This window comes from Adiantum capillus-veneris, chromosome 16, assembly GCF_014529385.1.
Source record: "Adiantum capillus-veneris isolate H3 chromosome 16, ASM1452938v2, whole genome shotgun sequence".
Classification (NCBI taxonomy): Eukaryota; Viridiplantae; Streptophyta; class Polypodiopsida; order Polypodiales; family Pteridaceae; genus Adiantum; species Adiantum capillus-veneris.
Window position 1 is genome coordinate 91,851,875 of NC_140946.1, and position 72,089 is coordinate 91,923,963.

The 72,089-nt window shown below is 39.3% G+C and overlaps 3 pseudogenes; 2 read left to right on the top strand and 1 right to left on the bottom strand.

The window, feature by feature from the left end:
• Positions 1–19,364: 19,364 nt before the first annotated feature.
• LOC147439452 (uncharacterized) lies at positions 19,365–20,504 on the top strand (annotated as a pseudogene).
• Positions 20,505–21,889: 1,385 nt separating this feature from the next.
• On the bottom strand, positions 21,890–22,847 carry LOC147439453 (uncharacterized; annotated as a pseudogene).
• Positions 22,848–29,514: 6,667 nt separating this feature from the next.
• On the top strand, positions 29,515–31,519 carry LOC147439454 (uncharacterized; annotated as a pseudogene).
• The last annotated feature ends 40,570 nt before the right edge of the window (positions 31,520–72,089 follow it).

A 72,089-nucleotide genomic window follows, 5' to 3' on the forward strand; every position in this document is an offset into this window, starting at 1 on the left:
TTGGTTGATATGGTGTAGTAAGTTACCATGCCTCCTATAGGAAATGTGGCTACTGCTAATGCAAACGTACCTATAGTTCTTCAACACACTATCATTGATAGGGACATTGATGCTATGCTTTGCAAGTCTCAACCTGGAAATTTTAGTGGGGAAGGCAAAGATGTAGGCAAAGTTCTTGAAGATTGGATTGAGCGCATAGATGACTACTTTGATTTAGCTCATTTGTTAGCAAAGATAGCATCGCTAAGTTCAAACTAGATAAAACAGCTAAGCGTTGGTGGAGAGACCATTACACGGAAAACAATGTTGATCCTAATGCTGCAACTTGGGATTACCATAAAACCCAACTCAAGAAGAACTATCAGAACAAAGTCTATCATTCTGATTGTATGAATGAGTTTCTTGATTGTACTCAAGGAACTAGAGATCTGGAATTATACTATCAACATTTATTAACCCTTGTGAAGTATGCTCCAGGAGGGATGACTCAAGAGGTCAAGGTAGCTCAATTCGTGTCAGGGTTACATAATCCTATGAAGACTAGGCTCCAAAGTCTTTGTCTTACCAATTTTATAGATGTCCTTGATGCAGGAAAACCTATCAAAATAGAGTTATCTACTACCACGAAGAGGAAACCAGAACATGTCCCTGTTCGTGAAATCAAAAGGCCTCGTCTCAAGGAGGAACAAAGGTCTCAAAATCCATAGCAAAGAAGAGAGAACTTATTACGTATTAAAGCTAGACAGGATCATTTTTGCTACACTAGTCTTGATCCTGGTCATCAATCCAAGTAATGTCCATTTAGCAATTCAAGCTTCACAGGATTGGTGGACAATTATTAACATAGAAACTTCAATCCGAATCGGAACTTTGGAAATTTCAGGCCTAGACCACTAGCAATTCAGAGGAATGTCAATCAGAAAAACTCTAACCAAAACCAGAGACAACCTCAAACCAAGGGAATTTTAGACCAAGAAATCCACCTTTTGTTCGGAATGGACTACCTGTCAACAATAAAAACAATGGAAATGTCAACCATCAACCTCGTCCAAGAGGAGTAGGGAATCAAAAACCTCAAGGAAGACCTCGAGTTAACAGAGCTCAAGGGGCTAGAGGTGAAGGAAATCAAGAAAACACATATGTTCATGCTGCGATTGAACATCGAGGGAGTGAATGAACAACTTTCAGTAATTCAAACCCCATTAGAGTATCAAGGTAACCATTTCACCTTATTGATTGATTCAAGGAGTACACATTCTTTCATATCTCCTAAGTGCATCAGAAGCCTCATTTTTCTTGAACACCCTGATATAGACCTTACAGTAGAATTAGCTACGGGTAGGAAGGTTAGATCTTCTACTAAGTTTTATCCATAGGAATCTACAATGGAATTCTAGGAATGGATTGGCTTAAAGCTAATGATTTTTATATACATTGTAAAGACGCTTCATTGACTTTCAAAAATAACGATAACTCAAGGGTTACAGTTACTGGGAAACGGGAAAAGCCTAAGCTCAGACTAGTGAACTTTATCAAACTTATGAAGAGTCATAGGAAGAATGAAATGATTTATGCAGTAAAGCTTAACCTTGAGGAGAAGAAGATAGATTCACCTCAACCTGAAGATAGATTCACCTAAGAATTTGATGATGTATTTCCCGAAGAACTTTCACAGTTACCACCCAAACATGATGTTGATCATGCAATAAAGCTTACTCTAGGAGCTCAACTTGTTGCCCATAGACCTTAAAAAATATCAGTACGTGAATCTGTAGAACTCAAGGAGAAATTAACTTGACTCCTTGAACAAGGCTTCATTCGACCCAACGTTTCTCCATGGAGTACTCCTGTTCTCTTTAATCAGAAGAAGGATGGTACTCTATGTCTTTGTATTGATTATCATGGATTGAACCAAGTAACAATCAAGAATAAGTATGCAATATCAAGGATTGATGAAGTGCTTGACCGGTTAAGTGGAGCTTCTATCTTCACAAAGATTGATCTTAAGTCAGGGTACTCTCAAATCCAAATCAAGGAGGAGGACATACCAAAGACAGGATTTAATACTCGTTTTGGACATTATGAATTTACAGTTATGCCATTTGGACTTACCAACGCTCATGCAACTTTTAATTGTCTTATGATCGATGTGGTTCGAGAGCATCTTGATGATTTTTTTCTTGTCTTCTTTGATGATATCCTGGTTTACTCAAGAAATAGAGAACAACACGAACAACATGTGCAACAAGTACTTGAACTTTTTCGTCAAAATCAACTTTATGCCAAACGTAGAAAATGCACCTTCTTCCCTGACAAGGTAGAATATTTGGGAGTTATTGTATCCAAGGATGGTGTTTCTACTGACCCAAGTAAGATCGAAGCTGTTATAGCCTAGCTCACACCAAAATCAGTACGAAAAGTACGCGTCTTTCTTGGTTTAACAGGATGGTATCATACATTTATTCAAAGCTACGCTAAGATTGCATCTCCATTGAGTAATACGCTTAAGAAGGCTAAAGTGTTTACTTGGAATGAATGTGCTCAAGATAGTTTTGAGAAACTCAAAAAGCTTTGGTGAATGCTCTAATACTGCAACTTCTAGACTTCTCAAAGACATTCACTGTGCTCACTTATGCAAGTGGACAAGCAATCAGTGGCGTTATGTCTCAAGAAGGAAAACCAGTAGCTTATGAATCTTGTAAGTTATGTATACATGAGTTAAACTATCCTACCCATGACTTGGAATTATTGGTCATTGTGCATGCTCTTAAAGTATGGAGACATTATCTTCTTGCAAAGAGCTTTGAACTACATACCGACCATAAAAGCCTGAAGTGGATCTACACCCAACCTAACCTTGATATGCGGCAACGAAGATGGATGGATTTGTTATTTGAATATGATTTTGGAATTGAATATAAACTTGGGAAGAAGAATCTTGTGGCCGATGCCTTAAGCAGGAAAAGTATTGTAGCGGTTGTCACAACCTCTACTACTTCTTTAATCGACCTTATTCGAGAAGGTACGATGCAAGACCCGTATTACATAAAAGTCCAGTACTTGTTGAACTTAAATGATCACACAAAGAAGTAAGAGAGGCAGATCAAAGGGTTCCACATTGAAGGAGATGACCTTTACTTTAGTAACCGTCTTTGTATTCCAAATCAAGGTGGAATCAAACTTCAAATATTACAGGAAGCTCATGATATACCTATAGCAGGACACCCAAGATACATTAAGACTTACTCTACTATAAGAAAGAGTTTTTTTGCCTGGACTAAAGCGTGATGTGTTGAACTATGTTACAATATGCTTAACATGTCAACCTATTAAAGCTGAACAAATTTTATATCCCGGTAAGCTTCAACCTATTGATGCTCCACAAATAAAATGGGAATGCATATCCATGGATTTGATTACAGGACTTCCTACATCTCTAGGATATGACTCTATTTTTGTGGTTGTTGATATACTTACAAGAATGACCCATTTATTTCCAGTGAAAGACAACGTTTACGGCTATAGCTCAAGTCTTCATGAAAGTTGTTTTCATGTATCATGGTTTACCTCGACGGATATTTTTTTATCGTGATGTAAAGTTCACCTCTAATTTTTTGAAAACCTTATTCTTAGCTATAGGAACCCAGTTAGCCTTTAGTACTGCTTATCATCCTCAAACTGATGGGCAAATAGAAAGAACAAATCAAACCATTGAAGACGTGTTAAGAGCTTATTGTATGCAACGAGCAGAGTAAATGGACTCGATATTTGTATTTGGTTGAATTTGCGTATAATTCCTCATTCCAACGCTCAATTGGAATGTTTCCTTTTTAGGCATTGTACAAACAAGAGTGTCTTACTCCACTCAAATGGACAGACCCTCTCATACGAGTTCAAGCATCCAAAGAAATGTTGGATGACATGCAACTACAAACCGATCTTATACGGCAGGATATTAAGACTACTCAAGATAGACAGAAGAGTTATGCTGATCCAAAACGATCTGCCATACTTTTTGAAGAGGGTGATATGGTATTTCTGAGAGTAAACCCCAAATGTAGCTCTTTATCAATGGGTAAGTGTAAGAAGCTAAGTGCAAGATATTGTGGATCTTTTGTAATCACAGAGCAGATTAATGATCAAGCTTACAGACTCTTGTTACCACCACACATAAAGGTACATGATGTTTTCACGTCAGCTTACTCAAGAAGTATGTACCTGATCCACAACATATTCTTGATGATTCTCTATTATCTACCTCTACCGATGGAACTTTTGAAGTATGTCCTGAAGTAATACTTCAAATTAGAACTAAGCCTCTACGTAATCGGACCATTATTGAACACCTTGTTAAATGGTCAATGTATACTCAGGAAGATGCCACTTGGGAACGTGATGATGTAATGAGACTAAATTATCCAGATTTCATGTCGAGATGAGGACACCTCGAATTTTTCAAGTGTGGGAGAATGTAAGATCTCCAATTTTTGGGTCTCTTTTGAAAATAAGAAAAATAGCTTTCAATTTATGTTTTGCCAAATTTTGACTTAAGATGCTTGATTGACAGTATTGGAAGGTTCTAAAGTAAAAAGCAAGGCAGTTTCCATGTTCCAGTAGGCTAGACGTACATTTGGTTCAGTTTTGAAAAAAATCAACTATTTTTAGCTTTTTCATGCTTTTTATGCTTTTTTACAAAAAGCAGATCGGATCCTTGATTTACGCGTTCCAGGGAAGCTATGAATCAATTTTGTAAAAATCAGTTTTTTGAGTGCTTTTCACGCTATTGTTAGCTTTTTATGATTTTTAGTACTTTTTACTGAAAAGCAAATCCGCTTTCTTATTCTAGCAGACGAGGATGGTTGAATTTTAGAAAATTTTGCTTTTTTTTGCTTTTTACACTATTTTTACCTTTTCGTGTTTTTTGGCATTTTTGAAAAGCAATGTGCTTTTTAGGATGACCTAAACATAAAAATATTAATTTTAGTCTCCGTCGGATTTAAAAATGATCACCCGGAGCAAAAACGGGATTTTACGGGAATTTTTTTTATAAAAAGAGGTACCGTAAATACATCGAGACAATACGAGAAAGTCATAATTATGTCGGGACATTACAGTATGGCTTAGTCTAGCTAAGGTTCCATTAGTTGGCCGGATACTGTTCAATTGGCCAATTTTGTTGTAAAAATTGAATGGTAAGTGGGAAAGTTGACCACCAAAAGCAAAGGCATGTTTTTAGCAAAGGTGCCAAAAAGTTGGAGCTATTCCTGGCCCAAACACTAGCGCTATTTTTTGCCTTGGGACTCACTCCAGCCAGTTGCAGAGCCCATAAATTCACCTGGAAGCCTCAATTTTCAGTGCCGTTTGTTGCATCTACTATCGCAAGGCTATACATATCTATTATACGGAGTGGTGCAAGCTCTTCATCACCATCTCCATAAGGAAGAAGAAGACGAAGAAGAAGAAGGATACTCTCTCTCTACTTGCTTACTATCTCCTCCTTTGTTTCACGGTGTACGTGCTCTGCAGAAGCTTTCGTGGTGAATACCTCTACATAGATCTTATCACCACTCTCTTGCGGCAAAGCAAGAAGCCTTTTGACAGTCTGTAATCGATTCTCAAGCCCAGTGAGAATCTCTAAACTCCATAGCTATGATCATCTCTCTCTATGTCACTTTTTTGAGTAGTCACCCTCTCGGTGGTTGTTTTTTCGTATACGAGTGCATGTATGGATTAACTGAGTACATATGAAGTTGCCCCATGATTATTTCATCATTTTTAACATGTTGATCTATGCACATGATCGTTTATGATCATATGCGTGCATAAAACGTGCTTTTCGTTTCACGTCATAGAGGCGGTAGAAACATTGTTTTGGTCATAACTCACAAACCATTATGAATTAGCCTGAATCCTTTATACCAGAGATAAACACATCATTTAAAAAAAAATTGTCTCTTGGGTGTCATGTGAAAATCACGCATGCGCTAAGAAATATGGTCAAAAAACAGCTTGTTGTCCACTGCACAACCAAATTTTTTGACTCCGGGCTCCTTGGACAACCACTATATAGATTCACCGAAAACCCACTTAACCAATATAAAATATTGATGAAACTTGATGATAAATGAATTTAGGTCTCCGTTATCACCTTGGGAATGCGAGTTCTTAATCGTTCTATAATCAGTTTTACCTACACGTGTAGGGGTGCTACCAAGGGGGAGTACCATATGACATCGTGAGTTAATCAAGCCGTTTAGGTATATTTTATGGTTATTTTTGGTGAGTTGATTTCAGCTATTAGATGGCCAAAAACTTATGTGAAGGTATATGGTTAGACATCCCAAATCGTATAGGAAGATATGATTAAAGTGGCTTTCTTTTTGGGTTACCGTTTGTTGTGTAAGTACCATATGGGTAAAGTGGTGTGATGTAGTGCTAGCCTATATTATGGAGCTGAGCTTTATGCATTGGTTTGAGGTCAAATGCTTTCATTTTCATATTTTGCATGCTCCCAAAAATGCCAAAAAGTTGCTTTTTGCATATGTGTGAAGTTATGGTTTATGGTTGACCTAAAGGTCAGAGCTATTTTGCATCATGTTTATGATGATGAAATGTTATCATATGATGTATGGGAACTTATGGATTGATGTGGATGTCTCATATGCATGCACCTTCACGGATCAATTTACCGACATTCAAAAAGTCACAGCAAGTTTTACAAGGCTTTAATGTTCATTGCAAGCTAGGGAGACATATACAAGGATCATAGAGTCATTGCAATCCACTCCAGGTTAAGATGTTTACAATTTACAAAGATAAATCCAAATTATCCAAAATAGAGTCTCTCTCCCTTGCAATTGCCGCCAATATTCATTGATAGTCTTTCTCCATTTTGAACATGGAATACATAAGCTCGTCAATCGGAGCCTTGCAAATGTGGCACTCTTTTCTATTTACCATGTTTTGCATGAGACATGTAAAATGATACATGTGGCCATAAGCTATTTTGCAGTGTCCACTCCACCTATGGAAAAAGTGTCCACAAACCGGGGAAGGGCTTACTGCATCCAAAGTGTAAGCTGGAGGTGGCCACAATGTGTTAGGATGCTTGATCATTGTCATGATCAATTGTTGTTGAACCCGTTCCTCCATTTCATAGAGTTCATGCTTGAGCAGCTTGATATCTCTCTATAACTCTTTGTTGTTGCTTGAGTCCCCTTCCCCTGTCGTCTATGTGGAGGTACAAAGTTGTGTTTACAATTCCTCCATAGTGTCATGTTTGCATAGCGGACACATCCAATGCATATCTTAGCTCCTGTCGTGATATTGTGACTGTCTCACTTTGCATATCCACTATGCTCTTACTTGGGGCTCTGCTGCTGAATTCCACTAGCTCATTTTGAACAAATTGGACGTATAGCATCTTTGCAAACCACAAGGAAAAATTTGTGTGGTTTAGTGTACTCCCTGTGCATGCAAGGTATATAGCTTTGGTATGCGTGCGTATAGCCTTGGTATAAGTTATCACACAACACGCCACATTCTGTATTAATCACTTTGCACCATGAGTCCATCATTATAAAAAGACTTTACTTGCAAATATAGTGTCCACATTTTAACAAAAACTATAACAACACACCACATTCTGCATTGATCGCTTTGCACCATCACGCCATTATTATAAGAAGAATTTACTTGCAAATAGATTTCTAGATTAAAATAGAAAATATCACAATACACCACAGTCTGTATAAATCTCTTTGCTCCATCATTATAAAAAGACTTTACTTTTGAATACAGCTTCCAAAAATCAACAAAAATATCACGACACACCACATTGTGTATTAATTGCTTTGTACCATGACTCCATCATTATGAAAAGGTACAATTTAACTCAATGGTCCATGAATATACAAAAATCTCCATTTACATTTTTCACATACTCTTCAAAAGACCAATGTTTACAAAAGTGACCAATGTAAACTAAAATCTAGGCATCATCTCACTAAGCGGATGCAAACATACCTCGGAGTTGAGCTCTAACATATCTAAATGCTCACTCATTGTCTACAATGTCTTGCTCTGCTTAGGTGGTTGTTGTAAGTAGTTTTTCCACATTATGGGGACAATCATGTCGTAATCAGTTTGCTTTCGCTTTTTCCATGGCACATTTTAATGCCATGAAAATTCTTTGCACCAATCACATAGTTGCTCAATGCAGAAAGCAATTGCATAGGTGTTAGTGGCTTTCAAATTCGGACAAGCTGATTTTGGGTTGCAAAGCTCGGGGGCCCTCCAAGGAGATAGGGCATGCTCTGTGGGGTCTTTGATGTTGGTTGCTCGCTTCTCAATGGCCACTCGCAATGCCAACCCCCAATCAATGACACCCATACATGGCACACCCTCCTTAGTGAAGTTAGTCATGATGTTCCATGGGTACAAGTCACAGTGATAATTCCTTTGATGTGTGCATGTTCCATGGTCATCACCAGAGAATCCATAAAAGAAGGCACCCGATTGAGCATATTCTTGCACATCTCTAGCTCTTGTTATGTGGGAGGGCATCTAGGATCTTATTTTTGAGCCACCAGTATGTTAGAAAATCTATCTTTGGGTGGTGGAACACACTCTAACATGTCACCCAAATCCATTGTTACCATATACATGTGGTAGTGATGTGTGTGAACACACTAGGACCGCCGGGGCATTTTTTCCCTCTTTAGGAGGTTTTTTCCCCCGTGCATTGTATATACGCCCATCACTCTAGGGCTATCTATCTTTCCATTGCACACTAAGGAATACACTCTCTATTGTGTACCTTGAGCTTCCTTCGTCTTCTCCAAGCTGTGTGTGTTTCTCTGCAACCCTAATTCCAACAATTGGTATCAGAGCAGGTCACGTCCTCCCGGGCTTAGTCGCCAGCTGCTCCAGCACACGCCTGCTCACTTTCTCCGATTTCAGTGAGCTTTGGCAAGCGTTCGCAGGTCGACAAATTTTTTGGGAAAGCTCGAAGAGCTTGGTCTGCTCAGAATTTTGATTTGGGCTCATTTCGGCCTCCGTTTCCACTACGGGCAGTACTGCACAGGTTATTTCGTCATTTTGTGCAGATTTTCTGTCAGTGCCGTTTTCTGCATAACAGGTTCCTTATAGTCTTCTACGGTTTGTGCTATATAGCACAAGTTGTTCCCGCTCCATTTCTCCTATTTTCGGGCAGTTTTCACATCAGGTGCAGCATTTACCATGGCTGACAACAACAACACAGATGTGTTCAAGATGTTTGCTGCTGAGGACAGGTTGGATGGGGACAACTACCCTATGTGGGCTTATATGATGCAACACGTTCTTGTGTCAAAAGGTGTCTGGAACATTGTGCAGGGCATTGATGTACGTCCTGGTTCTGAAGATGTAGGCGATATTGAGGATGTTGCAGGTCTTGCTGCAAGGATTGCAGCTGTTAGAGTTGTTTTGCCTACAGCAGAACAAGCTCGTTGGGATGTTAAGGATGCGCAGGCTCATGCATTGATTGCGTTGTCTGTGAAGCGCACCATTATTCCTCACATCCGTTCAGCAAAATCTGCAAAACAGGCTTGGGATATTCTAGCAGGTCTTTATGCAAGCCGCAATGAGGCTAAAATTGCTTTGCTGCGTAAAGAGCTAGAGTCGAAGATTATGCATGAGGAAGATGATATGGACACTTTCCTTGCTAGTGTCAAGGATATCAATGAGCAACTCATTTCTGCAGGTGAAGTCATTTCTGACAGTTCCCTTGTGCAGACTGTTCTTGATGCCTTACCAGATTCCTACCAGACTTTTGCTAGTACTTGGAGACTGATGACCCAAGGAAATCCTGAAGTTGTCAAGTTTGATGCATTATGCACATTGCTATTGCAAGAGTCACTTTCTAGAAAAAACAGGACTAGGCAGCGTGCAGTTGAACAGGCTTTTATTGCTTCTCAAAGAAAGGGTGGTAACAGTAATGCAGCCACTTCTTATGGTTCTGCTGCGAGTGGCAAAATTTCTGTTCCTAATGCTTCTGCTGGCAGCACTTCGTCTGGCAATTCTGGTGATAAGGGCAAAAAGAAGATGCGTTGCCATTATTGTAAAGCCAATGATCACTTGATCAAGTCGTGTCCTAAGTTGAAGGCCAAAGAGGCTAAGAAGAAAGAGGGTGGTTCCACTGCAAATGCTGGTTCCACTACAAATGCAGCCATTGTTGAGTCTTCTGTGAAAGGAGATTGTGATGCTGATGTTGATGCAGAATGGGCTTTTAGCGCAGAGTGCACTTACAATCCTGCTGTCCATGATGCATGCTTGTCAGTTGCTGCAGATTCACATGTGTGGTATTTCGACAGTGGTGCTACAAAGCACATTACCTCACATCGTGAATTGTTTACCTCTCTCGAGTCTGTCCCTCGTGGGAATTCAGTCACTTGTGCCAACAACGCCTCTTATCCAGTTCAGGGAGTTGGAAAGATTGTGCTCACTGCTGCTAATGGCAGTTCCTTCACACTTGTTGATGCACTTTATGTACCTGGGATCAAGAAGAATCTCTTGTCTGTATCCGCACTTGCTAGACTTGGACTTGTAGTCAAATTTGTGGATGACAGATGTACAGTTCATGATCTCAGTTTTGGTGATGAAATTGTTGCATCTGGGCTTTTGTGCCGTGGGTTGTATAAGCTCACTTTGTATGACAAGTGTGGACAAAATTTTGCAAATGCTGTTGCAGATTCAAGGGCTATTTCAGATGCAAAACTTTGGCATGCACGTTTTGGTCATCTGAATTTTGCCAGTTTGCTGCGTTTGCAGAAATCTGATATGGTTGCTTCTTTGCCGCCTCTTGAAGCACCTATCAAACATGTTTGTGAAGGCTGTATTCTGGGTAAAATGCAGCGTTCTAAGTTTCCAAAGGATGGTTCAGTTAGGGCCACATGCAGGTTGCAGCTTGTGCATAGTGACGTTTGTGGGCCCATGCAAACTCCGTCCTTGGGCAATTACCTGTACTTCGTGACTTTCATTGATGATTACTCCAGGCATGCATGGGTATTTCCGCTTAAAGCAAAGTCCGAAGTTTTTATGTGCTTCAAACAATTTTTGGCTATGGCTGAAAATGTCTCAAAATGTACTATGGGCACCCTCCGTTCCGATCGAGGGGGGGAGTATATGTCTCATGAATTTAATGCATTTCTGGCTAGTCGTGGGATAAAACACCAATGTACAGTGCCTTATACACCTCAGCAAAATGGTGTTGCTGAGAGGAAAAACAGGTCACTAACGGAAATGGCACGATGTATGGTCAAAAGTCAAGCTTTGCCACATTCTTTTTGGCTTGAGGCCATCATGTGTGCCACTTATGTACTTAACAGGTGTCCTACGAAAGCTTTGCAGTCTATTACTCCATATGAAGCATGGCATGATAGAAAACCTTCTATTGAGCACATGCGTGTTTTTGGCTGTTTGGCATATGCTTTGGTGCCACAAGTGCAGCGCAGAAAATTGGATGATAAGGCTGTCAAATGTATTTTTGTTGGTTATAGTGCTGAAAGCAAAGGTTACAGGTTGTATCATCCGCAAACAAAACGTATTTTGGTTTCACGGGATGTAGTGTTTGTGGAAGATTCTGTTCAACCCTTGCTGTCATGTACTAGAGACAGTAATGTAAGCTCACAGGACATTTATGACACTTTGTTGCCTCTTTTCAGTGGTGGAAATACGAATGTAAGTTCCAATGAGGCAAATGTACAGCCTATGGGGGTTTCTGAAAATGTTTTAGAACAGCCTATTACTGATGCAGATGTACATGATGTACTTGATGAGGAAAGGGCTGAAAATGAGCAGGCTAGAGGTATGCCAAAATGGCTGGTGCACACTTTGCGTGATAGTAAATTGGATGCACCTTTATCTAGTCGTACTCGTTCAGGCTCTCGCCATGCATCTTATGCATCAGATTGTTATGCTTTGGCTGTGTCTAGTTTACATGATGTTGAGGAGCCTCTGTCTTTTGATGAAGCACAGAATTCAGAAAATTGGATTGCTGCCATGAAATCAGAATATGATGCACTTATAGAGAATGACACATGGACTTTATGTGATTTGCCTCCTGGCAAAAAGGCCATTGGTACCAAGTGGGTTTACAAGTTGAAACGCAAGCCGGATAGTGAGATCGATCGCCATAAGGCTCGACTTGTTGCAAAGGGTTATGCACAACAAAAAGGCATAGATTATGAAGAGACTTTTGCTCCCACTTGTCGTATGACTACTGTGCGTTTTCTATGTGCATTGGCAGCTCATTTTGGTTGGGATGTACATCAATCAGACATTGTTACTGCTTTCTTGAATGGTGACATATTTGAGGAAGTTTATGTAACGCAGCCTCGCGGTTTTGTCATAAAAGGACAAGAGGACAAAGTGTGCAAATGTAAGAAGGCTTTGTATGGGTTGAAGCAATCTCCTCGTGTTTGGTATGAGAAAGCTGACACTCATTTGGTCAAACGAGGCTTTCGTAACAGTCCAACAGAAAGCACATTGTATGTAAAGCGTGAGGATGATGTATTTCTCATTGTGGTTCTTTATGTTGATGATTTGCTGATCACTGGACCAAATGAGAGACATATTGCTGAATTTAAGGCTGATTTGAATGCTACTTTCAAGATGAAAGATTTGGGGCTGTTGCATCATTACTTGGGTATACAGTTTAAGCAGTGTGATGGTGGTATTGCCTTGTGTCAGAAAAGTTACATAGAGACATTGCTATGTAAGTTTGGACTTGAGGATTGCAAACCTATTGCCACTCCCATGGAAACAGGTTTGAAGTTGAGTCTACATGATGCTGGCGATCCTGCTGATGTCACTCTTTACCAAACTGCTGTTGGCTGCCTCATTTATGTATGCAACACGAGGCCAGATATTCAGTTTGCAGTCTCGCAGGTCAGCAGATTTATGCATAGCCCAGGGTCTAAGCATTGGCAGGCTGTCAAGAGGATTTTCCGCTACCTTAGTGGCACTTTACATCTTGGCTTGTTTTATCCCAAGGGGGGATCATTGCCGCCAGACTTACATGCTTTTTCGGACTCAGATTGGGCTGGTTGTTTTGACACGCGAGTGTCCACAAGTGGTTTTTGTTTCATGCTTGGCAGTTCATGTATATCATGGTTGAGCAAGAAGCAACCTACTGTGGCCACTTCGAGTTGTGAGGCTGAGTACAGGGCAGTCTTCACAGCTACGGTTGAGTGTGTATGGCTCAGACGCCTTATGGCTGACTTGGGTGTTGGACAGGACACTGCCAACACTATCTACACTGACAGTCAGAGCGCATTGGCAGTTGCGAGGAACCCAGTTTTTCATGCTCGCACAAAGCACATTGAGGTGCATTACCACTATGTCAGGGAGAGGCTCTCAGCAGGAGAGATCAGCTTGGCTTATGTGCCAACACAGGACAACCTTGCAGATCTTTTCACAAAGGCATTGTCTCGTGAGAAGCTTGAAGCTTTCCGCAAAGCTTTGGGCTTACTCCCCTTTGTGGACTGATCCTGTCCTCAGGGCATGGCACTTCCCTTTACTCATGTGCCAGCTCTCGTTCACCGCATCACTCCAGGGGGGATTTGTTACCATATACATGTGGTAGTGATGTGTGTGAACACACTAAGACCGCCGGGGCATTTTTTCCCTCTTTAGGAGGTTTTTTCCCCCGTGCATTGTATATACGCCCATCACTCTAGGGCTATCTATCTTTCCATTGCACACTAAGGAATACACTCTCTATTGTGTACCTTGAGCTTCCTTCGTCTTCTCCAAGCTGTGTGTGTTTCTCTGCAACCCTAATTCCAACATCCATTCCATTGAAGCGAGGAAAACCCCTGGGGGATTCACTCTATATACAGAACGGGATGCCACTTGCGAGCGGACAACTTTAATAAAACCCCTATATACGACTCATATTAGGGAATAGGACCCCACTTTCTACGCTTATACAAAAATCAATGAAGAAAATTATTATAGCCCTATCTTACATATAGAATTTAGGTCTCACATGATATAATTGAGTAAAAGAGTGTGTAGCATAGTGACTGGTGGCATATTAAGGAACCACTTTTGTTTGATAACTAGATGTACCTTCAATGTGTCTTAGTTTGAATTTCAAACTATGTGCTTGAGCAACCAAAGCACTCTGGCTACTCGTCCAATTCTAAATCAACCAAAGTTGGCGTAAATCAACTCTTGACCTGCTCCAAATCAGTCCTTATCTATGGCGACTTGATGCAAAATTTGATGTGTGACCTGATAAAAACCTTCCCGTAATTCATCCAAGTTCTAGTGCACACCGGTGACCAATCGTTACAAGTAATCAACCTGGCTCAGGTTCCCCCCTCCCTTATTTTTAAGCTTGGGAGATAAATTATGGGGCCTGCCCCTAACTTATATGCTTATATATAACTTGCGACAAGTTTTCCATGGTGAATCCCCAGGGACAAAAACCAAGGACCATGGCTCTTGGTGGGTTTGTGCTATGTATCTCACGATGGTTGCACGCTCGCCTCTAGAATGAAAGATTGATGGCTCTCTGTTGCATCTCCTTTGAAGTCTTTGACCACATACCTACACTTTTGGTGGCAACCAAGTGACTCCTTTGATTGTGCACTCTAAGAAACTCCGTATCATCCTTTCCCAAGCTTTTGACCACGTTTGATAGCTTCGTTTGTGAGGTAAACACCAATGGCGCACTGAGACATAAAATAGGTGCGTAATAAATTCTCGCGGTCCGTCCGAGATTCTGTATCTGATCTTCCTACTAGTGCATCTTGAGAGGACGTTGTTGGATAAAAGACTCGATTTAGCTTTGTGGATATGGACATCTTGAGCATCAATATTGCGCGCTCTTTTTGAGTTAGACCTCTCTACACGCCATATATTAGTCCAATGATGTAGCCTTGCTAGATCCGCATCCGCCTGGTGCATCAACACCTATCCCTTAAGCATTGTGTCATATTGCCCACAATACTATCTATTAGCCTATGGATAGCCTTTGCATCTACAGCTCAAAAGTGTGCCTAAATTGCTGCAATTATGGTATCAAAGAAACGATCTCTACGCATCTCACTCATTAATATAGAGATTATCTCCTCCGTGGTCAAGGCACATATACACGTGACCAACAGAGTTCTGCTCTTGGTTTTTAACTCCTTCATTTCCACAGGATCCAAGTATGCTACAGCCTACAATCATCACATATTTCATGATTTTTAAACACAACATAACTTTAAATTTTATAACAATTATATACTTCATGCATTGAAACTAACAACAACACTAGCTTAAAGAGTAGGCAATCATTCAATGAGAGTGACGACACCTCCAACCCCGTAGTAGGGTTGATGCCGAGACCACCACTAAACTAATCCAACAAAACTGGGCATCATTCAATGCAAGTAAGGACACCTCCAATCCAATAGTAGGGTTGATGCCGATAGCAACACCGAACTAAGCCTAAAAAGAAAGGAATCGTTCGATGAAACTAACAACACCTCCAACCCAATGGTAGAGCTGATGCCGAAAGAAACGCCAAACTAGCCTAAAAGCAAGGGCATCATTTGATGAATCTAACGACACCTCCAGCCCAACAGTCAGACTGATGCCGAAAGAAACACCAAACTAAGCCTAAAAAGCAGGGCATCATTTGATGAAACTGACGACGCCTCCAGCCCAATGGTAGAGTTGATGCCGCAAGAAACACCAAACTAGCCTAAAAGCAAGGGTATCATTTGATGAATCTAATGACACCTCCAGTCCAGTAGTAGGACTGATGCCAAAAGAAACACTGAACTAGCCTATCAGCACATATATCACTCATAAAAAATAGCAAGCAGTCTATTAGCTTGTACCATGACACTCCAATCCAATAATAGAATTGATAAAGATAACAAGGCTAATAGAACAACCTATAAATTGAAAGTAACCAACCATGTTTAGTAACGACACTTCTGGTCCAAAAAACAAAGTAGTTAAAGAGCTTATGAAATTAAGCTAAAATTCATACCGTAATTTTTTGTCTTCCTTGTGAGGCTCTGAAAATTCTGACAATTCTTTGGTTCGATACCTGAGCAAGTTAGAGGTGCACAGCCTAAGAATTGTGAAGAGAATGGGCCCCTAGGGGGCCTATTTATAGATACCCTAGGGACCCACCAAGCTACAAAGCGGGCTCGTAGCCCTCCGAGCTTCCTTCGTAGCCTGCCGAGGCCCGGCGGGCAAATCTCACTGGACCTTCTGCCATTTTCTGTGAATGTGAAGACTTGTGAATTGAGAATTTTGTTGATTAACAGTGTGATCACAAAAAAAAACACGTGATCACGTGAATTTGAAATCCCTGCAAGTTCCAAATTACAATTCATCTTAGCTCTTCTTGAAATGCATAAAATTCAGCACGTTCCAAGTTACATAGAAATCTCTCTCTCTCTCTCTCTCTCTCTCTCTCTCTCTCTCTCTCTCTCTCTCTCTCTCGTGCTGTTTCTCTAAATTTCATTTCATATCTATCTACTATCATTAATGCCCTTCTCTTGAGCCCACATCCATGATTCAAGCAGACAAGGTTACAAGTAGGATTACCAATAACCTTAATGAGGGATCTATAAATAGGCCCCTTTCCTTCTTGTAAATCATCTCTAATCTCTCGCACAACAACTCAACACTATATACATAAGGAGAGACTTAAATGTAGTGAACACTTTGTTGTGAGATTCACACTTGGTGTAAGGGAAGCTTGATGCTACACATTGCAAGTGAGAGAGTGTGAATGACATATCTCAAAAAACTATTGTACATGATTTTTCAATATCAACAAGTTGAGGTTTTGGTGCTTTGAAGGTGTGTTTTGCTTTAAAATCTTCATCCTTTCACTTGTGCAATGTGCTTTGGCAAATTCAAGGTGATTTGTATCTTAGAGTTGTGTCAATTAAGCTTGTTGAGAAAGCAGTTTTATTGTGATTTCATTCCGTAATTCTTGTCCATTATAAGAGGGTATTGTGGTGAGAGCTGTCTCACAACCCTAAGACAATGTGTGTGTGATGGAAATATTTAGCGTTCACTAAGCATTGGTTTAGTTTTATGAAAGCTCCGTGATAGCGTCATAAAAATAAACATCACTTTGTAAGTTACAAATCAAGTATTGCAAAAACTCCATTGCTCTCTCTCTCTCTCTCTCTCTCTCTCTCTCTCTCTCTCTTTTCTATGAATTATGATTTCTCCACTTGATGTACATGCTTGTGTAAGATTGTTTGTGTGTATTCTTTTGTGCCTCTTTTGGTCTTGAAGAAACTCTCTTGTGTCCTACTTAGCATTGCTCCTTCTCTTGTCTATGGGTTTGTTGTTGTCTTATGTGCTTGTGATTTTCTTAGTCCCCATTGAGTAGCACGGGAGCCTTAAGGAGTTTTTAGAGGTCAATTTTCTTGTTGTCCGTCCTGGACTGCCTCACTTTTTACACCTCACCTCAAGACATGTACATAGGAAAAACTCTCCCTCCCTCCCTCCCCCCCCCCCCCCCCCTCTCTCTCTCTCTCTCTCTCTCTCTCTCTCTTTTAACTCTCTAAAATTCATAATGTATATATTCATCAAATAATAATCTTCCATGCATGTTTTCAAACCCTTAGGAGTTTATTAGGTCATGCTCGCATGCATAGTGGGGGATCACTCTTGGAGCCTTATGCAAATTCAATAAAAGGGAGGCCAATGAAAGAATTTTGTAGTGAGAAAAATAGGTATTTTGGTGAAATTTTTGGCATCCATTTCCACTTTGATTTTGAAGAAGTAGTCAACATTAAAAATGTGGCTTTGAAGCTCAAAAATATCCTCATGTTTTTTGGTGATTTTGGATCTATCAATGATGAGATTAAAACAATTTGATGGACCCCAGTCTGCCCACTTTTTCTCACAAGTCATCCCTAGTCTTCTCTCAACTCCCTTCACACTTCTACACACACACTCTCTCTTACTCAACCCTCTCCATCTATCACTCAAATCTACACATTCTATGGTCTCTCTCACCCTCTTCACCATTACCCCCTCCTCTCACCCCCATATCTCTCATATGAACTATTATCTGTATGCACCGTCTCTATGTCTCCCTCTATCACTTCCAAATCACAATTCACCTTACCTCTTCTTGAAATGCATAAAAATTCAGCATGTAAACCATGCTTAAAATCTTCAAATTTGGGGTTCTCATCATCAAAAAATTTCATTTTTATCATGGTGTTCATGGTGACATAAAGAAGGGAAGAAGAAGAAGATGACCGGTGGCCATTTTGAGGATCTACACAAGGTGAGTCCAAGTTTCTTCAAGGCATCACTATCACAAGGATTCCCTCACCTCATTCATCCCTCTTCCTTCATCAATTCAACTCATTCTACCCATTGTAAATATATCATTAACCCTTTTTATTGATTACTCTTATTAACTACTAACCTACTAATACAAACATCCATTAACATAACCCTAAAAGGAACCTCACCTAAAGACATGTGCATAGTTAACTCTCTCTCTCTCTAAATTCCATCTTTATCTACTATCAATAATGCCCTTCTCTTGAGCCCAAATCCATGATTCAAGTAGATAGGGAAGGCCCTATTTTGATATTCTAAAAAAAGCTAATATTGATTTGTTAGCTTGTAAAATAGCTTGATTTGTTATCTTGTAAAGTAGGATTTTCAATAACCTTAATGAGGGGTCTCAAACCTATAAATAGGCCCCTCTCCTTCTTTTAAATCATCTATAATCTCTCACATAGCACCCAACACTATATGCGTGAGGAGAGACTTAGATGTAGCCACTTTGTGAGTTTCACACTCATTAGGAAAATTTTGGGGTCTTGTTTGGGCCCTGTAAGAGTTTCCACCTCAGCAAATTTTTCGTGCAGTTCTTTTAGCACAAAAGTATTTTGAAGTTATAGAGAAAATCTATCAATAAGGTAAAACAAATATTTCATGTTACAATGATTAAGATTTTGCTAAAAGTTTGTGCCTTGAAGGATCCTACAAGATCTAAATAGACGTTCTACTTTGAAATAAGAGAGGGAAAGTTCAAATTCATTTGAGCTAAAAAGAAATTTGGCGGCACACCAATCTATTTCTATGAGAAACTTTTACAAAGATCATCCATTTTGCTAAACAATCCTTGATTATGGAGAATGCACAATCTAACAGCCAATCTTCTTTGCTCCTTAAGCGTAAATATCATCTTCATATAGACATAGACAAAATTATGAGCCCATTCAAAAAAGGAATAGATCTTTCACACTTACTAAGCTGCAGTGGATCACTTGAGACATACTAATCATAAACATCTTGATCTTTGGTGTGATGGAACACTTTATCCTATGGATCCCCTTGCTATGTCTACTCCTCCGTTTGATAATCTTACATCTCTATTACATTTTGTTGGGGATGGTCTCATGGTCTCTTGGGTTATTGCAATAACTTGGTGATGAAGAATACACAACAAGCAATGATAAATCTAGAGATATTGAAGCAGCAACAAGCATCTTTGTTCAATTTATCGATGCAAAACAGTAAGATTTTGCAAGAACAAACACTTTTGAAGAACAAAATATCATCCTCCAAAGAAACCATTGATGATCTTGAAAAGAAGGTGAGAAGGATGAGGATAAAAACCACTCCACTTGATCTTCGTCAAAGATGCAAAAGTGTTTCCAACATTGAAACCATCAAAGTTGAAAGTGGAGGTCTTAAGTGCAGGATTCGAGCAATAAGGTATACCGTTTTAATACATATTCTTGCTGTAACAAAGTACTGATTATTAGCTAATCAAAAATATGTTTTTGCAAAGGCATGCTTCATCCTGAAAAGGAAAATATTGATCCTCAAATGGCCAAATCTTCATATTCCTCTTTGATTGCACCTCATCTTGCAAAAGAGATTTTGGATGCCTCAAAGTTCAAGAAGATAAAGCAGTATCTAATCAGTGATTTTCTACAAAGCACAACCATTGATACTTTAGATGTTCAAAGTGTCATAGATAATTGTGGAATTAGTCAAAAAGGATATTCAAGCATCTTTAAATCAGTAAAGAGCCAGCTCAAAGATAAAAAGGTCTCATCTTCTCTCTTACCTATACCAGCTCATGTATGTCAAGCACGACAAGGTCTCAACACTGAAGTTTCACAATACTTGGGTGATTCATATTTCATCAACCAAGAATTTAGAAATGCGGGACGAGTGGTACATTTTAATGAATTGTCTAATATTTTTTCAATTTGCAAAAAATTCAGAAGAAAATGGTCAAATTTTATAATGTGACAAGCGAGGAGGTACAAGGCAAACTAATCTTTGTGCTTAAGCTAGATGAATGTGAGATATTGAAGCAAACAAAGACAGAACAAGTCACCATAACTCTGATGAATAGAGCACTTCAAGGAGTAGCACAAAATCTTGTGAACAATGATGATAGCTTCAGTGTACAATTAGAGAATGATATATGGTGGCTAGGATCTCTTTAGGTATACGAACTTTTAAGCTTTCTCTAGTTAATTTATCAATTAATGTTAGTAACAAAAAGTCATTTACGCAGGTTGACAAAGAAGATCATGACATTTTGTACTAGACATTTCACCAAACAGATATTCTTGATGTCATTTGTAGACAAAAAACGGGAGAACTTCTTCATGTTGAAGATATTGGAAGCTTCCAAGTAGAGTGGCATCTTGCTGGTGATCTCAAGACACTCAAGTGCATGTATAACATTGCAAAAGGTGCTAGCTCTAAATCACCTTGTCTATATTGTATGAACGAAGCTCACTCTTTGAGCTTGAAGCAGCACAACCAAAAACCCTCTAGAGCTAATGAGGATCCTAACTTCCGCTCCATTCTTGATATTCCACTTTTGCATGTCCATATATGTATATTGCATGCATTGTGCAGGATTGTTGAGAAGCTTGTATATTTATACATTGAATATGCATGGAAGTTGAAGCCAAAGACTGAGTCAAGAAAATCAATTGAAAAGATAGAGCAAATACTATCAGAGATGGGGCTCCACCGAGGTAAAGTAAAGGTAATTGCTTGTCAAAAGCGTTCAAAATCATCACATGAAGTTCCAGTAAAACCTTCACTTGGAGGTGTGAAAGCTCGTAGGTTTCTATCATTTCATGGTGAACTGGGCAAAATTAACAAGAGTCGTAATTGCTAGTATGAGCAGTGGAAGAAGCTTCATAATGCTATTAAAGACCATGCTGATAATGGAAAGGCTAGGAATCGCAAAGCAAAAGTGTGGATGGCTCTAGATGTGGTTTTCTGCTTACATGACAAGAAAGAATGGATAGACAACGACAACATGAAATTAAAGCTATCCCTTCAAGCTTTTGGTAAAAGTATGCAAGATGCATGGAGTACTCAAAGCATTACCTACTACATGGTAATTCATACTTTTCTTCTTACGACCTATTTGGTTTGTATAAATATAATTTTTATGACATGCAACATATTTTACACGATCATATGCCCTGGTTCACAAAGCAATATGGATGTCCTACAATATGGTCCACTCAAGGAATGGAAAAATCCCATTATCAAGCTCGTGGAGCATACTTTCGAGACACTCAACATGACGCAGGAAAAAACAGAGCGAACAGCTTAAAAGAAGTATTTTTTTGGTTCTATAGAAGAGTCTTGCTACGAATAAGGGAGAAGAAAATTTCTAAAAATAAAAAAAAACAAGCTCTTGCAATAAAGATATCCAAAAAAGACGACAGAGCTGGAAGGATTCTACAGCAGAAGCAACCTTACATCAGTGGAGATCGAAGAGAGTGAGGGATAAAAAGTTTGGGTTCTACCTCAAGATCCAGAACACATTCTATAAAAGTGTATACTTAATACAAATCTATCCTCAAATGATATCTTCAATGTCTTCAACATCTTCTTGATCTAAACTTGAAGTGCCCTCTTTGTATTCAACCTGCTTCAAATCATCGTGTCAAAGTAGAAATCGTTTCCCGGAAGGAGAAAGCTCTCTATAATGTTTAATTCCCTTTGCAAGAGCATATCCAGTATATGCTAAATAACTTCCTGCAAGTGATCCTTGCATTGCATGACCATATCCAAAAACATGGATAGCACACTCTTTCTCCAAAAGGTTTACTTTGGTAGCATTTGGATGAAGAACATAGCCACCAAGATACTTTGACAATGTCTTGTAGACAAAAAGAGGTATATAACCATCAGAGGAGTACTTCATGTGAAAAAGAACTAAATTAGGACAAGCAAGGTACTTAATGTAGTGCTTCAGAGCAGCGTCTTTGGTAAGATCAATGACTCTAGATGACCGTTTTAAGAACTCATCTTTTGGTGGTTGAATCTATAAAAATATAAAATCAATTAATCATTAAAAACATTGAAAGCAAAAAAAAAACTTTAGCTTATACAAAAAAAGTGCTTACCGTAATGTTCTCATCTGACACAAGTTGATTTTCCTTCCAAAGATTTATCAAACCAACATTTCGTATTTTGAGATCTCGCTCTTGAATGATTGGCACATCTTTATCTTGTTCATCTTCGTTGTCACTATCCACTTCTGAAAGATGAGGATCTGTTATATTCTCTTGTGCCTTGAGAAACTCTTCTTCGATAGGCTCTTTATACTGAAGAGCTTCATTGAAAAAAATCTCCAATGCTTTATGAGGCTCAAAGCAAACATCCAACTTGCCTAAAAGAGGATCGTTTTCTACAAAATCTTTGTATTTAACTAGCTCTTCACCGGTCCCAACATTATAGTTCAAGTGTTGTGCCAAAATAGCATACAATTCATTCTCTCGTAAACCAAATGACCTTCGGATATCTGAAATCATTATATATTCTCCATGGCCAAGAGGAAAGCATGGTAGAATAGGCAAGGGAAATTTTCCTTTAAAAGTAGGGTACAAAGACTTCTCCGATGCAATACTATCTTCTTGAATCCTAGAAAGTTGAAGACTCTCAACTTCTTGCCACTCTTTTTCTACATCAAGAACTTATTCATTGTCTTGTTCATCTTTGATCACTTCACTTGATTTAGAGTTACTGTCATCCCTTTTTGTTTCTTCATATGATCACTATCTCTTAAGAACAAAAACACAATAAACCCCACACTTTTCTTTAATAGTCTACATTTGTGTTTGCACTTTGGACATTTTAAAAGATTTAGTTTGACATTTTCTGATAAGGCAGAATACTTTTTGTTAATCCTAGAGGATTGTGATGGATTCTTTTGAACCAAATCTATAGCGTGAATATATTCTTCATCAAGGTATAGTACCATTCTTAAATCCACCAATTGATCAAACTCTTTGTTGTACTCCTGTAAAGCTTCTTTGTGAAAAATAAGAGTTTCTTCAAGTTCAAAAGGAGTATTAAACATTGTATAAAATGAATCATATGATTCCATGTCTCCACAATCATATAGAATTCTTGCAATAGAATCTTGGGATTTTTTTAATCTGTAATAACAAATGTCTATATTAGAAGAGCAAGGTCATAATGCAATTATAAAAAACCTCTCTTGAATTATTGATGTATAATATACCTATGTCATCTGTATTCAGGGTAGACATTGCCAAATCGTCATAAATAGATGAGATACCATCAGTTTGAGAGTCACGTTTCCTTTTCAAATCAGCCATAACCTTTGGACAAAGATTCTCTCTCTCTCTCTCTCTCTCTCTCTCTCTCTCTCTCTCTCTCTCTCACACACACACACACACACACACACACACACACAATTCAACTATATACATGCATGTATGTATTATGTAGATTAATATATGTGGGTATGTGTGTGCACTTGAAATGCATACTAGTCAATTCAAACTAAATGAATACTATAGGACGCGATTCAAGTGCACTTAAACCATTGATGCTAGAGATGCTCTTGAAATGCTTGAAAGTGACCTCCAACACAATTGAATTCATTCTTTGAGCATTTTAGGTGTATGCAATGAGTAAATTATGAGGATATGTGTTGGTTTTCTCCCCCCATATCCTCTCTCATACACAATAAGTTGATATCACAATTACTGTTTACAAATAATAAATTTTTTTGTATTTTTGGACCGACTACAATCGTGGTTAGACTTTGTTATTGCATTGAAAAAACCCTTTCTTAGAGTCTTGGATGCTAAGGTTTTGGCTATTTTTTGATAAAGAAAACTTAGGAACCCCTACTCGCATAATATACTAGATTCATACTAGTAGCTTGTCAGGTTTATTAGCTCCATCTGCCAAGATTCCACGCTGTCGTGCCGCTTTGCGGGCCTCATAGAAGACTTCAAAGCCCACTTACACCAAAGGTATATTAGTAGAGAAAGCCGCTAACAGTGTTAGAACCAAACCGGCTGAAATTATAAAATCTCATTTAGATTGTGAGCTTGCCTTTTAAGAAAACCGACAAATTTGCACAAGTTTAGTGTAATTACCGGCAAAACCTTCAAATTTTGACCTAAAAACTGGGAGAATTTCAAGTTTCCCCTTATATTGATCGGTTAGGAAAAGTGTATTTTTCTAGCCCTAGTCACTAAGCTGGAGAGCTATACGTCCATGTCTACGAGGGTGGGCAACGGAGGCTCCATCAAAGCATCAAGACTATTCTAGCACAATATGGAAGACACTCATTACAACTATTTACAAAGATGGACATTGACATTGCTCTCCAACATGGATTATACTTTCTCAAACAACGCCCAACATCGGGCATCCTCCGACATTGATGATGATGATGATGATTTTAGTTTGACAATTATAGTGTTATAGTTTAGTTTTTTCATACTGGCGTAGGGCCATACTCGTAGAAACTAAAATATATTCATTACCTCAAAATATTCCCACCCCCACTTACAACCCGTCAGGACATTCTACTTCTCCTTCCTATCTCTATTGTGCCTTGCACGGCCAGCCCACCGAGCTACCCTTCTCTCAAGTCTCCTGCAAAGATCACGTGCAAGAGAAATATCCGATCAACTTCTGCAACAACGGACCGAGGAAAAGCAGGGTACGAGCCACCAATGGCTCCTCACACGAGAGAGAGAGAGAGAGAGAGAGAGAGAGAGAGAGAGAGAGAGAGAGAGAGAGAGAGAGAGAGAGAGAGAGAGAGAGAGAGAGAGAGAAGCCTTCCTTCCCTTCGGATCTGGTGAATGCATGTAGAGAAAGGCCTTCACTTCATCTGCGGTTGTTGGTTGCCTTTCCTCCAAGTCGACTGTCAGTTCGCATGCAATTGGCTAAAGTTTAAACCACATAACAATTTGGTATGCAACTCAGGGGCCCCTAACTCAGGTGCTTCCCTCGCTGCCCCCCGCCAAGTGGCCTCGTTGATTCTCTCAAGGTAGAGATCTTGATGAAGGTGATTCCTTGTAGACTAAGGTCTTTCTTTGCATCTGTTGTGAACAACACAGAGCTTCTCTGGCACATCTGATCTCTCCACACACAAATAGGTGATTTGTGCCGCTCTTTGGACACACAACGAGGTGAAACAACGCATAATGTGATTGCATGCGTAAAAAAGGCCTTCCCTTCTTCTGCGTATGCACGCTTGAGAGAGAATGAGAATGAGTGAGATTGGATAACGACAGCCATTTATCCAGAGAAGATTGGATAACGGCTGCCAAGAGAGATGGACACACCCCACCAATGAGCAAAGAGAGCATCTTAAAAAGATGCCTCAAGTTTTCATTTTTTTCAATGGGACATACTCGTTTCTCTTTTTAAAAAATCCCAGTAATACATTGAAATAGAGTCCCCTGTCCCCTACCCGCCAGCCTATGTTCCTCTGTACCTTTGCCGCCCTGCTCTATAGCTGCCCTCGTCACCCTGCTTCTCCCCTAGCATCCACAACCATGAACAACAGGGGGAGATCCTCTTGGACTGTCGCTTGATGGAAATGGCTATGGCGATGGCGAGGTCATGCAGAGCTCCCCTACACACCCTACTTTGCTCGATTACCTTCAGCACTGCTCTCGCTCTCTACATACCACTCAATGCCCATCTTCCCTAACGCTTGAGAGAAGCAGACAAGCCGGTCACGTCCACCGCTCGCGGCTCTTGAGCATGGTGGTTGCCCATGAATCGCACAAGAAGAATCATCTTTGTTATCCCTCAGAGCTCTCCACGATCCATGGCATGTCAGACAAGCATACACAAAGACTCAAACTTGCTTTTTTAAGAAACAACTTTTTTTTCCGCCCACGGGATGTTATGGTACCCCCTACTGACTCACACTAGATAAATTCCATTAGTTAGGATTATTTTCCTTCTTCCCCTTTCTCACTTTCGTTCACCTCAGTGCTCCTCTTCTCTCTCTTGCCTGTGTTTGCATGGTCGTCGCTGACCTGCACAACCCTCCATAGCCTACTACCCTTTCGTAGTCATCTACAGTCCTCCATCGCCTATAGCTCTCTCCCGCTCCTCCCTTGACCTGCAAAGCCCTCCATTGCCTACAGCCCTTCTGTAGCCCTTTGCAACTCTCCACTGCCTACACCCATCCATCTCCTATGGCAGCCCTCCATCTCCTCCATAGCATTCTGCAACCCTCATCAGTGCAGCCCCCTGATGCGTGCACGAAAGAGAGAGAGAGAGAGAGAGAGAGAGAGAGAGAGAGAGAGAGAGAGAGAGAGAGAGAGAGAGAGAGAGAGAGAGAGAGAGAGAGAGAGAGAGAGAGCCAGCCTTTTCCTCATCCTTGCCTCGACTTGCGAGAGATAGAGCTACGCACAACGTCGAAAGAGAGAGAGAGAGAGAGAGAGAGAGAGAGAGAGAGAGAGAGAGAGAGAGAGAGAGAGAGAGAGAGAGAGAGGCCACCCGCAATAGGAGAGAGGGAAACCAGGTGGGCCGCCTCGCAATAGAAAGAGAGGGAAATACGGGCCAACTCAACTCCTCCTGCCTCCTCGGTTCTAGAGGATCTTCCAAGATGCTCTTCATTTTATGAATAAAAACCTGTTGGTACCCCCTACTGATGTCTTCGAAAGATTCTGGCTTTTTTTTATTTTTCTACAATCATGGGCACATACTACTTGGTCCCACCTACTTGCAGCTTCATTATTATATTCATTTCTTTAGTGATTCCTATATTGAATCTCACTGCTTCCACCATTTCATCCATAGATTCCCCTTTAAAAATTGTAGGCAGAGATTCAAACTCGTCCCCTATGGCAGCTCAAATACTAATTTGTAACCACTTGAGCTCCAATAGGTCATTGCACATCAACACACGTTGTTGGATTTTAAAAAAACACGACTCGCACGGCTTCCTTGCCTTCTGCATTCTGTACACTACTTGCTCCCATCTTCTGCGTCCTGCTTGAGGTCCTCGTCCTACTGGCACGCCACTTATTGCACCCTACGAAGCCCAACTGTGTCCCAGACAAAATACAAGTGCAGGCTCGGACTATGGCCGTGACAATTCAATTCTTGAATGTAGAGCAATATACGTTTTTCGCACGGGTGTTTCATGGCTGCCTCCAGCACCCGTAACCATTCGTTGCCTTTGTTCCTAGGACCCTTCTAGTAAAGGCATCACTTCAGATTCGTTTTTTTTTTAAATTTTGCGCCAGCCGGTAGGGGATACTACTACTTCATTTTATTTTTGTATCTACTCTATCCACATCGTGCTCTCTCTCTCTCTCTTACCTGCATTGACAGGATGGCCGCCTCTGCTGATGCCGCTGTTGCCGCTTGCTGACGGAGCTGCCTCTTCTGTCGTTGCTGCCGCTTGCTGAGGATGACGCTGACGACGACGTGGCACTTTTGCTGTTGACAATGGGCAGCACTTCTGTCCTGCTGATGACGCGGCACTTCTGTTGCTGACGACGGGCGGCACTTCTGCTGCTACTAGCGACCGGTGCCTCTGCTGCTGCTACTGGCGACTGGTGACGGGCTGCTGCTAGCGACGTGCAGCGCTGCTGCTGGAGCCGACAGCAAATTCATGTGGCCGACAAGACCTATGCTTCACTGCTGTGACGGGTAACCCTACTACGGCACGAAGGCGCACACGAAAGCACGAAACCCTAGGAGTAGGTACACGTGTGTGACCCACAGACAGAGAGAGAGAGAGAGAGAGAGAGTGTAACGGTTTAAATTAGTATCTTTTATACTTAAAAGATACTGTTATTGACAACTATAAAAAAGAAATCACTAGCGGATGGATGGAGAGAGAGAGAGAGAAGAAGAAGAAGAGAGTTTTAATGTCGTAGGAAACTATCCCAAGAAACCTTAAAGAGCTAGCCGAGGAGGGGAGTTGAACTTAAGACCTATTAATCAAGATGGAAATCCCATAATCAATCTACCACACTTGAGTGATAGAAATTTATTAGACAAGCTGATATGTGATATGATGTTTAAAAGTTCTCAAGTTTTAGGTCCAAATTTGAAAAAAAATGAGTTTTTAGTATAATTTGTAAGTTCTATTGATATTTGTTGATTCAAACTTATAATCTATGTAATATTTTGCAATTTAGTTGGTTGAAGATGTATTTGCAAACCTTGTTTATTGCAAATAAATGCGGTGACTTTCTAGGTGAATGCATGTGCATGTGTGTGGATGGGAGGGTGTGTATCCTACTCTCATTGGATGTACTTGACATGCTATTTGCCTCTTCAAAATATTTAATATGCGACTATAGCTTTTCAGGTACATCCAACTAAAATACACACATACACACACGTAATATATATATGTCTATTATATATGTATATTACATGCACTTACCTATTTGCTCATTTACACTCAATCAGTCCACAACCCACACAAGTAGATCCGCCACGGTTCTATTGTCTGTCCAATCCTCCAATTCCCTCCTCTCCTTCTCTTGCTGGTTCCCCCTTCGCGAGTCTATCTAAAATGAATTGGGACCCCTACCAAACAAACACATATATGATTTATATTATCCAGTATTATATATGATAGTTAGATAAATAAGATGGTTTTATGATACATATTATATATTATAGCTAGACAAATATATTAGATAGATACAACCTCTTGACTTATCTATGTATGAACATGTGTGTGTATGTGTGTGTGTGTGTGTGTGTGTGTATACTTTTTTTTTGTAAATTTGGTATGTATACACACACACACATGTCCATATATATATATATATATATATAGAGAGAGAGAGAGAGAGAGAGAGAGAGAGAGAGATTTATGTGTGTGTTTATGTTTCACTGGCATACACTTGAAATGCTAGTAAGCCCTCACAACTATATTTTATTAGTGTGTATAGCATTTCATGTACATCTAAGTGGAAGTACACACATATACATAGAGAAAGAGAGAGAGAGTTACCTGTGGGTTTATGTCTCACTGGCATATAATTGAAATGCTATTAAGGACTTACAAGTATATATTATTAGTGTGTATGGCATTTCATGTACATCTAAGTGGAAGTACACACACACATACATAGAGAGAGAGAGAGAGAGAGAGAGAGAGAGATAATCTTGTGGTATTAAATCAATTCACTATTGTGATAAAGGTACTCTTCAAAAAAGAAAATGGCAAGAACAAAACAAACCGCAAAGAAAAGTTGTGGCGGCCGTGTTTCTCAACCCTCGAGTACTAGAACAACTTCAGAAGTGCTTACTGGACCAAATGGTGTTAGTTCATCCCAAGAGACCAATAGACCAAGTTCTAGTGTAAGCGTAAATTTACCAAGGAGACAAAGGATTTCACAATATCTAGGTGGTCTAAGACAAATCAGAAAATCACAAGATGCAACCACAAATTGCATTCCTAAAGCACCATTTGTCAGGATAGTGCGAGAGATTATAGAAATGTGTACAGGTGGGACAAGATGGATGGCTACAGCTGTTGCATGTCTTCAAGAGGCTTGTGAAGATAATCTTATTGAATATTTTAATGACGCTTTCATTCTTGCAACACATGCTCATAGAGTTACAGTTATGCCTAAAGACATGACAAGCTTAAGCATGCTTAGACACAGTTACGAGCAATTTAGATATATGCCATCATTTGTTGATAAAAAAATGAAAGACATTCTTTTGATTCCTCCTACAAGAAGGCCCAAAGAGTTGAAAGTAGAAGAAGTGACTGAAAAAGACATATATAGTAGAGATACCAGGATGAACCAAGACAGAATTGAGAGGCTCAAATTAAAACAGGATGACCATGAAGAGTTAAAGAGAAAGGCTCAACAATTGGAGATTTTGCAAACAGAAGAAAAGGTTTTTAAAGACTTTAAATTCTCTTGGTCCAAAGGTCGAATTCGTAATGAAAGGCGATAACCATGTTGCCTTTGTCCCTTTGGAAGCTCAAGATGTCCAAATACTGGAGAGCTTTGACAATGACATCTCTGATACCTGTCATGATTTTTCTAAGGTAATATTTTTTTTTGTTTTTAATAAAGGGCTCCTTTCACCCGTTGCTTTTATGATACTAACTTAAGTGTTCAATTGGAGCATGATCAAAGAAGAACTTCCTGAGGACGCACAAGATGAGGTGTTTATAATTGACAGTCAAATTTCTTGTCATTTAGATGAAAGAAATCCTCCCTAAGAGCTTATAGCTTGGTTTACCCATTGCAATCCAAGTGTGAGAACTATTATTTTGCCATATATCTCAAGGTAAATCATTGTTGTGTACTACAACAAGTGTTGTCAATTGTGAAATTTATTTTTGTTCATCTTTTTTATAGGAACCATTGGAGTCTTGTCATGCTAGACATGCAAGAAAAAGTAATTCTTTATCTGAATTCTATTGAGAAAACAACACACTTGGATATCAAAGGGTAAGAAATTTAAAGTCCTTACAAAATGTATTAAGCAAAAAGATTTAAAGTATTATAAACTGTTTCAACAGCCACGTCAACATCTTACTTGCAACCATTGAAAGCTTCCATGCTTTGGGAAATATTTTTAAAGAGGTTATACATCGAAAGATTCAGGTTTGAGTTCTCTTTCTTGTACTAAGATCTTGTTGTTTTTGTAAGTTTCTTTTGTCTTATAAATTATTTTGGTTGACAGGTACCACAACAAAGTACAATCATAAGTGTGGATGGTATTTACTGTATAATGCCAAAGCCATGTTGGATCATGTTTACAAAAGCGAGACCTCTCAGGTCTATTTCTTTATAACACTTAATGCACAAATAATATAGTTTCCTTGACTCAAAAAATTGTTTTTGTATTGTAGCTTTCTATTGCAACATACACAGAGCTTGATGTAGCACACTTTCGCACCAAGAAAATTGAAAGCATGATAGATAATTTCAATGCTAATAGTTGGAGTAATTGCAAAGCTTGCTCAAAGGAAAAGCTAGAGTTTGATAGAAGAGAGGCCACAAATGATGACCTATCAAAGTTTTTCAAAGAGATGGAGTGGTTTGAAGATGAAGATCGTCTCGCAGAAGAATTTCCATCACAAAAAGAAGAGGTTTACAAAAAAGATCCACCGATTGACCCTCATGTAGAAGAATTTGTTGAAGACGGAGACATAAAGAAGTTGCCAATGCCAGAACCATCGGTAGTAAGCACCTCATGAAAGGACCAAAAGAGATTGAAAGTGACAATGTATTTGAAACACAATAAATGTATTTGAAGTATTTTTTGTATTAAAAAATCTTGCTTTAGATTAAGACCTTGTCTTTACCTTCTCCATGTTTGGATTTTTGTACCTAAATGATAATTATAAAGACTACGTTTAAATATGTGTCCTTGCACTTCATATACTTCTCTCTTCTCTTGGATACCTGTCAAGATAAAGAATTATGTTAGTAAAAAACATCTTTATGTTTCATGTAAACCTGTCGTTTTGATGGAGCTACTTACTTGTCTACCATTGATCTAAAATAAAAAATCTTGGGGAAGATCAACTTCATCTTCATTTATCAAATCTTGTCGAAGTTGCAGAAGATTGCACTCTCCACCAATAGATAGAGTGGTTTGAAGTTCTTCATTCATCCACACATCAATGTGCACTAAAGGATTGCCTTGCATATTTTGAAGGTCTTGATCCAATATCACAGGAACACCATTCACTCTATGAGATGTCTGATAGTTCAATGTCATGGTAAAGTTCTGACTTTTTATCATGTACTTCTCGTTTACACTTGATGCATCCACTTTGCAATCAATTCCATTAGAATGACAAAAATCCCATCCTTTGTCTAAAAACTCAAGTACTATGTCCTAGTCTACATTCTTACACACAAGCATGGTATTTTTAAGAGCTATTGGACATTCACTTGTGGCAACAAAATCCACAAATACATGGATTGGCATGCTGACTTTGATTTTCACAAGCCTACTTGCTACATTAGGCTTCAACCCTTTTTGCACTTCATTAAATAGCTTCAAGAGAAATGCCTCACTTATGTCACTAGTTAGCAAGGGCCAGTCTGAACTTATAAAATCCGGTAAGGAAAGCTTTTCTAGTGTTCCTGAAGAAAGATCAGTACCGACATGAAAGAAACTATCATAAAAGAAAACACCTAGCTCTGCAAGTTGTCGATTTGTTCTTCCTTGATACTGTTGACTACCAATGAAAGCATGGTAGACATTGATTACTCCTATTATACAATCCACTGATTGCCATTCTTCATAGGAAGAAGGATAGAAATCTACAAAATACATAAATAAAATCATCATAAAATTCTAAGAAACCACATTAATAGACACTTCTGCTTTATGACCTACAGTTTGGTCTATTTAATGGAAGGTCCATTGGCCATTCAGAAAGTGTAAGCTCTCTATGCATATAAACATGTTGAACAAGAACTTCTTTCACTGATTTCTTGTTGTCATTGACATGAAAATCCTTCACTCTTGCCTTCCAAGACGACAAAAATTCATTTGTACTTTGCCTCTTTCGTTTTCTTGATTGCATTAGAATCCAAGATCCTTTGGTTATTGTCAAAGGTATCCAATGATTTTGATCATCAAGTGTTTTGAAAAGAGTTATAGACTCAATAGAAGCAGAGGGTTTATGTAACCTGCTTCAGGAAGCCATAGAATATAGAGAGAAAACAAGAGAAACTTGAGAAGAGGAAGTTCAAGAAGCTTTAGATGAGAGAAGTATAATTAATCATAAGTAACAAATCAACGGGATATTTTTGTGACTAGCAGTCCACTTATGCATGATTTTGATAATAAGAGTATATTTTTCCTTGAGAGAAGGACTGCATCATGAAAGTACTGGTTGATTTGAAAGGGACTCTTTTTAAATGAATAAAGTTTCTTGATCTTTGAGAACAATTAAGATTGGTATCTTTGTTTTAAGGGTTTACTAGTCGTTTTCACTTCTTATGTTACAAAATTCTTATTTTTAAACTCCTTTTAGTGATACTTTTCACCGTTACGGTGGCTTAAAGCTGATTGATTCTTACCTTTCAGCCCTCAATTCTTAACAGGCCCTCTCTAGATCCCAAATTTCTCTCTCTCTCTCTCTCTCTCTCTCTCTCTCTCTCTCTCTCTCTCTCTAACTCTCTAATTCATAACGTATATATTCATCAAATAATAATCTTCCTTACATGTTTTCAAACCCTTAGGAGTTTATTAGGTCATGCTCTCATGCATAGTGGGGGCTCACTCTTGGAGCCTTATGCAAATTCAATAAAAGGGAGGCCACTTAAAGAATTTTGTAGTGAGAAAAATAGGTATTTTGGTGAGAAAATAGGTATTTTGGTGAAATTTTTGGCATCCATTTCCACTTTGATTTTGAAGAAGTAGTCAACATAAAAATGTAGCTTTCAAGCTCAAAAATATCCTCATGTTTTTTGGTGATTTTGGATCTATCAATGATGAGATTAAAAGATTTTGATGGACCCCAGTCTGCCCACTTTTTCTCACAAGTCATCCCTAGTCTTCTCTCAACTCCCTTCACACTTCTACACACACACACACACTCTTACTCAACCCTCTCCATCTATCACTCAAATCTACACATTCTATGGTCTCTCTCACCCTCTTCACCATTACCCCCTCCTCTCACCCCCATATCTCTCATATGAAGTATTATCTGTATACACCATCTCTATGTCTTCCTCTATCACTTCCAAATCACAATTCACCTTACCTCTTCTTGAAATGCATAAAAATTCAGCATGTAAACCATGATTAAAATATTCAAATTGGGGGTTCTCATCATCAAAAATTTTCATTTTTATCATGGTGTTCTACCTTGGCAGCGGTGACATAAAGAAGGGAAGAAGAAGAAGATGACCGGTGGCCATTTTGAGGATCTACACAAGGTGAGTCCAAGTTTCTTCAAGGCATCACTATCACAAAGATATCCTCACCTCATTCATCCCTCTTCCTTCATCAATTCAACTCATTCTACCCATTGTAAATATATCATTAACCCTTTTTATTGATTACTCTTATTAACTACTAACCTACTAATACAAATATCCATTAACATAACCCTAAAAGGAACCTCACCTAAAGACATGTACATAGTTAACTCTCTCTCTCTCTATCTCTCTCTCTCTCTCTCTCTCTCTCTCTCTCTCTCTCTCTTTCTCTCTCTCTCTAACTCTCTAAATTCCATATTTATCTACTATCAATAATGCCCTTCTCTTGAGCCCACATCCATGATTCAAGCAGATAGGGAAGGCCCTATTTTGATATTCTAAAAAATTATCATATTGATTTTTTAGCTTGTAAAATAGCTTGATTTGTTATCTTGTAAAGTAGGATTGTCAATAACTTTAATGAGGGGTCTCAAACCTATAAATAGGCCCCTCTCCTTCTTTTAAATCATCTATAATCTCTCACATAGCACCCAACACTATATGTGTGAGGAGAGACTTAGATGTAGTGACCACTTTGTGAGGTTCACACTTGGTGTAAGGGAAGCTTGATGCTACACATTGCAAGTGAGAGAGTGTAAATTCCATGTCTCAAATCACTATTGTACATGCTCTTTATTATCAACATGTTGATGTTTTGGTACTTCAAATGCATGTATTGGCTTTAGAATCTTTGCCCTCTTACTTGTGCAATGTGCTTTGGTGAATTCAAGGTGATTTGTATCTTACAATTGTGTCAATTAAGCTTGTTGAGAAAGAAAGTTTTTGCGTGTTTTCATTGTTTAATTCTTGTCCATTTTAAGAGGATATTGTGGTGAGAGGTGTCCCACAATGCTAAGACAATGTGTGCGTGATGGCAATGTTTAGCATTCACGAAGTGTTGGTTTAGTTTTATACTTAATCTCCATGACACTGTCAAAACAAACAACATCACTTTAAAAGTTGCAAACTAGGTATTGCAAAAATTCCATTCCTCTCTCTCTTTCCCTTTGCTATACATCATTCTTGCTCCACGTGATGTGCATGCTTGTGTAAGATTTTTTGTGTGTTTTTTTGTGTCTCTTTTGCTCTTGTGTCCTAATCTGCATCCCCTAAGTAGGTGGTGCCCTTTTTCTTGTCTGGGTTTACATGGCTATGGATTTGTTGTTTTCTTATGTGCTTCTGATTTCCCCAGCCCCAATTGAGCAGAATGGAAGCCTTGATTTGTGTTTAGAGGTTACTTTTCTTGTTGCCCACCTTAGACCGCCTCAATTTTGGTGCCTCCACTAAGGAGGACTTTGTATATGTCGCTATTTTATATTGCATGAATGTTGAGTCTTTAGCATAATCAAGCATATTATATAAATTAAGGAAATTTTTATGATTTCTTCATTCCCATTGGAAGGCAAAAGGTGCACATCATTGTTAGCACTAAGGTACAATTTCAACGAGTAATTTGTAGAAGGTATGTTGACAAATTTTTGACAGAAGAGCTTGGCTACTCTTTGATTGTCAGCCTACGCATCATAGCTAGTGCGCTTGTTTATTGGCGTCTTTGACACCAGATTTGGCCTAGATTGATAGATTTTGGCGATAATGGAGCTTGAGGCATTGTTTGATAGGTTATTGTGGATTTATGGCAAGCCAGATGGATTGCCTATATACACACATTTAGACACCCAATATATGTATATCCAGCTTCAGCCCATAGACCATCACACACCTAGTTTCCAAATTCTTAGAGCCCGGGGGCACCCGACCTTGCCAGATCACAGGTTTTGATGGTTTTGGTACATCATATACACACATGACGGAGGATATTCTAGAGCGTGTCACGTTAGCCCTTTGTGAGAATCGTCAAGACACCTTTGAGCTACCACAGACTGTATCTTTGGAGTTGTATAAAACTGACCCTTTTATGTTGATGAGGATCAACGAATGTACATGAGAAAGAGGACTAGATTTGGAGAGTACCCTACCTACGATTTAGTTAGCGTTGTCCCACCAAGTTCCTTATTATGAGGTACATAGAAGTGTTTATGATGAGACTCCGTATATTTTGTTGTGTGGATGATCCTATTTCCCTTCTCATAGTAGTGCAATAGAGACTACAGTAGACACGATGATCGCACCCTCTACACAGCCGACACAAATTAGATCACCTCCAAGATTTACATCATCCAAACCATCTTGGAGACAAACCTGTGTTGACATCATGGTAGAGGCAAAGGCAGCTATGGAGCATAGGAGTCAGATCCTTACCAATGCATTTCCAGAGTTACCATGCACAAAGATAGCCACATCACATTCTTTGACTGCTACTATTACACATGCTAGAGAGGCTATAAAGATTGCACCATAGACTACACCACAAACCATGAGCACACAAGACACTGAGCGTGCTAGATCACATGCATCAAATACAATGAGGAGACATGTATTACCACCTAGAGACACCACGCAAGTACCACTTGAGGATAGAGTATCCACGATGAGCAAAGAGCACCATACAAAGATTGTGCTACATTTTTGTGGATGTAGAGGAGTTATATGCCTTGGTTTGTTGACCTTGATGGACATTCCTATACTGAAGGCACCATTTTTGGATGACATTGACCCTTTTATATGGCAAGTGGTCAGAGTTTGAAGATGTCACCTTGGTTCGACTAAGTTCTTTACAGATGAATTCATGGGCACATACATGTCCCTATCGATCGGCCCATACAATGTGGTGTACAAAGCATATCCTAATGATTGTTTGGACACCCATGTACATTCTAGGATATTTCAATTACATATATTGGAGCACACATTGACCTATGTTGATGGTTGTAGACCTAGATATTGACAAAGCAGTCCATAGGATTTTTTGAGCCAGCCATGAGCATTATGGCATATCTTGTTGGAGATCCTCACACAGATGATACTATATATTCCCTGATGATTGGATTTCCATATTCTCCATGGCATGGCTAGGATTTGTAGTAATGACCACACAGACTCCCCAGACACCTTCTAGACAGACTTCCCCTACCAGGTCACCTCCCACATCTCCATCACACAGACAAATTTTTCCTTAGAGCACAATTGATTAGTTGAGGTGTAGAGCGATTGAGATGAAGGAGACAAATGCCCAGATTGACAACAGGATGAGTACACCAGAAAGCACTATCATAGAGACACCTAGAGTGACTCTTGCAAAGGTTTCTAATTGTTTTATAGAGGAGGTGTAGCCTAGTGGGATGGCTCCTACACCAAAGATGAGTATTGAGCTAGCAGAGATACATAGCATGCCAGAGTCTACAATTATTGATGATTCCAATGCACCTACCATAGAGGTAGATGTCCCACCATAGCCTACATTTGAGGAGACTCAGTGCTAACACACATGAACATGATAAAGTTGTCTCACACAACGCACATGACCATGATAGAGCTCTCCCATGAGGCTATATTTTCTATGAGCAGCACAAGTCCTATGACGAGAGATGAGCTACACTGGCTAGACACTACTTTGCAAATAGATAGACCCATGCTAGTCTTGTGTGGTGAGAGTATGGGATTTTGCATATTTCATGATTTGAGCCGGTTGAGTTTCTTTGAAAAATTCAAGCACTTTGTTCAGGATCCTCCCACACATCAGCTAGTGCAAGTTATGCCTAGCCTAGGCATGCGAGGATCCTTGAGAGATGAGTATGATGCGATATGCTTGACAATGTTTGAAATTGACTTACAAACCATAGAGCCTTTATCTTACAATGAGTCCCTAGATATGCATACTCATTCGATGTTGGTATTTGTATAGACTTGAGCAAACATAGACATATGTTGATGATTGTTGAAGTTTGGACACACGAGAGTCTAGCACATCTAGCAAGCGACCTCTGAGTGTGAATTTCATCCTTGAGAGCGAGTATATAGAGGCACTGATCATGCCATCTATGTGTTGACTGTCGGATTGAGATATACACCCAAACCATTGATTGATTGAGCATGTTATAGAGGTAGACTACCTACAACAACTTCATAGATCACCTCCTAGACCCATGAGTGATTGTGATCCTCCATAAGATATTCCTAGTACTATGCCACCCCTGGATCTTAGCCTATCACCATAGAGTGAGCTTCATAGCTTAGAGCAGCATGAGACTAACAAGATAGAGGGACTAGCTCAGGAGATCCACCTCCCTACCACCCTGTATATAGATATTGTGGCTCTTAGACCTAGCTTAATTGGATCCCCAATCCATATCTAAGCCATCTAGGCCATTGGCCTAGGTCCATGACCCCCAGGGTCGCCCTTGGACTTACATTACTACCTGCTTGGAGAAGTGTTTTTGTCCTCAAAAACAAAAGTGGAAAACTTCTTCTTGAGAACACTAATGTTTTCCCAAGTGAAACCTTCTTCAGGTTGGTCTTTCCACTTGACTAAAACTTGTCGACGTACATGATGATGAGTACGTAAATCATGATAGTCTACAAGATACGATCAGGTTCATGCGCTTGGACTAGAGGATCAATGAAATTAACTTTTTTTTTTTGGGCAACGACATTGTTGTCCCCATGCAAGAGTTTGCATAAACGACTTACATGAAACACCGAATGAATATGAGAGTGCTCACGTAATGGGAGATTTTAGACTCGATCACCAACTTGCTTGAGTATCTTGAAATTCCTACAATATCTCATAGATAATTTAGGTGTTGTCCTAGTCTTCAGACTTTCTAAATGCTCTGGCATGCAAAAAAAAAAATTCCCCTTCCGTGAAGGTAACTTGCCGACGTTTCAAATCAGCATACTTCTTATATCTATCATGTGCTTGTCAAACATTTTTTATGAGCTAGTCTCAGCATTTCCATATGGTCTTGGAGGAAATCCTTGACCAGTTGGAGTTTTTCATTTGTCAACCCCACCGTAACTGGTGACCTAGGTTGAAAACCATACATGAGCATCAAAGGACTAAATCCAGTCGTAACATTCTTAGCACTATTGTAAGCAAACTCAAAAATAAGAAGATAATTTTCCTAGTCTAATTGCTTCTTGCTAATGTATGCTCGTAGCATATCGTCTAGCACTTGACTGACTCTTTGAGTGTGACCATCCGTTTCAAGGTGATATGTAGTACTTAGGTTGAGTTGTCCACCCAATTGTTTAAACACAGCCCTCCGAAAGTGACTGTTAAACTTGGGATCACAATCATTCACAATGCTACTTCAAAACTCATACAATCGATACAGATTATCCACAAACGACTTAGCTAATTCCAGAGTCTTTATTGTTCATTTGGTTGGAATAAAATTTGCAAAGTTTATTCAATCGGTCTACGACCACCCAGACCGAGTCATGACCTCAAATAGTGGTTGGTAAACCCACAATGAAATCCATAGAGATACTTTTTCATTTTCCATTAGGAATCTCCAAAAGATGTAAGAGTCCTCCTGGCACTCTACTTTATTAACTTGACATTTTTGGCAATGCAAGGCATAGTCCTGAACATAACCATATAAAACTGGCCAGTAAAATTGTCATCGTACGAGAATATAAGTTTTCTTAATGCTCAGGTGCCTTGCACTTGGACTATCATGACATTCCTAAAGAATTTGGCGCCAAATGTCCACGTCCGTCGGTACACATACTCTCCCCTTGTGGAGTATGTACTCATCATCTATGGAAAGAAATCTCTATCTCTGCAGCTCATCACTCAAAAAAGGAAAACTAAGTGTGGAGGTGAAAGACACACTACCAGCATTGGAGTGAGAAGGATCCCTCATTTGTACATGGCTCCACACTTTGGAGTATGCCTTGTCATGCTCACATTTGCCTTTAAGAGATTCCAAAAACTCGCTTCGTATTTTGGTAAAGAGAAGGGCGTTGATCTCAGGCATTCAACTGAGAGCATCAGCTACCACATTATATCATAAGACCATATTAGGTAAAGTGGGAAAATCCCAATTCCCAGGTTGGACAACTTTCAATATATCATGTACAAAATATAGAGATTTTGTCAAAAATTTGAGTTTTCTTAAGGTCTCATTCCACTTTATGCACATACAACACACAATGAAAACAACTAAAATACCATGGTTTCAATCAATTGGATTATTAGGAGACAAGTATATTGCATCCATTATCGTTGTCTATGTTCTACTGTCCTACCTACAACTTATCTCAACATGGAGAGCTTGGTTTCTAGGTCCACCACTTGTCCAAGTTAATGTAAAAGTGACTCAAGGTTCACAACTTGTGAAAGCAAGGATCCATTGAGGAATACAATCCACTTGGCTATTTTTCCTTAATTTATTGCATGTGACATTCAAGCAAGGTCCAATTCTAATCTATAACTTCTTAATTTGAGGCATGGGGCATACATAAAATATGTAGCATATGCTCTATTGCCTCATAGGAAGGTTGGTTTCAAGGTGCACTTATCCATGCTAGCCTATCTTGGAGAAATGATGGAGCTTGCTTCTCTCCTTGTTTCAATGGAGACTAGCTTGGACAAGTGGTGGACCTTTGCTTCTCTCTATGTTTCAATAGAGTTAGCTTGGACAAGTGGTGATCTTGGAACAAAACCCCCATGTAAAACATATCATGGGTATTCCAAGTGATTAGAAAGATTACCATTTAAGATATAACCTTATAGGTTGGACAAATGGAGCTTGGCTTGGAGAAATGGTGGACCTTTGATTCTCTCCATGTTTCAATGGAGCCTATCTTGGAGAAATGGTGGAGCTTGCTTCTGTCCATGTTTCGATGGAGCCTAGCTTGAACAGTTGGTGGACCTTTGCTTCTCTCTATGTTTCAATAGAGTTAGCTTAGACACGTGATGGATCTTCAAACTAAGCCAACTACTATCAATGTTTCCTAGCTTGGACAAGTGGTGGAGTGTTTCTTTACTCCATGTTTCAATGGATCTTAGCTTGGACAAGTGTTGGACCTTAAAACAAAAACCCCATGTACAACATAGAATGGATTTTCTAGATTTCAATGGAGTCTAGATTTAACAAATGGTGGAGCTTGTCTTCATCCATGTTTCAATGAAACTAGCTTGGAAAAGTGGTGGACCTTGTAACAAACCCCCCCATGTACAACATATCATTGGTTTTCTAAGTGATGGGAAGGAATACCATTCAAGATATAAACTTATAGCTTGGATAAGTAGTTGACTTTAAAACCAAATTCATCATAATACAATGAAATACAGGTTAGCCAATTCCTAAATCTTGAGACCAAACCTCCCATGCTATTAGAGATAATATATTGGATAAGTGGTGGACCTTCTATTATTTTCCCATGCCTAGTTTAGACTACCGGTACACTTTGCAGCTATAAAGGTTGGACGAGTTGTGGAGCCTTGTTTCTATCCATGTTTTAATGGATCCTAGCTTGGACAAGTGGTGGACCTTGGAAAAAAGCTTCCATGTACAACATATATGAGGTTTTCCATGTTTTAATGGAACCTATCTTGGACAAATGGTGAAGCTTGCTTCTCTCCATGTTGATTTTGGAACTACCTTAGACAAGTGGTGGAGCTTTGCTTTTCTACTCTTCATAATACAATGAAGTATAGGTTGGTTACATGGTGAATCTTAAGGCCAAACCTCCCATTTTACTAGAGATGATAGGTTGGACAAGTGGATCAACCTTCTATCATTTCTCCATGACTATATTGGACAATTAGTAGACCTAACATCTCTCTATGTTGTCTAGAGATAAGCTTGGACAAGTGATGGACCCTGCTTCTCTCTTCCCTTGGTTTACTAGTTTGAAGACTCAGTATATATACTTTCTTAGATCTAGCTTGAACAAGTGGTGGACCTTGTATCCACAATCTTAATTCATTACAAAAAAGTATATGAAAAAATAACATAGGAATCTTGGTTTGAAGGTCAAGCAATTAGGTTCCAAATGCACATAATAATATATTTTCCACCCATAATAAAAGAAAGTTAAATATGTTATTACCAAATTGACAAAGGTAACGTACTCCAAGAATTCTAGCTTTGCATCTTGTCAGATCTAAATCTTCATCAAGGCGACATGCATGTATACATCAACTTTCAAGCCATTCAAGAATACATGCACTTAGATTCCATAGTTTTGTTTTCAAAGTTTTTAGGTTCTAAAACTCTTTCACGTAAAGTATGTAATGACAAAATTCTTGAAGCAAACATTTGTGCCCAAGAAAAAGATCCCTCTCACATATTTAAAGTCCATGAATTCTCTGATCCATACTTACAAGTTTTATTTTGACATCAAACATCAATTCTCTCATAGTTACAAATAAATGCAACCTCGATATGAATTGACAAAAAATGAATTTCTTTTACTATATGACCCAACATAGGCCCCAATCAAATAAAAAATGAGTCTCCAAAAATTTGGGTGCACTCTAGCAATACATCAGAGTCCCCTTACAATAGGATGCACTCCAATAGTACATTGAAGTCCCCTTAGAGTAGGGTGCACTCCATTCAAGTGTTCATAAAATTGACACACCTTTGTTTTTTTATAAAAAAGACTATATCAAATTATACAAATGTTGAAAGATACACACTAGAATAAAAAAAGCATCTTATGGCCATATTTATTCAATTCTTTCGTGTTGACAAGTACACACCAAGGACATAATTTGTCTCAGAATCACTATACTGATTTACAATTGTGTTGTATGTATAGACTCTCTTATCTCTTGCATACAACCATCCTACCAACCATGGAATTATGGTTCTCTGCAAGAAGTTTTGAAGTTGCTCGGAAGTTTGCCTCCACATCTTTGGAAATATAAGATATGTCCCTGGCATGTTCCACATCACCCTATATGGAGTGTCATAAAAAATTAAGGTATTGTTTGCATCCAAATCCTCAAATATCTTCCAAATATCACTCAAATTTTTGTGATAAACCCTTGTAAATCCTAACATAATATTTGGATTTTGGCAATTTTTGTTACTCATAAACACCTTGAACTTGGTATACTGCTCAGGAAAACATTTTTGTGTGATGCGTTGCACCCTTGTTAAGTTATAGCAACTCCATATCCATAGCTCAAAGTATTCAGCACAAAAATCCAAAAAACTTTGTGCGTCTGGTCGCACCACATGATAAACTTCATCTTTATCCTCCACAAGTCGCATGTGTTGAGCCCAAGATGGCATAGAATCTCCATGTTTCATTTCAATTGTCTTGAGAAGTAACCCCTCTAGATCCAAGATAAGTACTCTTTTGATGTCCTTGAAAGAAAGTGGTAGGTGATAAGGAGGTGATTCATTCCTTGGACAAGGTCTTGGAGGAGGTTGGATGGGTAATTCAATAGTTTTCTTCAATTTATGCCAGCATATAGCCAATCCATTTTTCTGTAATGGTTCTGAAATTAAAGAACAAGAACACTTAATGCAAACACAACAATAGACATGAGTTTTACATTGTCTACCCTAAGGTTTTATTAGATACCAAAATCCATCTATGATCTACTCATTAATAGAAAGAAAGTCAAATTAAAATCCTGACTCTTTTTTATGCTACACTCTCTCTTAGTCTCAATACCATGGAGGTCAACTAGACTTAAGTCAACTAATAACTACTACTTGTTGTTAAAGGTATGCTTGAAGTGCATAAGGCTTAACCAATGCTCTAGTGTAGAATGGGTATTTAGGTCTCAAGGTCTACCACTTATCCAAGCAAAGATCCATTTAGATATGGAAACCCAATTTTTCTTAATATAATGATATAGAGTGGACAAGTGGTGAATCCTGAGACCAAACCACTCATGCTACTAGGGATAATAGGTTGGACAAGTGGTGGACCTTGAATGTAAACCCCCCATGTACAAAGTATCAGGGGTTTTGGGTATTTCAATCGACTCTAGCATCTTCGAGACATGGTGGAGCTTACTTCTCTCCATGTTTCAATGGAGTCTATCTTGGATAAATGGTGGAGCATCATTCTCTCCATGTTTCAATGGAGCCTAGCTTGGACAAGTGGTGGACGTTTGTTTCTCTCTATGTTTGAACAGATTTAGCTTGGACAAGTGGTGGACCTTGGAACAAAATCCCCATGTAAAACATATCATGGACATTACAAGTGGTGAGAAAAAATACCATTCAATATATAACCTTATAGGTTGGACAAGTGGTGGACCTTAACACCCAATTATTATTAATATAATGACATAGAGTGGACAAGTGGTGAATCTTGCGACCAAACCTACTAGGAAAAGTAGGTTGGACAAGTGGTGGACCTTGAATGCAAACCCCCCATGTACAAAATATCACTCATGCTACTAGGAATAATTTGGTATTAAGGTCCATGTTTCAATGGAGCCTAGCTTGGAAAAGTGGTGGACCTTTGTTTCTCTCTATGTTTCAATAGAATTAGCTTGGACAAGTGGTGAACCTTGGAACAAAACCCCCATGTAAAGCATGTCATGGGCATTACAAGTGGTGAGAAAAAATACCATTCAAGGTATAACCTTATAGGCTGGACAAGTGGTGGACCTTAGCACCCAATTCCTCTTATTATAATGACATAGAGTGGAAAAGTGGTGAATTGTGAGACCAAACCTACTAGGGATAATAGGGTGGACAAATGGTTGACCTTGAATGTAAATCACCCATGTACAAAATATCATGGGTTTTGCGTATTTCAATGGAGCCTAGCATCTAGGAGACATGGTGGAACTTACTTATGTCCATGTTTTAATGGAGCCTATCTAGGAGAAATGGTGGAGGTTCCTTCTCTCCATGTTTCAATGGAGCCTAGCTTGGACAAGTCGTGGACCTTTGTTTCTCTCTATGTTTAAATATGGTTAGCTTGGACAAGTGGTGGATCTTGGAATGAAACTCCCATGTAAAACATATCATGGGCATTTCAAGTGGCGAGAAAGGATACCATTTAATATATAACCTTATAGGTTGGACAAGTGGTGGACCTTAACACAATATAATGACATAGAGTGTACAAGTGGTGAATCTTGAAACCAAACCACTCATGCTACTAGGGATAATAGGTTAAACAAGTGGTGGGCCTTGAAATAAAACCCCCTAGAGTGTTTCAATGGAGCCTAGCTTGGAAACATGGTAAAGCTTGCTTCTCTCCATGTTTCAATGCAGCCTATCTTGGATAAATGGTGGAGCATCATTCTCTCCATGTTTCAATGGAGCCTAGCTTGGACAAGTGGTGGACCTTTATTTCTCTCTATGTTTGAATAGAGTTATCTTGGAAAAGTGGTGGACCTTGGAACAAAACCCCATGTAAAACATATCATGGGCATTACAAGTGGTGAGAAAAAATACCATTTAATATATAACCTTATAGGTTGGACAAGTGGTGGACCTTAACACCCAATTATTCTTAATATAATGACATAGAGTGGATAAGTGGTGAACTTGGGACCAAACCTACTAGGGAAATAGGTTCGACAAGTGGTGGACCTTGAATGTAAACCCCCCATGTACAAAATATCACTCATGCTACTAGAAATAATTTGGTATTAAGGTCCATGTTTCAATGCAGCCTAGCTTGGAAAAGTGGTGGACCTTTGTTTCTCTCTATGTTTCAATAGATTTAGCTTGGACAAGTGGTGGACCTTGGAACAAAACCCCCATGTAAATCATGTCATGGGCATTACAAGTGGTGAGAAAAAATACCATTCAAGCTATAACATTATAGGTTGGACAAGTGGTGGACCTTAACACCCAATTCCTCTTAATATAATGACATAGAGTGGACAAGTGGTGAATCATGAGACCAAACCTACTAGGGATAATAGGTTGGACAAGTGGTGAACCTTGAATGTAAACCCCCCATGTACAAAATATTATGGGTATTGGGTATTTCAATGGAGCCTAGCAACTTGGAGACATGGTGGAGCTTATTTCTCTCCATGTTTCAATGGAGCCTATCTAGGAGAAACAGTGGAGGTTCCTTCTCTCCATGTTTCAATGAGCCTAGCTTGGACAAGTGGTGGACCTTTCTTTCTCTATATGTTTTAATAGAGTTAGCTTGGACAAGTGGTGGACCTTGGAATGAAACCCCCATGTAAAACATATCATGGGCATTTCAAGTGGTGAGAAAGGATACCATTTAAAATATAACCTTATAGGTTGGACAAGTGGTGGACCTTAACACATAGTTCTTCTTAATATAATGACATAGAGTGTACAAGTGGTGAATCTTGAGACCAAACCACTCGTGCTACTAGGGATAATAGGTTGGACAAGTGGTGGACCTTGAATGTAAACCCCTCATGTACAAAATTATGGGTTTAGGGTATTTCAATGGAGCCTAGCTTGGAGACATGGTGGAGATTGCTTCTCTCAATGTTTCAATGGAACCTATCTTGGAGAAATGGTGGATCATCCTTCTCTCCATGTTTCAATGGAGCCTACCTTGGACAAGTGGTGGACCTTTGCTTCTCTCTATGTTTCAATAGAGTTAGCTTGGACAAGTGGTGGGTCTTGGAACAAAACCCCTTTGTAAAACATAGCATGGACATTACAAGTGATAAGGAAAAATATCATTCAAGATATAACCTTACAGGTTGGAAAAGTGGTGATGGACCTTGACAAGTGGTGAAGGATACCATTTAAGATATACCCTTATAGGTTGGACAAGTGGTGGACCTTAACACCCAGTTATTCTTAATATAATGACATAGAGTGGATAAGTGGTGAATCTTAAGACCAAACCACTCATGCTACTAGGTATAATACATTAGAGAAGTGGTAGACCTTGAATGTAAACACCCCATGTACAAAATATCATGGTTTTAGGGTGTTTCAATGGAGCCTAGAATCTTGGAGACATGGTAGATCTTGATTCTTTCCATGTTTGAATGGCACCTATCTTGGAAAAATGATGGAGGTTACTTCTCTCCATGCTTCAATGGAGCCTAGCTTTGACAAGTGGTGAACCTTTGCTTCTCTCTATGTTTGAATAGAGTTAGCTTGGACAAGTTGTGGACCTTTGCTTCTCTCTATGTTTGAATAGAGTTAGCTTGGACAAGTGGTGGACCTTGGAATGAAACCCCCATGTAAAACATATCATGGGCATTTCAAGTGGTGAGAAAGGATACCATTTAAGATATAACCTTATAGGTTGGACAAGTGGTGGACCTTAATACATAGTTCTTCCTAATATAATGACATAGAGTGTACAAGTGGTGTATCTTGAGACCAAACCACTCGTGCTACTAGGGATAATAGGTTAGACAAGTGGTGGGCCTTGAAATAAAACCCCCCATGTACAAAATAAAATGGGTTTAGGGCATTTAAATGGATCCTAGCTTGGAGACATGGTGGAGCTTTCTTCTCTCCATGGTTCAATGAATCCTATCTTGGAGAAATGGTGGAGCATCCTTCTCTCCATGTTTCAATATAGCTTAGCTTGGAAAAGTGGTGGATCTTTGGTTCTCTCTATGTTTCAATAGAGTTAGCTTGGACAAGTGGTGGACATTGAAACAAAACTCCCATGTAAAACATATCATGGGTAGTTCAAGTTGTGAGAAAAAAAACCATTTAAAATATAACCTTATAGGTTGCACAAGTGGTGGACCTTAACACCCAATCCTTTTTAATACAATGACATAGAGTGGACAAGTGGTGAATCTTGAGACCAAATCTATCAAGCTACTAGGGATACTAGGTTGGACAAGTGGTGGATCTTGAATGTACATCCCCTATGTACAAAATATCATGGGTTTAGGGTGTTTCAATGGAGTCTAGCATATTGGAGACATGGTGGAGCTTGCTTCGCTCCATGTTTCAAGTGGTGGACCTTCAATTATTTTCCCATACCTAGTTTAGACAACCCATACACTTTGCAACTCTAAAGGTTGGACGAGTGGTGGAGCTTTGTTTATTTCCATGTTTTAATGGATCCTAGCTTGGACAAGTGGTGGACCTTGGAAAAAAGTCCCCCCTGTACAACATAGCTGAGTTTTTTCATGTTTTAATGGAAGAGAGATTTGACAAATGGTGGAGCTTGCTTATCTCCATGTGGATTTTAGAACTAGCTTGGACAAGTGGTGGAGCTTTGCTTTTCTACTCTTCATAATACAATGATGTATAGGTTGGTTACATGGTGAATCTTAAGGCCAAACCTCCCATCTTACTAGAGATGATAGGTTGGACAAGTATTCAACCTTCTATCATTTCTCCATGCCTATAATTAGACAATTAGTAGAACTAGCATCTTTCTATGTTGTCTAGAGCTGAGCTTGGACAAGTAGTGGACCTTGCTACTCTCTTCCCTTGGTTTATTAGTTTGAAGACTCATTATATATACTTGCTTAGATCTATATAATTACTCATTAGTTAGGTTACAAGTAGGTATGTAATTTGTTAGCCTCAAGGGACTTTGAATATTGAATAGTAAGAAAGTCAAGTGCTGGTTTGAAGATCTTTTGCTTATCTAAACTAGACTCTAACTCAATAATAAGTCTCTTAAGTTCCACGAATTGTCCTATCTAGGCTCCAAAAGAGTCTTAATTGGTTTGTGCTAGATTCTAACTTCCTTGATGGGGTAGAATCCTAGAAAAATGAGGCACTATAAGTTTTACCTTAGCTCAAATGGATTTTCACTTAAACTAGACTGCAATTTGGCACTCTAGTATCTTTGTCTTGATGGAGTTTAACACTAGATACATAGTAGTGATATTTAAGCTTCATGTCTCTTCACTTGATCGAGATATGAGACCATACTTTCAAGGTCACCACTTGTCTTACCTAAAGACCAATGTGAGACATGGGAGCAAGAAAGCCATCCGATATTGTTTTAAGGACTATTACATAGACAATCAATAACTTAAGTAAAGCAAAAAGACTTGGATCTTTCACAATTAATAACTTAAGTAAAGCCAAAAAGACTTGGATCTTTGACAGTTTTTTTCAAACTAAAAAAGCACAATCTCATGCTAACAAAACTATAAATCACAATTGAAAGTTTTGAACGAGAAAAAGATCAGCAATCTTATAAGAAGGATACTTTTCATTTCATTTGATGATTACAAACTAAAAGAAAGTCTCTCAAGAAATTGATAAACAAAAAATGTAGGTGACTGCTTCATTATTTTGAGCAAACATATCAAAATCTCTATTGATTGAGCTCCATCTAGTAGTATCCTTTGTAAGATCCTGCAGGAAGGAATAAAAAGAAAGATTTGTTAGATACCATGCACATGAGTGTTCAAGTATGTGTATCAAGAATATATGACATGTCACTAGTACCTTAGGGTTGCTTTCTATCCAGCCTTAGAAGATTGTTCTCAGCTTTCACCTTATTTATATAAGCCTTTGCTGTGGTTGCCTTCAAAACTCCTTTTGTGTTACAACCCAATTGCCTAGCTAAAGTGGTCAATTGTGACGCCTTCATGCTTTCAATGGGTGTACGCTCCTTTGCTAAGATCTCTTGTATTTGGGCTCTTCTCATTTCATTGCGGTGGCTTGTGTCACTTGCATTTTCAATGATAGTTTCATCCCTGTCACCTTTTGCAGGTGGTATTCTTCTTGTAAAGAACACCTTAGCTGACCAAACATCATTTTTCTGCTTCCAATACTCCATGATTTGTTTGTATTCACTATCATTTGTCACTATAGGTTGTCCATAACGATTAGAAGCAATTAAATCACGCACATCCCTTCTCTCATCAAGCTGAATCAAGTATGGCAGTAGCTCCTCCAAGAGCATATTGTCAACCATCTTCTCAGCATCAAATTGTGGTGGAAAAATGCAATTGTTTGCTGGTGAAATACATCCCTTGTAAGGAGAGTCATCAATAAGCACTGTTCTTTGTGGATCACATTCAAACCCCATGGCAATTTTGGCTAGAGGCTTGAACATTGCCTCAACGTTTGGATTGTCGGGTCTAAACAATTTTTGAGTTTGAGCGGTGTAGCAAACATCTTGCGACCAAATTGCAAAGAAAGGCAATGTATCCTCAGCTAAGTTGTTTAGTGCTGCAAGGATTTGATACACATTATTCCTAGTAGCTGTCGACCAAATTGCAACATTAAACCTCTCTAAAATAGTCTTCAAGAATTGGATGCAACCTGGCCTGAGTATAATATATCTTTTTGAATCCATTTGCACTGAGTTGTGGTGTGAGGATGGTTGAGGGGAACGTTTCAACAATAGACAATTTAAATCCAATATAATTGTAAGCATGGATTTCTCAACATTTACGCTACATGACGTAGTACCAATTGTCAATAGCTCATGAGTGGACTTTTCAGTCTCTTTTGATGTATGTTGCATTTTTGAAGCATTGATTTCTTGGTTCTCATTATTGGAAGCTTGCTCAAGTTGCACAACACTAGACTCTAGTATAGAAATATCATCCATCTTGGGCACTTTAGAAACCATAGAATCTATGGATTCTATAGTTGTTGACTGAGCCATAGGAGCATTATCCATCCCAGTTTGTGAATCTAAGAAAACACACACACAAATGGTATCTCAAAACCACTAGAATTTTATTCACCATATTTATATGTAGAACTCCTAGTAAGAAATTTATTTAGGGTAAAGTCGTTGTTAGAATCCTTGCAACATTCGTACACCAAACACCACTTGTCTAAAATACAATCTACTAACTCAACATTTTCCATCCTACACTTTATTAAAGATGAGTACTTAAAGTGAAAACTAAAAGCCACCCTTGTTGAGGAAACATGGATACAAGGTCCACCAAATGTCCAACTTAGACTACAAGCAAACAATTAGAGATTTGGCTTAGATTTGGATTCAAAGGCCACCACTTATTCAAGTAAGATAACTCCACTTGTTTAAGACAATAATGTTTGAAGCCCCACCACTTGTCCAACCTAGACATTGATTAAATTTTGGTAAGATTTATCACAAATCTAGAGTAGAATCAAGATTCTATGGCCAAGGTAGTCAAATAAGTTAGACAACACACAAAGCATAAGAGCACTTTAGATTCTCGTTGAGCATAAACTAAACAATAATCAAATGTTATATTCACTTGAGATTTCATCCATGAAAAATGAAAATGATGCATGTACTTGAGATTTCCATCCATGTACAATACTTTACAATGTCAAGTAAAGTTATAGTCAGCAAACAACTCTTCTCCTGCTTCAACTTGACAAATAGTCTCAATGCATACATGGCCATATTCTTCTGACTTGATGTGTGAAGAGGTGCATTTATGCCAAGGTGGCAAATTTGGATCAAATGTATAGCGTACGTTGGGACAGACATTTGTACTGTGAGAACTATTTATATAGCCCGACACGTTTCCTTCTTCTACACAACCAATAATGTATGATTGATCTTCCTCTTCTTCTATGTTTGGATCCTCTAGAAGAGAATATTTATAAGCTCTTGGAAAAATTTTGCATATCTTTTTCCAGTCTTGAAATCTATACTTATGCCCTCCATAGTTTAGAATAGTCAAACCACTTTCCAGGGTAGTATGCACAAATAGCCCATAACCAGCTCCTTCAATACATGAAAGTCGCACTTCAAAATCCACACCGTTAATATGGAAAATTACATCTTTGGGAATAGGAAAAGTTGGTGTCCCAAAAGGATCTTCATGCCAATCATAGTGTGAAATACATCTAGTTTTTATATCACTTAACTCCTTTGTGTCTGCAAAAAGAAGAAAATATTATGCATAAAATAATGACAATATCAAAGAAAGATATCATTATTTTATAGTCCAATAGGTCTATTGTATGGAAGACTTAGAGTGCCTCTTACATGGTGCCTCCAAGGTTTCCAAAAAATAAAATCATTGGAAAAAAAAGGCCACTGTGTCTCCAATCTATTGCCCATTTGAAGCATAGAGAGAACCAAGGTCCACCACTTGTCCAAGCTAGACATGGAGCATTGACACAAGATCCAACACTTATCCAAGAACCCTATAGTATATGTGGTAACATGGGATGCATTGATGCAACAAAAGTAGTCTAGCCTCCTCATCCATCTCTTTTTTCTTGTAGCCTAGAGGGATTAGTTTCAAGGTCTATCACTAGTCAAAAACTACACATAGAACATTGATACAAGGTTCCACCACATGTGAAACCTATCATCTCTAGTAGCATGGATGGTTTGATATCAAGGTTCACTGCGTGTCCTACCTATACTCTATTGTAGCATAGAGATTCTGGTTTGGTGGTACTACACTTGTCCAAACTTGGCTTGTTGTTGATATCTGGAGGTAATCAAGGGTCCTCCACTTGTCCAAGTTAGGCATATAAAACAATTGCAAGGTCCACCATGTGTACAACATATGATTGATTATAGCATGCATGGTCTTATTTCATGGGCAACCATCTTCTCTCCAACATGTGTCCAACCTCGGCTCCATTGAAGCATGGAGAGAAGCAAGGTCCACCACTTATCAAAGCTATTATTTTCTCCCAGTGCTTTCAAAACCCATAATACGTTGTACAGGGGGGGGGGGGGGATTCTTGTTTCAAGGTCCACCACTTGGCTAAGATTGGATCCATTGAAACATAAAGAGAAGCAAGCTCTACCATTTTTCCAAGCTAGGTGCCATTGAAACATGAAAACCCCATAATATGTTGTATACGGGGGGTTTTTTCACGGTCTACCACTTGTCTAAGCTATGGTCCATTGGAACATGGAGAGAATCAAAGCTCCACCACTTTTCTAAGCTAGGATCCATTGAAACATGGAGAGAAGCAAGCTCCATTGTTTGTCTAAGCTAGGCTCCATTGGAACATGGAGAAAACAAGCTCCACCACTTGCCTATTATTGCATAGAGATTCTGGTTTGAAGGTCCACCACTTGTCCAACCTTGCCTTCATGTATGGAGATAATAAAGAGTGCAATGCTTCTCTAAGCTAGGGACATAAAAGAGTTTCAAGGTCCACTACATATACGATCTATGATGGGTTGTAGCATGGGAGGTTTCATTTTAAGGTTGACCACTTCTCCAGCTCCGCTTGTCCAACCTCAGATCCATTGAAGAATGGAGAATAAAGGTGTACCAACTCTCCAAAATAGGCAAGAAAATCTCTATAAAACCCATGAATTGTTAATATATGCTATGCTGTGGAGTTTTGTTTGAAGGTCCACTCCTTATCCAAGCTACAATCCATTGAAGCATGGAAATAAGTAAGATATATCTATAGTCCAAGATAGGATCCATTGAAACATAGAGAGAATCAAGGTCCACCACTTGTCCAAGCTATGCATGGGTAATTGATATAAGGACCACTACGTTTTCACCTATACTATGCTCTATCATGGATGGTTTCATATACCACCAATTTTCCAACCTATTTAGTAGGTTGTATTATGGGGGTTTGGTTTCAAGGTACTTCACTTGTCTAAGGTGGGTTCCATTGAACCATGGAGAGAAACAATGTCTACCACTTGTCCGAAATATGCTCCTTTAAAACATAAAAGCAAGGTCCACCACTTGTCCAAGCTAATGTTTCTCTCCATTGAAGCATGGAGAGAAACAAGGTCTACCACCTGTCCAAAATATGCTCCATTGAAACATAAAAGCAAGGTCCACCACTTGTCCAAGCTAATATAACAAATGGGTGTTGGTTACAAGGTGTACCACACTTGTCTAAACTAGTCTCCATGCAAGGTCCACCACATGTCCAAGCTATATGATCTTGGTTTGAAGGTCTACCACACCTCTTGAAATTAGGATCCATGTAAGGTCCACCTTTTGTCAAGCTATGCCTTTAGTGAGTACTAAAACTAAGTAAATTGCAGTACTTAAATACCTTTCCAAGCTCATTAAGATTTTGGTCTCTAAGGCCACCACCACATGTCTAATCTATGCTCTAATTGATTACTTATGCTAGTTCTCAAAGTCCAAACATAAGCTCCCTTCTAGCAAGGTTAGTTTAAATTTAGGCTCCAACACCTGTCTAAGCTAGGTTCAATTTATGAAGCATCACCATTTAACCATGCTACGATCTAATGTATCATATCAAGGGGGTATTGATAAAAGGTCCAAAACTTATTGAGTTCAAGCTCTTAAGTAATTAAGTCTTTGTGAGTATTAAATGTTATAGTTTTAGTCTAAAGATCCACCATTCAAAAACTCAAGTAATTTATTATTTACATTCAAACCTTGAATGCTTGAGATAAAAAATACAAACTCAATCAATACTATATAAAGCAAAATCTAACATTAAGAGTATCAAATCAGTAACAAGAAACACTAACATGCACAAGAAACTCAAAACATACGTGTCTCCATTTCCAAAAAGTCCTCCATTGACAGAGGATGTTGTTGTTGTTCTTCTTCTTCTCTTTGTGGAGAGCACTCCTCTGTAACAGGCACAATGTCATCTGATTGCGAAGTGGATTGTTGAAGTCCAGCCCATTTTTCTATATCTTCATGAGACTTAGCAAAGTCTAGCAGCATGGTCTCCACATTTTTTGCCTCCTCCACACTATCAATTAAGCATATAACTTCTTTTTTCTGTTGTATTCCTTCTTGTGCAACCAAGGAGCCATCACCAAAAACATCAACAAGCTTGCGGTCTTCAAAACAATATGTACGAATGTAGTGCTTGACCAAAGCTCTTTTTTTGGCCTCCAAATATTGCAAATCTGACATATCGTTATCTGCTACTTGAAGAAGAGAACAATCAATTGGCATGGGATGTTCCTCTGATCTTCTTCTCAGGTCTTCAAATGCATTGCCTTGTCCCAAGAAGGCAATAACTGTTAGGAATTGAATTGCTCCTTTGCAAGGAGCTGATGGAAAGTGATGCAATGCACCACAACAATGGTAGCTCAGATTATCTCCCATGGCGTGAAAGGCACATTGCAATTTTGTGAAGTTAGTGAAATCCACAAATGCAAGAAAGACAAATCCAGGATCTGTTGACCCTCCAGCAATAGCCAAGATCCCATCCAAAGCATTGTTAAATGTCTCCTCACTCCACTTCAAATTGCCTCCAACGTTTTTTGTCATATCTAAAACACATAAGCCAATAGGCACTTTATTATTGAAGTGGCGCATCAAGTAGAGATTGCCTTCCATTTGTAGGCTCACCACATAGATTGACCATGGCAAATCTCTAGGCTCAGTTTTCTCCTTTTGAAGGTGAATTGCCCATTGCATGTATTTTATTGCTCCATCTGGAAAAGCCATTTTCTTTGTTCCACGCGTCAAACTAGATTTGATCCATTCCTCGCATAGCATTAAAATTGTTTTATAAACAACATCATTGATGTTATACATTTTGACCACCTCCTCCCAGTCTTTACATGGTGAAGACTCATTCAAATTGTTGAAGCCTTCAAGAAGTGCATCTTGAATCAATTTGTCTTGCTTCAACTGCTTGATTCGATCATACATGTCAGTTGCATCACCATCCTTTGCACTCTTTGACAGTAAAATCTTCTCATCTCTAATCTCTTCTTGAATAGTCTTTACCTCTGATTCCTCAAGGCCACAAAGGTATCTAAATACAGTTGTTGGGGGTTTCTTATTCTCCTCTTCTAGCTTTTCAATGATTTCTATCCAGCAATCATAAACTAAATCAGAGTACGTGACCATGTGTGCCTGTTTAGCAATCCAACTTGCTGCTGCACTCATTCTTGCCAATCGAAGAAAAGCCTAAAAAGAAATAGAGAAATAATTAAACTATTGAGCAAGATTTGTTAATTAAACACTATCAAAAAGACAAAGAAAATAACTTACATCCCATCCGGCACGAGATGCATGTCCCTCTGCAATTCCACTTGCTGCCTTTGGTGGTCGTCCTGAGAAGATCCATTGACTCCGTAAATGTCTCAATATTTGGCTGTAAGGTTGCTTGACATACAATGCCTGAGCCTCCTCATTTGCAATGGCAGATATAGCAGTTGCAACAAATGGAGGAGCATTCACAACAATGCGAGCCTTTCTAAATTTATACACGCTAATCAGTCTTTCAAATATCTCTTTGTTGTTTTGTTCATTGTGAAGCAAAACTTTTGCAGCATAGATTGAATGCTGCCCATCAAGAATCCAATAATGATAATCTTTAATTTTTTGCTCCTCTACCTCTTCTACTGCCAAAGGAGTCCCCTTCTTTGATTTTGCATTTCGAACAGGCATCAAATATGCACATGCTGCAGGCTTGGTCGTACTCCGTGAAAATCCAAATAACACACTTTCAGCGTGTTTTTTATCCATAATACGTGCATTATAGTGATCAGGAGCAAGCCAACAATTTTGAATAGGGATATCAAATTCCCTATATTGGAAAGGAAAATAATTTATGTACTTATTCATTCCACCTGTATCTTTTTCTTGTCCTTTCATGGCCTCAGCTTCTAAAACATCTGGATCCACAATTCTCATCTTTGACATTGAACCCTCTGTTGATGAGGATGCCAAAGATGCCTTGTCTACATCCAAAATGGAACTAGTTCGCCTAGCTGCTACTTTTTGTACTTTTGCTTGCTTCTTTGTGGATGGTGGTCGTGAAGCTTTCACCTTTTTTCGTTGTAGTGTGGCAATGATGGAGCTTTGAAGTTGATCTGTTGTGATGTTTGGATTTGATTCTGCAAACTTCCATCCTCGAGAAAACATTGTCTCTTCTTTGTTTCTAGACATGCGCTCCAATGCATATGCTCCTGGAGATAGTTGAAATTCTAGATTCATTGGAACTAGAATGTCAATGCATTCCACCTCCGGATGACTATCAACTACAGAGACAGATGCTTCCACAACTTGTCCAACATCTTCAAACAAGCTTTCATTCTCCTTTTTGGCAATAAATAGATGCACCTTATGAAATTGTGCACCCTCTATACCATGTATGTCCAAATACCATTTCCTAACATCATTGCAAGTATAGTCAACTGAGACAGCAACCCTTGCAACCTGTTTTTTTGGAGCCATCTTTCCTGAAACAAAAAAAACCAAATGTTATTTTAGCATATACTTTTTGTAATGAATTAAGTTTGTGTGAATACAAGGTCCACCACTTGTTCAAGTTAGATCTAAGCAAGTATACATAGTAATCTTTTAAGCTAGTAAACTAAGGGAAGGGAGAAGTAAGGTCCACCACTTGTCCAAGCTCAGCTCTAGACAACATGGAGAGATTCGAGGTCTACTAATTGTCTAATATAAGCTAACTATATTGAAACATAGAGAGAAGCAAAGGTCCACCACTTATCCAATCTAGGGTCCATTGAAACATGGAGAGAAGGATGCTCCACCATTTGTCCAAAATAGGCTCCATTGAAACATGAAGAGAAGCAATATGCACCATGTCTTCGAGATGCTAGGCTCCATTGAAATACCTTAAACCCACGATGTTTTGTATATGTGGGGTTTAAATTCAAGGTCCACCACTTGTCCAACCTATTCTCCCTAGTAGCATGAGTGGTTTGGTCTCAAGATTCACCACTTTTCCACTCTATGTCATTATATTAAGAAGATCTGGGTGTTAAGGTCCACCACTTGTCCAACCTATAAGGCTATATCTAAAATGGTATTATTTACCACCACTTGGAATGCACATGATAGGTTTTACATAGGGGTCTGGTTCCAAGGTCCACCACTTGTCCAAGCTAACTCTATTGAAACATAGAGAGAATCAAAGGTCCACCACTTGTCCAAGCTAGGCTCCATTGAAACATGGAGAGAAGGATGCTCCACCATTTGTCCAAGCCAGGTTCGATTGAAACATGAAGAGAAGCAAGCTGCACCATGTCTCCAAAATGCTAGGCTCCATTGAAATATCTTAAACCCATGATATTTCGTACATGGGGGGTTTACATTCAAGGTCCACCACTTGTCCAACCTATTATCACTAGTAGCATGAGTGGTTTGGTCTCAAGATTCACCACTTTTCCACTCTATGTCATTATATTAAGAAGATCTGGGTGTTAAGGTCCACCACTTGTCCAACCTATAAGGCTATATCTTAAAGGGTATTCTTTCTGACCACTTGGAATGACCATGATAGGTTTTACATGGGGGTTTGGTTCCAAGGTCCACCACTTGTCCAAGATAACTCTATTGAAACATAGAGAGAAGCAAAGGTCCACCACTTGTCCAAGCTAGGGTCCATTGAAACATGGAGAGAAGGATGCTCCACCATTTGTCCAAGATAGGCTCCATTGAAACATGAAGAGAAGCAAGCTGCACCATGTCTCCAAGATGCTAAGATCCATTGAAATACCTTAACCCACGATATTTTGTACATGGGGAGTTTACATTCAAGGTCCACCACTTGTCCAACCTATTATCTCTAGTAGCATGAGTGGTTTGGTCTCAAGATTCACCACTTTTCCACTCTATGTCATTACGTTAAGAAGATCTGTGTGTTAAGGTCGACCACTTGTCCAACCTATAAGGGTATATCTTAAAGGGTATTATTTCTCACCACTTGAAATGTCCATGATATGTTTTACATGGGGGTTTGGTTCCAAGGTCCACCACTTGTCCAAGCTAACTCTATTGAAACATAGAGAGAAACAAAGGTCCACCACTTGTCCAAGCTAGGCTCCATTGAAACATGGAGAGAAGGATGCTCTACCATTTGTCGAAGCTAACTCTATTGAAACATGGGGGGTTTACATTCAAGGTCCACCACTTGTCCAACCTATTAACGCTAGTAGCATGAGTGGTTTGGTCTCAAGATTCACCACTTTTTCACTCTATGTCATTATATTAAGAATATCTGGGTGTTAAGGTCCACCACTTGTCCAACCTATAAGGCTATATCTTAAAGGTTATTCTTTCTCACCACTTGGAGTGACCATGATAGGTTTTACATTGGGGTTTGGTTCCAAGGTCCACCACTTGTCCAAGCTAACTCTATTGAAACATAGAGAGAAGCAAAGGTCCACCACTTGTCCAAGCTAGGGTCCATTGAAACATGGAGAGAAGGATGCTCCACCATTTGTCCAAGATAGGCTCCATTGAAACATGAAGAGAAGCAAGCTACACCATGTCTCCAAGATGCTAGGCTCCATTGAAATACCTTAAACCCACGATATTTCATACATGGGGGGTTTACATTCAAGGTCCACCACTTGTCCAACCTATTATCGCTAGTAGCATGAGTGGTTTGGTCTCAAGATTCACCACTTTTCCACTCTATGTCATTATATTAAGAATATCTGGGTGTTAAGGTCCACCACTTGTCCAACCTATAAGGCTATATCTTAAGGTTATTCTTTCTCACCACTTGGAGTGACCATGATAGGTTTTACATGGGGGTTTGGTTCCAAGGTCCACCACTTGTCCAAGCTAACTCTATTGAAACATAGAGAGAAGCAAAGGTCCACCACTTGTCCAAGCTAGGGTCCATTGAAACATGGAGAGAAGGATGCTCCACCATTTGTCCAAGATAGGCTCCATCAAAAAATGAAGAGAAGCAAGCTGCACCATGTCTCCAAGATGCTAGGCTCCATCGAAATACCTTAAACCCAGGATATTTTGTACATGGGGGGTTTAAATTCAAGGTCCATACTTGTCCAAGCTATTATCGCTAGTAGCATGAGTGGTTTGTCTCAAGATTCACCACTTTTCCACTCTATGTCATTATATTAAGAATATGTGGGTGTTAAGGTCCACCACTTGTCCAACCTATAAGGCTATATCTTAAAGTATTCTTTCTTACCACTTGGAGTACCATGATAGGTTTTACATGGGGGTTTGGTTCCAAGGTCCACCACTTGTCCAAGCTAACTCTATTGAAACAGAGAGAGAAGCAAAGGTCCACCACTTGTCCAAGCTAGGCTCCATTGAAACATGGAGAGAAGGATGCTCCACCATTTGTCCAAGATAGGCTCCATTGAAACATGACGAGAAGCAAGCTGCACCATGTCTCCAAGATGCTAGGCTCCATCGAAAAACATTAAACTCATGATATGTCGTAGATGAGGGGTTTACATTCAAGGTCCAACACTTGTCCAAGCTATTATTGGTAGTAGCCTGAGTGGTTTGGTCTCAAGATTCACCACTTTTCCACTCTATGTCATTATATTAAGAATATGTGGGTGTTAAGGTCCACCACTTGTCCAACCTATAAGGCTACATCTTAAAGGTTATTCTTTCTTACAACTTGGAGTGACCATGATAGGTTTTACATGGGGGTTTGGTTCCAAGGTCCACCACTTGTCCAAGCTAACTCTATTGAAACATAGAGAGAAACAAAGGTCCACCACTTGTCCAAGCTAGGCTCCATTGAAACATGGAGAGAAGGATAGTCCACCATTTGTTCAAGATAGGCTCCATTGAAACATGACGAGAAAGCAAGATGCACCATGTCTCCAAGATGCTAGGCTCCATCGACATACATTAAATCCACGATATTTCGTAGATGAGGGGTTTACATTCAAGGTCCACCACTTGTCCAAGCTATTATTGCTAGTAGCCTGAGTGGTTTGGTCTCAAGATTCACCACTTTTATTAAGAATATGTGGGTGCTAAGTTCCACCACTTGTCCAACCTATAAGGCTACATCTTAAAGGTTATTCTTTCTTACCACTAGGAGTGACCATGATAGGTTTTACATGGGGGTTTGGTTCCAAGGTCCACCACTTGTCCAAGCTAACTCTATTGAAACATAGAGAGAAACAAAGGTCCACCACTTGTCCAAGCTAGGGTCCATTGAAACATGGAGAGAAGGATGCTCCACCATTTGTCCAAGATAGGCTCCATTGAAACATGACGAGAAGCAAGCTGCACCATTTTTCCAAGATGCTACGCTCCATCGAAATACATTAAACCCACGATATTTCGTAGATGACGGGTTTACATTCAAGGTCCACCACTTGTCTAAGCTATTATTGCTAGTAGCTTGAGTGGTTTGGTCTCAAGATTCACCACTTTAATTAAGAATATGTGGGTGTTAAGGTCCACCACTTGTCCAACCTATAAGGCTACATCTTAAAGGTTATTCTTTCGTACCACCTGGAGTGACCATGATAGGTTTTACATGGGGGTTTGGTTCCAAGGTCCACCACTTGTCCACGCTAACTGTATTGAATCATAGAGAGAAGCAAAGGTCCACCACTTGTCCAAGCTAGGATCCATTGAAACATGGAGAGAAGGATGCTCCACCATTTGTCGAAGCTAACTCTATTGAAACATGGAGGGTTTACGTTCAAGGTCCACCACTTTTCAAAGCTATTACCGCTAGTAGCATGAGTGGTTTTGTCTCAAGATTCACCACTTTTTCACTCTATGTCATTATGCTAAGAATATTTCGGTGTTAAGGTCCACCACTTGTCCAACCTATAAGACTATATCTTAAAGGTTATTCTTTCTCATGACTTGGAGTGACCATGATAGGTTTTACATTGGGGTTTGGTTCCAAGGTCCACCACTTGTCCAAGCTAACTCTATTGAAACATAGAGAGAAGCAAAGGTCCACCACTTGTCCAAGCTAGGGTCCATTGAAACATGGAGAGAAGGATTCTCCACTATTTGTCCAAGATAGACTCCATTGAAACATGAAGAGAAGCAAGTTGCACCATGTCTCCAAGATGCTAGGTTTCATCGAAATACCTTAAACCCACGATATTTTGTACATGGGGGTTTTACATTCAAGTACCACCACCTGTCCAAGCTATTATCGCTAGTAGCATGAGTGGTTTTGTCTCAAGATTCACCACTTTTCCACTCTATGTCATTATATTAAGAATATGTGGGTGTTAAGGTCCACCACTTGTCCAACCTATAAGTCTATATCTTAAAGGTTATTCTCTCTTACCACTTGGAGTGACCATGATAGGTTTTACATGGGGATTTGGTTCCAAGGTCCACCACTTGTCCAAGCTAACTCTATTGAAACAGAGAGATAAGCAAAGGTCCACCACTTGTCCAAGCTAGGGTCCATTGAAACATGGAGAGAAGGATGCTCCACCATTTGTCCAAGATAGGCTCCATTGAAACATGACGAGAAGCAAGCTGCACCATGTCTCCAAGATGCTAGGCTCCATCGAAAAACATTAAACCCACGATATGTCGTAGATGAGGGGTTTACATTCAAGGTCCAACACTTGTCCAAGCTATTATTGGTAGTAGCCTAAGTGGTTTGGTCTCAAGATTCACCACTTTTCCACTCTATGCCATTATATTAAGAATATCTGGGTGTTAAGGTCCACCACTTGTCCAACCTATAAGGATATATCATTAAGGTTATTCTTTCTCACCACTTGGAGTGACCATGATAGGTTTTACATGGGGGTTTGGTTTCAAGGTCCACCACTTGTCCAAGCTAACTCTATTGAAACATAGAGAGAAACAAACGTCCACCGCTTGTCCAAGCTAGGCTCCATTGAAACATGGAGAGAACGATGCTCCACCATTTGTCGAAGCTAAGTCTATTGAAACATGGGGGGTTTACGTTCAAGGTCCACCACTTGTCCAAGCTATTATCGCTAGTAGCATGAGTAGTTTTGTCTCAAGATTCACCACTTTTTCACTCTATGTCATTATATTAAGAATATTTGGGTGTTAAGGTCCACCACTTGTCCAACCTATAAGGCTATATCTTAAAGGTTATTCTTTCTCACCACTTGGAGTGACCATGATAGGTTTTACATGGGGGTTTGGTTCGAAGGTCCACCACTTGAATCATAGAGAGAAGCAAAGGTCCACCACTTGTCCAAGCTAGGCTCCATTGAAACATTGAGAGAAGAATGCGCCACCATTTGTCCAATATAGGCTCCATTGAAACATGAAGAGAAGCAAGCTGCACCATGCTCCAAGATGCTAGGCTCCATCAAAATACCTTAAACCCATGATATTTCGTAGATGGGGGGATTACTTTCAAGGTCCACCACTTGTCCAAGCTATTATCGCTAGTAGCATGGTTTGGTCTCAAGATTCACCAGTTTTCCACTCTATGTCATTACATTAAGAATATCTGGTGTTAAGGTCCACCACTTGTCCAACCTATAAGGCTATATCTTAAATGATATTTTTTCTCACCACTTGGAATGTGCATGATATGTTTTACATGGGGTTTTGCTCCAAGGTCCACCACTTGTCCAAGCTAGATCTATTACATATATATTATACATACAATATTCAACTAGATTCCCTACCTATCATGTCTAGTAGCATGGATGTTGTAGCTTTAAGGTCCACCACTTGTCCAACCTATACTCTCTTATGTAAGAGAGATCTCGCTATAAATTCAAAACCTTTCCGCCTAAATTTAAAATTCAAAATCTGATTGCCTAAATTTAAAATATCCCTCCCAAATTTTAAATATCCCGCCTAAATTTTAAAATATCCTGCCCAAATTTTAAAATTCAAACTTTTTTATAAAAATTTAAATTTTACCACTTAAATTTAAAATATTCCACGCGAAATTGATTTTAAATTCAAGTTTACCACAAAAAGATATCATTATACCACCTAAATTCAAATATGCAAACCTCAAATCATTATATTGTACATAAATTCAAACAAATTCAAATTAACAGGCCTAAACTGATATTAGTTTGCATAGATATGAATTTATCACACCTAAATTATGTCACCATGTTAGAGAGAGTGGTTAGAGAATTTGAACAAGGTCCACCACTTGTCCAACCTAGATACCAAGAAGGATTGAGTGTACAAGGTATTGTTTGGAGGTCCTTATAGTCCATTGGTCTCAAGGTCCACCACTTGTGGTAAGGGTCACCAAAAAGTGTGTATATTCATCCAAAGAAATACACGTATTTTTGGTCTACATGTCCTAGTTTCAACCATTTATGTCCATTAGGTGTATCACTAAACAACACTACTATTTTTGAGAAACAGAAGTTACAATCATATCTACAAATGGATTAGAGGAAAATCAGCTCAGCATACATCCAGAACTCGCTACAAGAATCGACTTTAACAGATCACGCAAGTAAGTCTTCCATTCAAGTTTACTAGTATTACAATGTGTTAGTTATTTGTGATATTTATGTATGTATATATACTATGTGTGCATATCGTAATTAAGTGTAATTGTGTATCTGCATTATGTATGAGTATTACAATGAAATAACACAAATATACATACATACACATAGATAACACAGACGCACACATACATGAGCATGTATTTTCAAGAGAGAGATAGATAGAGAGAGAGAGAGAAATACCTGTTTTCTAGAGAGAGGAGAGAGAGAAAGATAACAGATTTCATTGTGTTTATGTATGTGGAAGAGAGGAAGACGATGTATGGAAATATGTGCACGTATTTTCAAGAGAGAGAGACAACAAGATAACAGATTTCACTGTGGTTATGTATGTGGAAGTGAGGAAGACGATGTGTGGGAATATGTGCATGTATTTTCAAGAGAGAGACAACAAGATAACAGATTTCACTGTGGTTATGTATGTGGAAGAGAGGAAGACGATGTGTAGGAATATGTGTATGTGTGCGGGGATATTTTTAAACTACGTATCTCTGTCTTTTGACGAGAGAGTGTGTGTGCAAGAAGAGTTACAGAGAACCATCTTCTCTATATGGAGAAAGACAGAGAGTGAGAGAGAGAGAAATACCTGTTTTTTCTCTATTCGTGAGGTGTGCAATGTCTCCTGAGAAGAAGCTATGCCCGATCCTGCCCTTCTGGAAAGCGTTGCGTACGCTGCTGTTTCTTTATCTTGTGCGCGAACTTTCAATCCTGTGCGCTCCACCTGTGTGTTGTGTACGATGCCCGGCTTGCTCCTCTACGTGCGCGTATACTCCAACTGTGTGCGATCCGTGTGCGCTTTCTGTGTGTTTGCTGCTCGCCTGCTTTCTCTGTGTGCATTGCTCGTGCGCTCTCTCTGTGCCTAATCTTGATAGGGTTTATTAGAATGCCACGTATGCTACAAGTCCATGTTTTATCATAGGATTAAAAAAAACAAAAGCAATATAAAACATTAACCAATTCACACAGCCAAAATTAAAGAAATCATGGTTGAAAATATGCAAAACATGCGTAACTCTATACCATGAATTCACTTTTTTTTTAAAAAATCTTTGGGCACTGCCCCTAGCCCCGCGGGGGAGCTGCCCCTCGACCCCGCCCGGCAGTCGCGCCGGGAGGCGACAAGGGGCTGCCGCCCCTTGACCCCGCCTGGGGCGCTTCCCCAGGACCCCGCCCGGAACAATATCCCAAAATCAGCCTCCCAAGCCCCTCCATCGAGAGCGCTATATTCCACATCCCCATCAAGAGCGCTACCCCCAAACCTCACGTGGAAGCGCTGCCTTGTCACCCCATTGTGGCATTGCCCTAAGACCCCGCATCTGGAGTGCTAAATGGGAACATTCTTCATTAGTGAAATTTTGAACATAAATTATATTTAGCATATACTTAAATATAATACAAATATTAACATATTAACTATACTACTAATTTACTATAGCAGTTCTAGATTATGTCCCATACTATATTTAAGGTGCCAAAGGTTTGGCCTTATGGTCCTAGATTTAGCCAAGTGGTCAACACATATAGGACCAAGTGCACACTGTTTAGGCCGCATGGTCAATCCTAAGTTTCCAATGTTCTTATTATGTCACCTTTTGCCTCGTGGAAAACCTAGGCTTGTTTTCACATACTCAGGCACTTCAAGCCATAATAAATTTTCATTACTCTTCGGCAACCCTTTTGTTCAAGTCTTTGAAAAAACGTTGCTTAAAGCCACCCTAAACCATTTTCATTTAGGGGTGTCTAAAACTAGCTTTTTGGCAATTCGAGAAGAAAATGGTCAAAGTTTTATACTTAGTTTTAACCACTTGACCAATTCAAATATTGGAAAGCAAGGTCTTGTAATACTTTTCTTTGGACATCACACATTAAAACTAGGTCCCTCACTTGTCCAAGCTATGCTCTAATACAATAAAGGGCTTTTGGTTTCAAGATGCACCACTTTCCCAACCTTGATTCCATTAAAGAAGCTAGCTCTACTTAGACATTTAATAGCAAGGTCCTGTAGCAGTTCACATTGAACATTTTCCATGGCAGCTAGGTCCACCACTTATCTAAGCTATGCTCTAATACAGTAAGGGGGTTTTGGTTTCAAGATCCACCACTTGTCCAAACTTGATTTGGGAAGCAAGGTCCTATAATAGTTTGCTTTGGACATTCACCATTACAACTAAGTCCACGACTTCTCCAAGCTATGTTCTAATACACTAAGGACGTTTTGGTTTGAAGGAGAACCACTTGATGACTTTGTTTTTGGAAGTAAGGTCTTTACATAGTTCACCTTGGACCTTGGACATTGGATACTACAACTAAGCCCACCACTTGTCCAAGCTATCCTCTATATATAGCCAAAGGGTTTGGGTTTCAAGATTCACCACTTTTCCAACCTTTCTTCCATTAAAGAAAGGAGGGGAATTATAACTAGGTCCACCAATTGTCCAAGATATGCTCTGATATAGAAAGGGGATTTTGGTTTCAATAATCCACCACGTGTTCAACCTTGCAAGACTCAAGGGATACTTGGACATTGGAAAGCATAGTCCTATAGTAGTTGATAGGTGGCAGTGGGTATAACAACTAGGTCCAACCTATGCTCTCATATAGCAAAGAGGCTTTGGTTTCAAGGTCCACCACTTGTCCAACCTTGCTTCCATTAAAGAAATGAGGGGCTACGTAAACATTGGCAAGCAAGGTAGAAAGGTCCTAAGGTATTTCACCTTGGATATTGGGCATTATAACTAGGTCCACCACTTGTCCAAGCTATGCTCTGATATAGAAAGGGGATTTTCGTTTCAAGGTCCACCACATGTTCAACCTTGCAAGACTCAAGGGATACTTGGACATTGGAAAGCATAGTCCTATAGTAGTTGATAGGTGGCAGTGGGTATTACAACTAGGTCCAACCTATGCTCTCATATAGCAAAGAGGCTTTAGTTTCAAGGTCCACCACTTGTCCAACCTTGCTTCCATTAAAGAAATGAGGGGCTATGTAAACATTGGCAAGCAAGGTAGCAAGGTCCTAAGGTGTTTCACCTTGGATATTGGGCATTATAACTAGGTCCACCACTTGACCAAGCTATGGTCTGATATAGAAAGGGGATTTTCGTTTCAAGGTCCACCACGTGTTCAACCTTGAAAGACTCAAGGGATACTTGGACATTGGAAAGCATAGTCCTATAGTAGTTGATAGGTGGCAGTGGGTATTACAACTAGGTCCAACCTATGCTCTCATATAGCAAAGAGGCTTTGGTTTCAAGGTCCACCACTTGTCCAACCTTACTTCCATTAAATAAATGAGGGGCTACGTAAACATTGGCAAGCAAGGTAGCAAGGTCCTAAGGTATTTCACCTTGGATATTGGGCATTATAACTAGGTCCACCACTTGTCCAAGCTATGCTCTGATATAGAAAGGGGATTTTCGTTTCAAGGTCCACCACGTGTTCAACCTTGAAAGCCTCAAGGGATACTTGGACATTGGAAAGCATAGTCCTATAGTAGTTGATAGGTGGCAGTGGGTATTACAACTAGGTCCACCACTTGTCCAACCTATGCTCTAATATAGCAAGGATGCTTTGGTTTCAAGATCCACCATAATTTCCAACCTTGCTTCCATTAATATAGCGAGGAGGATTTGGTCTCAAGGTTCACCACTTGTCCAACCTATGCAAACCTTTTCCATGTTGTAGCATGATTTTTTGTTTGAAGAGTATTTTTCTATAACTATGGATTTAACAATGTAATCTTTTTCACTTACAGGATGGACTTTGAATCTGGGGAGAAAGTACATATGATACTTGACAATGAAATTGTTGGTATTGGCTGTGTGTGTAGAACAGATCCAGATTCCACTTGTGGTGGTACAAAGATAGGGCACGGAAATGTCTCCATACTAGTGGAGGAATGCTTGAAGGATGTGGTCTTACCTTTTCCTACAATGGATACTTCATCTCTCCAAGGCTCATTATGGAGTGTTGTTCGATGGTCAACGCTTCTTTTGCAATCTTTTGTATTAAATGGGAACTTAATTGATCCACAGGAAAGCTACAATGGTGATGAAGAACATGATCATTCTGATCCTCTAGTTACAGATGCAATACCTATGACAGGCCCAGAATTTGAAGCAATGATTCGAGAGTCTTGGAGAAATCAGAGGGTCCTTTTAAAAGATGACACAATGATGCAAACCATGAATGAAGGGACCATCTTATATGTATTTCCACATGATTATGTCAACTTTCAGGAACTTGGTCCTGATTGTGTGGGTGTGGGTATTGAAAGAGAAAATGCAAGCATTGATGATGTGGTTGAAGTGGGTAGCATCACTTTGCTAAAGTGGCCCATCAAGCAGACAACAATGTTGAATGGGAGCCCATTACAACGATTTGTTCCTGTTGATGGCATGCATGCTACACATGAGGATGTATCCAACGATGACAATGTTGGAAAAAAACTTGATGGGAGTAATGTTGTCCAGTTGTCAAGGAAGAGACGATACACTTTCATGAACAAGACTCAAAAATCAAAAGCAGCACCAACTTCGACTTTTTACCTTTCAAACAAATCAATTCAAAGGGTATCATGCATTGATTGTTGTGCACAAAAATGTTGCCAGTTTGCAGATCGTGATATGGTGACAAGGTTACGACAACAGTTTTGGGGAGAGTCTCAAAAATCACGCACTAATTATGTTTATGATGTTCTTTCTATATGTTATCAGAAAGATGAGAAGTCACGATACCAATTCAGGCTAAATGGATCTATTGTTTGTTGTAGAGCATGGTATGAGCTACATGGAATACCAAAGACATCATTTTATTGATACAAGGAGAACTTTGAAAATGGTGTGCGCCAATATGTACATGGGAACACATGTACATTGAGAAGGGGACTTCAACATACTAGTTTAGCAAGAGCACTACTAAATGAGTTTGTGGAAAACAACTCTGAGAAGATGCCACATAGAAGTAGAACACTGCTAGATGGCTCAAGAGAGACTCAATTGGTGATTCCATCAACATACAAACAAGTGGATATTTTATGTGAAATCAACACGACACTTGACCAAATGGGCTATGAGAAGAAGCTATCCCAATCTTCTTTTGGTAGAATTTGGAACAAAGAGTACCCACATGTCACTTTAACAAAGACGAGTGAGTTCTCTAAGTGCAATATTTGTAGCTCAATCAAGGCAAGGTTAGAAGCTAAACCTTCTCTTGAAGAGAGAGCTCTTCTCTTGAAGAGAGAGCTCTTCTCTTGAGGGAGAGAGAAGTTCACATGGCACAACAAAAGAGTTGCAGAAGCCTATATTATGCATGGCGCACGTATTCAGAAACTCAACCACAAAAATATGTATGCATAATCCATGATAAGATGGATCAAAAGAAAACTGCCATTCCTAGATTACGCATTGTTCCCAAGGGTGTGGATTCAGGATATAATCTGCAGGTGGCATTGATTGGCATGATCACTCATGGACATGGAGAAGGTCATTACGGACACTTTGTCTTGAATGGTTTGTGGCCAGCTGATCCAAATCTTACAATTGGCTCAATTGCTAATTGTTTACATAACCTAGAGAGGATAGATAAGCATCCTCTTGATGATCTAGTAACAAATGGACTTCCAAGGAGAAATATTTCACTACTACATGCTTTGAACTCAAGGGATGCTTTGGACTACCATAACTTGAGTGATGGAAAAGAGCCCATTGTGCAGTCGTCAGAAATTACAGAAGAGGAATTGGGGTCAACATTTCGCAGATTGCCAGAGAACTTGTTGCTACAATTGGATAATTGTGCAGGGGAAAACAAAAATCGATACTTATTTGCCTATTTGTCAATGCTTGTTGCAAGGGGTGTTTTCAAAACCATCCAGCTGGGATTTTTAATGGTTGGGCATACACATGAGGACATAGACGCCATGTTTAGTAGGTTTTCAGAGAAGCTGAGAGTTACACAAACCTATACTTTGCCACATTTGATGGATACATTACGAAACAGCTCATCTTCATCTCCAGCTCCATTTTTTCTCACAAAGATCCCCGATTTCAAGCAATATTGTGATGGCTATCTTTGTGATGGACAAGACATACTTGTTGGACATTCCAAACCGCTTCAGTTCAGGTTCTTTATGCAGGATGAGACACCAATGATGCAATATAAGGCACATGTAGGTGTATCAAGTTGGAGTGGAAGTATTCGCCTTTGGAAAATAGACACAGAAGGCAAGCCAATGTTACCACATGGAGATCCACCTCTAGTACAAATGGCGGAGTATGTGAAGGCCCACGAAGAAGTCATTTTGGGGCTAAAGAACTATATAAAATTTTGGAAAAATTTAGGGAATGGTTCAAGTATTCCGCGATATTATAGACCCGTGATAGATTATTGGAGTAAGGTAATTGAAGAGATTGGAAAAGCAATCATATCAGAGGGAGTCTTGTATGAAATGTTTTGGCCAAAAACTCAAGAATATTCTCACCTACAAAGCACTACAATGAATTTGCAACAAGGAGCAGAAAGATTCCTAGGCCTTGAAGAGTTGAACGATCATTTTTGTGGGCCTCAACGAGATAGGCCAAGGGAAGAGTTTGACCCTATGTCTGATGTGCACCAAGGTGACTTTCTTATGCTTGTTCCGAGTGACACAGAAATCTATCCAGTGTGGCTTGCAATGGCTTTATCTGACATTGATAATGAGCCTACATCACCAAACTACAGAAAACTCTTGATTCAATATTGGGCACCTTGCACGAGAAAAAGTGGGATGACAGATACTCAAGCTTACAGCAATTGTTGGAAGGGTTATTGGGCTGTCAACTATAAGGACCCACAAGTGTGGCAAACTGTAGATGCAATTGTTTGGTCCTGGAGACCCAACAAAGAAGGACCATTTTCTAGAATAAAGATTCCAGAAAGGCATGCTCTAAAAGCCAAAGAAGGCCTCACTCGTGCACATCAACCACACTTGGATCAAAGTTCAGATATGGTATCAAATGTGGAGTAGAATTATGTGGAGCTTCTATTGTGACTATACTAGTCAGTTTGTAAACAAAATCTTTTTTGTATCTTCCTTTTTTTTATGTAATTTATAGTTATTATTCAAATCCATGTGTTGTACATCCTCTTGACTTTTGGTGTTTATCAACACCACAATCCTATGAGATTTTCACTTTATTTACTAACCACACACCTCAATTTTTCCCACTTTAAGTGGAAAATTCCCAAATTACATGAATTTAGTCGATTTGGAGATTCCCATAATGTGAGATTTTTACCAAAATACCTAATATGGTCTTTCATCCATTATGATATCGGAGCTTAGCATCATAATCTTGAAGAATCTCAGTCCACCTAGTCTTTTGACCCTTCAAATCAAACTATTGTGTAAACCATTTTATGCTTTCATGGTCAAACACAATCTCAAACTGTGTCCCATACAAATAATGCCTCCAAGTTTTCAAAGCTGACACTATAGCATAGAGTTCTCATTCATAAGCAAACTAATTTTGCTGGGATGAATCAAGCTTTTTGCTTTCAAATTCAATTGGACTTCCCTCATGTAGAAGGACTACTCCAATAGCACGGTTACTGGCATATGTTTCTAAACGAATGGCTTCACAGTATCCACAAGAGATAAAATAGGATTTGTAGCTAGTGCATCCTTCAGAGCATCAAAAATTTGTTGTTAAAATAGACCCCACTAAAAAGTTTTTCCCTTGGCCTTAAGTTGGCCTGTCATCGGAACTACAATGTGAGCATAGTTTTTACCGAACCTTCGATAAAAACCTACAAATTCCAAGAAAATATGAAGCTCTTCCAGATTTATGGGAGAGGGCCACCTCTGAATGGAATCCTTTTTGGATAGATCCATGTGTAACCCGTCAGCGGAAATAACATGTCCTAAATAGTGAATCTCCTCCTTGAGAAAGTCACACTTTG